Raw genomic sequence first — 60,948 nt, 5'->3', positions numbered from 1 at the left:
GCTTCTAATCCCCGCCCTTGGGAGGGGGAGACAGGAGGCCCAGGTTCGAAGCCAGCCACTTGCTCTGGCTTAAGAGACCCTGTTTCCAAATACAAAGTATAAAATAGGTCTGGGAGTGTAACCCGGAGGTAGAAGGGCTTCCAGGAACCCCAGTACACACACACACACACACACACACACACACACACACACACACACACTGAATAAACAAAGATGAAGTGACAAATTTGCTTTTGCGTCTGTGTGTGTTACTGGAGATCGAATCCAGGGGCATTCGGCCTCTGAGCCCTTTTTATTGTGTGTTGAAACAGGGTCTTGCTGAGTTTCTGAGAGCCTCACTACCTGGCTGAGGCTGCTCTGGAACCTGTATTCCTCCTGTCTCCATCTCCCAAGTCGTCGGATTACTGAGGTGAGCCACCACGCCCGGCTGCATTCTTTTATGTATCTATATTTCCTTCCAGCACCTGGGCCGGGAGGGCGAGCGGTATCGTCCCCTTTGGGAACCTGTGGTCCAGGGGAAGGGAAGCTTCGGCGTGCAGAGGGCATGGCCAAGGCCGGCAGAACCCAAGCTTCGGAGAGCATTGGCAGGAGGATGCAGAAAGCCGGGTCCGAGGCTGGAAGCCCTGGGAAGAGCGCGAGGTGGGGTGGTCCGAGGCTGAGATGTCCGACGAGACAAGGCCACCGTGTGTGTGTGGGGGGCACAGCCAAGGGACTCAAAGCCCCGCAGGAGATGCTCACGCCTGCAGGAGGGCTTCTGCGAGCGAGGGGCTCTTGAGGGCCACGGGGCAGTACTGCTGGCCCCGGGGCTGGACGTCGCCAGAGCGGCCTGCGGGCCAGCCCCGCGGGGCAGGGGCGGGGCCGACGTGCTGTCCATCACGGCCCGCCCGCCAATCCGCGGGAGCCCCGCCCCTTCCCTCCCGGCGAGGGCGCGCGGAGGGCCCGCCCCCGCCGCCGCCGGGTGTGAGGCGGCGCGGCCCGGCCAGGCTCCGTCCGCCGGCCGCCGGCCCAGGTAGCCGGGTCTGGCGGGCGGGCGGGCCGGGGCGGGCCGCCGGCGCGGCGGGCGCTCGAGGGCGGGCGGCGCCGGGGGTCGCGCAGGCGCGGCGGCGGCCCCCCGCGGGCGCCTTTGTTCGCGGCGCGGGGCGGTCCTCGGGCGCCCGCCCGCCGCCGCCGCCGCGCTCAGGCCCCGCCCCGTGTCCGCCCGCAGAGGCAGCGCCGCCGCCCCCCGCCGACCGCCGCGCCAGCCATGGCGGGCGCCGCGTCCCCCTGCGCCAACGGCTGCGGGCCCGGCGCGCCCTCGGACGCCGAGGTGCTGCACCTCTGCCGCAGCCTCGAGGTGGGCACCGTCATGACTTTGTTCTACTCCAAGAAGTCGCAGCGGCCCGAGCGGAAGACCTTCCAGGTCAAGCTGGAGACGCGCCAGGTCACGTGGAGCCGCGGCGCCGACAAGATCGAGGGGGCCCGTAAGTCGCCCCCTCCCTGGGCCGCCGGGCGCGCGGGGCGGCCGGCACTCGGCGCCGCTCGGGCCCTCCGGGGCGCCCGGCCCCGCCCCCGCCGCGTCTCCGGGGGGCGCCGGGCGGGGGGCATCCGGGTCCTGGATCACCTGACAGGACGCCCCTTCCCCCCAGCCAGGGAGCGTTCTGGGCACTTGGCCCGGAGGCCTAAAACTCCTCGCGGGCTGGAGACTGGCGGGGCGGGCGTCGGGCCCCCACCCCCCAGCCCCGGGGGAGTGCTGGCGGAGGTGAGACCGTGCCCCCCACCCAGCCCGAGAACCTGGGCCCGAACCAGATGTTCCCCGCCCACCGCCCTTTCACCAGAAAGCGCAGTCCGTGCAACTCTCTGGGTCCCCCCCAGGCTGGGCTCCTATTTGCAAAGGGATTTTGGGGTTCCCCAAGTAAAACTTAGGCACATGTTGGGGAAGAGCTGGTTTTGGAGCAGAGTCGGGCCTACTCTTCTTCCTTTTGGGAAGAGAAAGAGAGGAAGGTGGTCCTGTTTGGTTTAGAAAACCCTGGGAGAAGACAGTGGTTAATGACACTGTCTTGCTACTTTTGTCCCGAAGCTGAGTTTTGGAGGCCTGTGTGGGTGGGGCACTTGGAAAAGGGGCTAGGCGCTCCTTGCCCCTGGAAGCATGTAACCAGGAGCCCGTTCCACCAGGAGAAAGGCCAGCCCCCAGTGTCTTGGAGGCGGGCACCATTCTCAGGAGTGTGCAGCCAGCTTGGGGTCTAGCCCTTTGTGTCATGTGTCCGGTGGCCACAGGGAGCCGGGGGAGCGGCTCCTTTTGGTTTCCTGCCTTTTTTTTGCCTTCTCAGGCCAGAGCTTGGCTGCTTTTTCACAGGTCTCTGGTGGGCGGAGGGAGTGGGGGGATTTTGAGAAACCTCACGTCCTTTTGAGTCTATTCCCCTTAGCGGGTGCTTGTGTTGTGGCCAGGTCGACATTCAGCCCAGCGCTTCAGTTCCGCACCTCCCAGAGTGAAGAGATGATGGTCTGCAACCCCTGGTGGCTTTGTGGGTAGCTTCCTGTAAAGACCTCCAAAGACTCTGTGTTGGACAGACCCAGACCCAGACCCTGGCCTTGTGGAAGAAGGGAGTCAGGAAGTGACAGCCCAAGAGAAGATCTCACAGATCTTCGTGGGTCTGGTGTACATACAGATGGGTGAGGAGATGGGGAGGAAGGAAGGTCTTGCGGTGAGGCAGCCATCCTCAGCTACGAACTCCAGATCTGACACAGATCTGACACAGCTGCTGAACTTAGAAATGGCAGCCACCTTCCCTGGTGCCCTCATCAGCCTTCTCAGCCATTGGGGGAACATTTAGTGATCGAGAGAACTGGATTCCAACGTGGAAGATGAACATAAACTTCAGAGAGCTGAGAGAGCCCTGAAGGCACCAGACTCCAGACACAGCCCCTTTCTTGTTTTTGTGGCTCAAGTGGTGGCACTGGCTGGAGGGTCCCAGATAGAGATCTCCTGGCTAAGCCATGCGTGTGACCAGCGGGCAATCAGTATAGCACCGTGGTGGAATACAAATTTGCTTCCAAAACCTGTGTGCTGGTTGTATATCACCCAGCCAGTTCCCTAGGCTCTCTGAGTTTCTTCATCTATAATCAGGGCTTAGTAGTGTATCCACCAAGCTGGGCGCGGTGGCGCACGCTTGTAGTCCTAGCATTCGGGAGGCTGAGACAGGAGGAGCACGGTGCATGGACAGCCTCAGCTACTTAATGAGGTCCCTTGCAACTCTGTGAGACCCTGTTTCAAAATAAAGGATAAAAAATAGGGCTATAGTTCGGAGGTAGAATGCTCCCTGGGTTCCATCCCCAGTACTGTTGTTAATAATAATAATAATAATAATAATAATAATTATCCATCAAAAATGATTGTTCCATCTTTAAATGAGGTAGTTGATATAAAGCACTAGAGCCTGTCACTGCAAATATTTAACAAATGTGAGCTGACACACAGTCGTGCTTTGTATGCTACTGTAGACACATTGTAGATGTTTCTTAAACAGTTGTTACTAGTAATAACAACAGACTATGCCTGCCCTCCTAGACTCTGAACTGGGAAGTTGAGGGAGGCCTACTGTGGCTGCTAAGAGATGGTAAGGAGCCTGGCAGGTGGTATACACCTGTAATCCCAGTACTTAGAGGCTGAGACAGGAGGATTGTAGGTTCAAGGTCAGCCTCAGCAACCCAGTAAGACCCTGTTTCTAAACAAACAATATGGGCTGGGGGTGTAGCTTGGAGGTAGAATGCCCTTGGATTCAATCTCTTGTACAAAAAAAGGACAGTAAGGGTGCAGGAAGGACGGAGACCAAGTTCACATTTCACTTAGCTTGCTACTTGCAAAAAGGGAGGAAATGGTTTTGTTTTGCCCCAACCCATCTACCCGCTCACCCACCAATCATAGAGCAGTATTTCTGTAGAGAAAGTGTTTGGAGTTTTGTACATTTGAGTCTTAGATGTGACTTTCTTGTTTGTAAGTTGGAGCCTAAACAGAAGGAAGGAAACCAGCTACTCATTGTGACTCACTGAGGTCATTGGGTGATGGATGTAGAGGATTCCACCAGCCCCTAAGGCTGGACCCACCAGACATGTACAGATTCAGTGCTCTCCTTGGGTAGCTGATTTGAGAGGCATAGAGGGTGGGCAGGGGCCTTGGCCCTTTGATTTTGTGGGCTGGATTGAAAGAACCTGAGAAAATGGCTAGCCAGATGCATGGGTGAAGTTCAGACCTTGAAGATAGAACCTCTCACTGAAGTCCTGGCCACTTCTGCCTTGGTGGGTGCCTTTCCCTGTGGCCGCCTCCTGTAGACTCTGAGGAGAGTTGGGTTGCCAGCTGGGTCCCCTGCCACCTGGCTTCCTGCCCAGGTGCCTCAGGTGTCTGGCCTTCTTTTGCTGGCCTTGCAGTGTCTGAAGCCTGGCCAGAGAGAAGTGCTGCCGCGCCCTCAGGGTGTCCGTGGACCTGAAGGAGAGACAGAGTGGTTCAGTGCTCAGCACTCTGTGAGACCTCCTTCCCTCCCAGCTCTGCCCTCTCCCTTGGCACTGGAGGCGATTGGCAGCTGCTGATGGGGATGGCTGGGAGGAGGGTATAGAAAGTGCTTTGGTGCCACTTGGTTGTGGTGGTGTGACAGGAATCAGGTTGTGTTTGGCTTTGACACTGCAGACTTTAAGTGAATAAAAAGCAATTGGAGACTTTCTGCTGAGTGCTAAAGAGGCATTTTTACCGATTTCTTGGCTAATCGTCGTAAGGGCCGTGTGTGATGGTCAGGAGTACCACCCTGATTTATGGACAGGGAAATGGAGACAAGGGACTGATGAATTCCCGTGTGTGCCAGCACCTTAGCTGGGCCCAGCCCTTAGTCAGGCACATTAGTCCCAGGTGGAGACTCCACGTCTGCCTGATTGGTCGGTCGGTACTCTTCTGGATGCCATACCCTTAGGTGGTGAATGAAATGGGTTCTTGCCCCCAGGGAAACTTAAATGTAAAATTCGTGATAGGGGTGTACCCTGCAGAAGAAAGCAGCTGACTGCCTCGATGGTGCGCTCATGGGGAGGTTGTATTGGTGCTGTCTGGTGGTGGGTGTCCACCTTGTGAGGTGTGCCTCCAGAGGCTACTCTGAGGGCCAGCCGTGGGGCGCTAAGCAGGCATCATTAAGGCTTCTTTGTGCTGGCTGGTTACTCCCAGGGGGTGGGGTGGGGTGGGGGAGAAGGGCAAGAGCACAAGTCTGGATCTCCAGGGCTTGCTGTCCCTGCCGGTGTGTTTCCTGCCTGACTGTCATCTTTCCAGGGGAAGTCAGGCCTCTTGTGGTTTCTCAGCACCACAGGTTTGCCCCAATGTGTGGGTATCTAGGCCCCCTTCCAACTGGGGCTGTTTCCTGTGAAACGGGGAAAAGGGCTTGCTTCGCAGATGATTGTAGAGAAACAGTGCACACGTAGCGCTGGGACTTCAACACCTCCATCTACTCCCATCACACTCTGTGTTGGTGTCTACACAGATGCACCAACTGGAGATGCAGTTTAGAGACCTTGACCACTTGTGTGGCTTCAGGTGGCCCCGTGGAAAGAGGGGCATTTATTTAATTAATGTTATTGGTGCACTTCTTACTTGCCCGCCACTAGGCACCAAAGAATGAGTAAGACATGGTCTGTACTATTGAGGAACTCTTGCATGAGACTGGCTCAGAAGCATGTGATAATAACCCTGTGTGTTAGATACCATTTTAAAGGTCTGTACCAAGAGCTCTGAGAGGGAAGGCCAGGTAAGTTTTTGTAGGAGAGGTAACCTTTGCACTGGCCCTCAAATGATTGAGAAGTTTTTCTGTGCCAAGGTGGAAGGCATGGGGATCCCTCCATGCAGCGCTTGGGAATGTATCTGGAATGCTGGAGATGAGGCCGCGGGGCAGCGGGAGTCAGCAGAGGCTGTGTTGCACTGCTAGCTTCCATTTGTCTGCCACTTACAGCAGTGGTCTGTCAGGGAGATGCTGGGGAGGGATACTGGTGAGCTCCTGCAGTTTGTGGGAGCATGATCAAGACCTCATTGAGGCAGGGCCCTGGTGCCCTGGTGGCAGGGGAGAAGGGCCAAGTCTTGAGAGGTGGGTGAGATGGCAGAGTTCAGTAAGACCCCTGGGCTGAGTCAGTCACAGTGGGCACCTCACTTGCCCAGTGACCTTGAGCATGTTCTTTGCCTCTCTGACCTCATCTATGAAAGGAGGATAATAGTAAATAGCAGCCGGGCGTGGTGGCACACACTTGTGATCCCAGCATTTGGGAGGCTGAGATGGGAGGATCGCAGTTCACAGCCAGCCTCAGCTACTTAGTGAGGCCCCCTGCAACTCAGTGAGACCCTCTTTCAAAACAAAGAATAAAAAATAGTGCTGAGGGTGTAGCTCAGAGGTATAATGCCCCTGGGTTCCATCCCCAGTATCATGAAAAAAAAAATAGTAAATAGCATTTATTCAAGATTTTTGTGGGGATTCATTGAGTCTGTAAAGTGGCCTCGAGTGTGGCATGGTATATGTGCTTAATGTGTAGTGTTCTGCAGGAGGGAGATCAGATTAAGGCCCCCAGAGGGTCTAGTAGGAAGGAGAGTGGATATACATGTTGAGGGCTGGGCCCTGGCCACCAGGCCCTTTGAGTCAGGCAAGGAGGCTGCTGCCCTCTGCAGCTCTCAGTGTTGTCTCTATGGTCAGGGCTCTCGCACACGCCAAGCATCTGCAGAGAGGCCAGGCTTTTGGTGGAAAGGACTAGCGGGGTGGTAACCCTTCCTGTGGGCAGGGCCATCCATTGGCCTGGTTCTGAGCACCTAGCCACCTGAACATACTAGTGGGGAGACCCTGTCCTCCAGGAAATGCTCCGAGACCACAGGCAGAGGTCCACATCCGTCTCTCTAACTCACAGCAGCTCTTCTCGCTCTGCGTCCCTTCCTGTGGGACGTGGCTTCACGGAGGCCACTGGTGGAGACATGGAGGACCTGTTAGCCCTGAGGTGGCAAAGGCTTAGTGTTAGGGGCTGGTGCTAGGAGACTGATGTTTCCCCTGTCTACTCTCTGTCTTGGAGCTAGAGAAGTCAGTGAGGCTTTTAAGAACTGGCTGTGGGGTGGGGAAGGGGAGGGAATATTGTTTCTCCTTGTAGAGTGCTCTGTTGGAAGGAGCCAGTGCTGCCTTGGGGGAATCTGGGAGCCATGCTGTTTGTGTAAGGGACTCCCCAAGGACCAAGAGCGGCCTCAGCGACCTAGGCCAGATAGTCCGACTCTGCTGATAATTGAGGTGTAGGGACTGGAGGCTTGTGGCTCTGGCCCGTCACATTTGGGTTGAGTCTCAGCTCTTCTTTTGGCCCTGGGCAATATACTTGAACCTAGCAACCTCCTCTGTAAAGGTAGTTTCTTCTCCACCAAGTTGCGTATTAGTGCTAATCAAGCGAGATTGAATATGAGAGTAAGTTTTGGTGGGACGCACCCAGCATGGCATCTGGCACCTGAGTATGTGCCTCCTTCCTCACCCCTTAGCTGACTGCAGAGCTCCCTTCCTCCCCCCGCTGGCCACCGTGGCTGCTCTGACAGCCTGGTGTGAGTGTGTTTGCTACTTGCTTTCTTTGTTCTGTCCTGAGTCTGTACACAGAGGTCTGGTATTTGAATAGTACTTGGGGAGTCTGGGGAGCATTTTCTCATCCATTGTATTATTTGAGCTTTGCAACAGCTCCATGAATCCAGGGAGGGCAGAAATTATTATCCATCTTTTAGGAGGAAACCAAGGCCCCAAAGGTCAGGTCACATAGCAAGTCCATGGCAGAGCTCAAGATTTCTGATTCCTGCTCAGTATTCAGTTTATTCTTCCACTCTGAGGAAAGTGACAGTAAGATGGACTCTTCTATAGGACCAGAGGGTTTTTGTTTTTTGTTTTTGCAGTACCTGGGATAGAGCCTAGGGATATTCTTCTACATCCAAGCTACACCCCCAGCCCTATTTTTTATTCTTTATTTTGAAACAGGGTCTCGCTGAGTTGCAAAGGACCTCACAGAGTAGCTGATGCTGGCTGCAAACCACAACCCTCTTGTCTCAGCTTCGCAAATGCTGAGATTACAAGCGTGTGCCACCATGCCCAGCTTTTTTTTTTTTTTTTTTTTTTTTTTTAATATGAACAGAGATACATGATCTCTGTTCTGCCCTCTGGCCAGATGTGTTTGATGGGGCCAGACTTCATCTGCGGACAAGCTGGACTCCTTGCCTCTGTTGCCTTTCTTGCTTTCCTCCTCACCATGACACACCTGTTGAGATGCATGGCCTTCCTAGATCTTTCCCCAGGGGTGAAGGTAGTAGCAGTTGTGGGTGAGAGAAGAGCCTTGCCCTCCAGACTAGATCCTACTGGTCCATGGTGACGGTCCACCCCCTGCCTCTGCAGAGAACGTGAGATGGAGGCTCAGTGCCCCAGACGCTCTCCAGGGCCCCCTTGCGACAGACCCCCGCCCCCTGCCCCTTCATTTGCCCATCGCACATATAATGTGGGCTGCTTTGCTGTGTGCTGGGCACACTGAGCTGGATGTGATTGCTTGTCTCTGACTTGTTAATGGCGGCAATAAGGCTCTAGCTTGCTTTGCTTTCCATTTCACCATAACTAGTCTTTCCTATAAAACAATCTCATTTTCTTGGGTGGGCCCCAGTGGCTTACTGAACAGGGGAGACACCACTTGTGTATCTCTGCTTTGCTAACTGTGCCAAGTACTGTGGAGACCAGTGAACATAAAGTTAGGGTAGATACGGCTAAGAAAGTTCACTAACAGCCAGACAAGATAATTACAGGGTGAGTGCTGGAAGGAAACCAGCAAGAGGCTGCTGTGTCAGTCAGGGTAGGTAGAGCATGCTGTGATGACAAGGCCCTGCCCTTAGGTTCATTTGTCCTTTATGCTGCATGCTCGTGTCCACTCAAAGCCACACCCTGCCCCCAGAGAGTGGCCTCTGTGGCTCTGGGTCAGCTAGGTGGAGCAGAGCTTGAGCACTGGCTGACCAGAGTGGAGAGGGACTTGGGGGATAGTGGCAGCTGGAAGGAGTCGCTTGTGTGACCTGGGCGTAGGTGCAGTAAGTGTGGCCCTGCTGCTGTGGTAGAGCAGACTGCTGCCATGCAAGCCAAGAGACTGCCTTGGCTGGCATCTTGAAATAGTTATCTTTGTGTTCAGGCCTTACCGGATTGTAATTTCCCTGCCTTAGTCCCTACACATATGCCTGTACTCAAGCTGTCTCCTGAGCCTGGTCTGTTGTGACCACAGTGTCCTGCCATTGCCCCAGAATTAGAGCCTCTCACAGCCTGTCCTCAAGGCTGCTCCTCAGAGCTCCTCTGCTCAGTGTGCTAGAGGCCTCTAGAGTGCTCAGCCCTCAGAGAGCAAAGAAAGCAGTCTGAGGGAGGAGTCCCCAGAAGATAGCGTTTGGGAGAAGCAGCAGTAGGGACAGTGGAGTTGTTGCTTTGGGAGACCTTGGTCCCAAGAAATGGGGTGGGGAGAATCTCTTAATGCTCCTGTGCCCCTCCTTGCAAGACGTGGTGCTGGGCTAGCTTTTGAGAGGCTGCGGTGGCTGTGTGCCCAGGCACAAGTACTGGCTCTCTCCCCACCTCACCTCCTAAGAACCAGGCCCATCCTGGGGGAAGCAGGGAAGAGCTCCTTTTTATAGCCCCATGTAGACTTTGTGTATAGGCTCTGCTGCTTCCTTCCGGCCCTGGCCCTTCCCAGTGTTGGCCGTTGGCCCTGGCTTCAGCAAGACTCAGGATGTAGAGTAAATGGGGTGAGGCTTTCTCTTGCAGAAGACTGGCATCTCCTTTACTGAGCCCAGGGTTGGCACAGAGGAGTTAGGAAGCCAGACAAGGAGGTGACCCGTCCTCAGTCCTGGGAAGCTTACAGTCTGGAACATGCAGAAAGCCAGAAAAGCCCACAGCTGGTAGAAGACAAAGATGCTATAGGCTGAGCGGGAGTCTCCAGGTGGAATTGGCCTTCTCTCCTGCTCCATGGGTTGGCAGGACCCACGGTGTTGGTTAGAAAATCTGTACAGAGGCTCCTAAACTGCTAGCAAGGTATGGATGCCACCAAGAGTGGGTGGCCTGATTGAACCTCCAGGCCCTGGCAGTGGATATCTGGCCAGGCTGGTGAGGAGTTGGCCCAAAGCAAGTTTGACCAGTGTACCGTCAGATTCTTCGTCAGCCCAGGTGGGGGCTGAATTCCCTTTGGGGTTGGCTTCCTGTTTTCTTGGACACTTGTGGATACAGGCCATGTGAAGTGACTGCTGAGGGCTTACACGCCTTGGAGTAGGGTGTCAGCCACACTGGGTTCTGACTGTGTAGGCGTGGGTGGGTGATGGGAGACTTCTAGCCCCATGGGATTGAGTGACTGATGAGCCTCAGGTCCAGAGTGTGGGCCTGAGTTCACAGGGTGACTAACCCTAGGAAAGAGGGTGGGAGGGCCCTGGGTGACTGCAGGCTGCACATTTCTCACCTGTGGAGGGCAGGGGGGCAGCAGAGGAGTACATGCACTCCCTCAGCTGCAGGCTGGCATCACGGTGGAGGTGGTGGGCGTCCACTGAAGCTCCCCAGGCTGCCTGATGTTCCACATGTTCAGGCAGCTGTCTGCTTCCCACCCTGGTCTTTTCCTTCCCCCACAGTAGTAACTGAGGATTATGTGCCTGTGTCAGTCTGTCAGTCCTCACTGGATTGTGGCCTTCCTTGGATGCTCTTAGCATATATACCAAGTAGGAGAGAAAAGGAGTGTCTGTTACTTTGTGAATTTTGCAAAGGGCCTCTTGAGGCCAACAGAGACAGGCGCATTCCCCCCAGTGAGAACCAGCCAAGTGCCTTCTGCTAGACTGCACCCCGAGGCCATCCTGGGCCTCCCTGAGCCCTGGCCTACTGGGAGCATGACCTCCATGCCAGGGTGTGTGCTGGAGGAGGGTGAGAAGTGGCCTAAGAGGGGAGAATGAGGGAATTAAATTTGGAGTGGGGGTATGCAGTGGCACATGGCAGTACTTTGGAGGCTAAGACAGGTGGACCACAGTTTTGAGGCCAGCTTCAGCAATGTAGGTCCTCAACAACTTTAATGAGACTCTCAAAATTAAAAACTAAATAAGATAGGGCTGGGAGTATTGAATGCCCCTGGGTTCAATCCCCAGTACTGCAAATAAATAAAATAGTAGGGGGAGATCACAGAGTTGTCTCTCAGTGTGTGAGGGGAGGAGTGATTTCAAAGCATTCGAGCTGTGCTTCCTGGGGAGTAGTGGGTGAGTGATTTCCGTCATCTTGGGGTGAAGCCAGATACTAGATCACTCACTGGGGCCTTCACCAGGAAACAAAAGGGAGACAGGAAAGTGCCTTGGGCTGGTGGGCCCAAAGGGAGTGGGCCAGATGCTGTGGAGGAGCTGTGCCTCAGCGCAAGATGGGAGAGCCTCCTGGCGTCTGCAGAGGCGGGGCTTCTGAGCCAGCAAGCCTCCTGCTTGATAGCATCCTCCGTCATCGAATACCGAGACTGTCTCCAACCCCTTGGTCAAGGTTTACTCTTTGTTGGGGATATGAGACTGGCCTGACCTCCACCCCTAGGAGGTGGCAGTACTGTAGGACCGGTGGGGAGCCATGGCTGGGTGGTGAGAGAGCAAGCTCGGGCCCATTAGGGCAAGGCCTCTACCCTCCCCTCCTGTCTGTCTCCCCACTCAAGTCCTAGGCCTCTGTAGCTTCCTTGTGGGAGGAGGATCCCAGATTCTCCTGGCCGGTTGCCTTTCCTCTGCTCCTGGGAGTCCGCAGAAGAGGCTTGCAGGTGTCCTGGCATTGTGGCAGAGCCTTGCTTATCTAGTGAGCAGGAGCACCTTGGGCAGAAGTGCCTCCTATTGTATTTTTCTTTTTCCACGAATACTTGGCAAGCTCCTGCTGGGCATGGATGGGTCAATGACGACAGTAGACATGGTCTGTACCCACAAGGAGTTTACACTCAAGTGGAAAAGACAGCTTTGTATACACACAGTCGCGGCTGTGGTGAGTGCCGTGAAGTAGCTGTGCGTGGCACACCCTGGAGTCTGTTGGCCCTGCTTGCCACTTCCCACAGGACCCTGCGGCAGTGCAGAGCCGAGGCAGGGCGTGCACAGTCCTGGCTCTGGAAACCTGGGGTCAGTGCATTGACCTCTGCCCAGTCTCCTCACCTGGGAATTGGGATCCCTAATACTGTTGTGAGTGAGTGAGTGAGTGAGTGAGTGAGTGAGTGAGTGAGTGAGTGAATGAGAATGAATGAGATATTGAGATTGACTGGGGATGAAACCCAGGGGCATTCTACCTCCAAGCTATATCCTCAGCCCTATTTTTTTTCCTTCCTTCCATCCTTCCTTCCTTCCTTCCTTCCTTCTTTCCTTCCTTCCTTCCTTCCTTTATGCAGTACTGGGGATGGAACCCAGAAGCATTCTACCTCTGAGCTACACCCCCAGCCCTATTTTTTAGTCTTTATTTTGAAACAGGGTCTCACTGAGTTGCAAAGGGCCTATGTAGTAGTAGCTGAGGCTCTCTGCAAACCCGGATTCTCCTGTCTCAGCCTCCCAAATGCTGGGATTACAAGAGTGTGCCACTGGGCCTGGCTTTTATCTTTTATTTTGAAACAAGGTTTCACTGAGTTGCAAAGGGCCTCACCAAGCCTCATACCATTTATAAGGATGAAACAAAACAGTAGTATTTAGAGTTTTACTCAGTGTCTTCAAAAAGTACTTACTGAAGAAGTGAATGACGGATGTCCCATGCCACTCTGCTGCTGCCCGCTTCCCACCCAGCAGAGGCAGCCACGTTGATCTCTGCTTGGCAGCTCCCTCAAGCATTGGTCCACACCTCCCGTGGCTCTCCTCACACAGTGCGCAGTGAGCATGGGTGCCTAGTGAAAGCAGTGGGCTGGGTGGGGGCTGATGAGAGGGGAAGGCACCGGTAAAGGACAGCTCTGAAGTTTCTGCAGTTGAACAGGGATGTTGTTAGCTGACCCAAGGGGTATGGCAGAGCATGGCATGGGTTTTGGTGAGAGAAGACAGTGCTCAGTTTGAGGGTCTCCTTTAGGGTATTCCTGAAATGGACAGGTGGGGGTGGCAGGGTCTGAAGCTAGAGGCTAGAGGTGTTCCTCAGTTGTGCGTACTTGGGAGTCGGAACTGTGAAGGTGACTGGCGTGGACTGGGGGGCAGAGCACTGGGAGAGGAGAGCACCTCAGCCTGCACCTTGGTGGAGACCAGCGTCAGCGCAAATAGGCCTGCAGCTCACGAGGAAGCAGGGGGGCTGGGTGAGGCTGTGTGGAAAGAATCAGGGGCAGAGCTTCAAGTAGGAGGAATGTTGTGGTCAGGAAAGAGGATGATGGGAAGCGACTTAGGAACAGGCGCAGTGTTCACACCTGTAATCCCAGTACTTGGGAAGCTGGGACAGGAGGATCACAGGTTCGAGGACAGCCTTACAGTGTAGTGAGACTCTCCGCAACCTAGGGAGACTCTGTTTCAAAACAAAAAATATAAAAGGGCTGGGGGTATAGCTCAGAGGCAGAATGCCCCTGTATTTAGTTCCCATTACCAAAAAGAATAAACAAAAGTGACTTAGGCCCAGTACTGCAGTTTTCCATGTGACCCGAGTAGTCTGGGATGGAGGGCATCTGGATAGTCCTGGGACCTGGCTCCAGGAGGTCCCCAGCCTCTTTCCTGTAGGCGGGAGGCCACCAGACGCAGGCCATATAGAAAGAACACATCGCGGAGTGGCAGAGGTCGGAACACACAGGACCCCTGGCTGCCTCCCCAGCAGCACACACAAGGCTTTCCTGTGTCGATGCCTCGGCTTCCACCCTCTCTGCCAGACGTGCAGGTCAGCGCTCCGAGGCTGCACGCTCAGCGGCTCGGACGTCTCCCTGCTCTGCACTCTGTGCATGACCTCATAGCTATCTGCTCCCCCATCTGTTTCCTCTGTCGGGCAGGGGCTTTCTCAGGGGCAGGAACTCAGATGCCTTATTGATCTGTTTCCCTGGGACCCAGCCGAGGGCCTGACATGGAATAGAGAGATGCCCAGTAAATGTCTGATGGCATGATGGAAGGAAGGAATAAACTACTGGTGACTGCTTACTCTCTTCCAGCTTCTCGTTCTCTGGGTGGGGCCACTTCCTCTCTTTCTCTGGGGTCTCAGCATGCTGTTGCCCCGCAGAGATGGGTGAGAATAAGCTAGAGCAGAGGGCTGCCTGCGGGTGGCGTGAAGGCTGGCCGTGGCTGGCTGGCTTTTCCTCTGTGTACCCAGTGTCAGGGCTGGCAGTTGCTGTGGGGATACTGCAGAGTCCAAGTCATCATACCCTTTGGACCCTCCATTTCCTCATGGCTCTCAAGGGGAGATTCCTTTAGAGTCTGAGCTCTAGGTAACTTGTGTGTTGGTGAGGACCTGGAGCAATTAGTTGTGGTAGTGCAGGATCCCATATGTAGGGGATTCCGCAGACCTCTAGCCAGCTGTCTGCATGGCCTCTTCCTGTTTACCCAGGTGGAAAAGGGCCGGATGCTGAGTCAGGCCTGGCTACTCTTGTCAGGTGTTTGGGGAGCCCCTGTGGGTGTACCTGGCTTCCATGGTTTGGCTAGGGCTCCCCGTGTGTCCTGGGCGGAGGATGCTGGACCTCTGTCACATGCCCGCACTGCTGACCTGGTGTGACAGCAGCTGCTGCACAGGAATAGGAGGGAAAGTGTTCCCAGAATCACCTCCATTTGCTCTGTGCTCTGTGACCCTAGACGTGCAGAATCTCTGTGGGGCTGTTTGGAAAGGGGCTTTGTCAAGGGCAGCGAACACTAGGAGTAGAAGCTTGAGCCTAATATAAGGTCTTGGGTTTAGTGGCTAGGCTCCCTCTTCCCTCCCAGGGTCTGCCATGCTTTTCCCCCTGGGGAAGGATCGGCTGGTTCCCAGGGCCTGAAAAAGGCTAGCACTCCACCCTTGCTGTGTATTTTCTCTTCTGTAGGGCTCCTGTTGTCCTGGAACTCTGGGTTATAAGAATACTGCCCCTCTGCACATCCCAGCAGTGGCCAGGTGTGTGCTTGTCCCACTGCATGGGGCAGGAGAGCTGGAGTCAGGCCAGTAGCTTAGTCTAATGTCTGGGAGGAGCTAGGGAGTGAGAGATCAAGGCAGGAAGCAAGGGATGGTGACACAGACCAGTAATAGAGCACTTGCCTAGCATGTAAAAGACCCTGGGTTCAATTTCCAGCACCACAAGAAAAAAAGTGGCCATACTAAGTACCTGTGTTTCAGACTGGTCTTAAAGAGAAAGTTTGCTAGGCGTGATGGTGCATGCGTATTGTAATCCTAACTTGGGAGACAGGATCACAGGTGTGAGGACAGCCTCAATAACATAGTGAGACCGTCAGCAACTTAGCGAGCCCCAGTTTCAAAATTTTAAAAAAAGGGCTGGGGGATGTAGCTTAGACATAGAATGCCTCTGGGCTTGATTCTGTGCCCAAAACAAAAGACAGGATCTAGCCTACCCTCAGAGGGGGCAGGCACACAGATGAGTGGGCACTGTCCTCTCCCATTTCCCAGGCTGGCCGCCTGCTGCTCAGCTTGTCCCGTAGACAGCGCCCTCTGCCCAGCCAGTGGGTCAGGTACCATCCCCAGCGTGGGGCCTATTCTCTTAGAGAAGGGCTGTCAGACTTCATATCTCTTAAAGCACTTGGGATGAGTTCTGTGGCTCAGACGAGGAAGTGGGCTATGAAAGGCTCCCAGTGAGCCAGAGAATAACAAACTTGGTTCTCAGGATTTTAGACCTGTTGGTCCCTTGTTCTGTATCCTACCATGTGTAGGATGAGGGAGTTGCACATGCTTCAGACTAGGTAGCATGCAGGTGGGGTGTTGCAGGCTCAGGAAGCGTCTGACACAGAGCATGTTTGTGTATGCTGATCTGAGTGTGAGGCCTCATGAGCCCACGCCCCACACAGTGTTCCCGTCCTGCGAGACCCTGTTTTGAGCTGGGGGAGTAGCTGGTTGGGTTCTTTCCTCACAGGTTTGCGTGTGTCTCCTGCTCCAACCTTTCCAGGGCCCCAGGTCAGCAGCACTGGTCACAGGCATGCAGGCAGGAGGAACTCCCAGTTTCTCCACTGGGAAACAGGCTCAAAGGGTGAGGGACCATCTGTGCCGCAGCTGAAACTAAGGGCTGTGTAGTTCTCCTTGCCAGTCCTGACAGCTTCAGGAAGCAGGTGGTCAGGGAAGACTTCCTGGAGGAAGGGGAGAAGGCCGGTCTCCACCAGGGGCTGGGCGCAGAGAAGAGCCCCCAGGATACCTTCGGGTGCTCAGCGGCCTGGCCTGGGAGAAGCTTCTCAGCCCTCAGAGCTGGCTTGTTGACAGTCCTTGGCACAGGGGCGTTGGTCCCTCATTATCTCAGAACCCTTCAAGAAAGGCCCAGTTGTCATGCTGGTTATGGTAGGCACTTGTAATCCCAGTACTTGGGAGGCTGAAGCAGGAGGATTGCAGGTTCAGGGCTAGCCTTAGCAGCTTAGCAGGACCCTCAGCAACCTAGCGAGAACATGTTTCAAAATAAAAAATAAAACAGGGCTGAGGGTGTAGCTCAGAGGTAGAGTGCTTCTGAGTTCATCTCCAGTATAAAAGAAAGGAAGGAAAGAAGGAAGGAAGGAAGGTGAGGAAGGAAGAGAGAAAGGGTGTGTGGGGTCTGTTACCTCACCAGGGCTTGTGGGAATAAAAGCACACAGCACTGGGACCCTCACTGCCCACCTCAGTCTGTGGAATGGCGTGTACGGCCCACTCCAGAGGCCTGTGTAGCCTTTGCTGTGGGTGTGGGGAGCCCGTCCTTGTAGGAAGCGCTTGGGGAAGTGCCTGGCAGGCTGTGGGCCTTTGTCATTGCGCTGCACAGCGGGCCGCTCCCTGGTTGGGGGGTCCTGCCTGGTCATCAGAGAACATCTCTTCCTCTCTCCTGTCTCCTGTGTAGCAAGAGCCTCTCCGCAGCCCTGGCTCCCCTTCTCCTCACTGCTCCTCTGAGCATTTTTCTCCCTTGTCTCTGTGGGAGGGGGGGCTGGGTGGTGAGTCTCTAGGTATAGGGTGTAGCTCTCCTGTCCTCTGAGCAGACCCCTCTCCCCCAAGCTTCCAGGTTCTGGGAATGTCTCCCTTCCTGCCCTTCCCAATCCATGGTAGGGCTGGCCTAGGCCATGTTGGGTTGGTTCAGTTATTCCCTCCTGCCCTGCAACTAGGGCAGAGGCCATGCCTGAGTGGGGAGTCTCTTGCCCATAATGGCTCCTGGAGGGCCAGCCCTGGCTTTCAGGAAAGAGGAGAATGGGGTGGAGATGACACAGTATGTACCTTCAAGAACCTGGCAGAGCTGGGTACAGTGGTGCATACCTATACATGGGATGCTGAGGGCAGAGGATTGCAGGTTCCAGGTCAGACTGGGCAAATTAGCAGGCCCTGTCTCAAAATAAATAAAAAGGGCTGCAGATATATAGCTCAGTGGGAGAGCACCCCCCGGGTTCAATCCCCAGAACCACCAACAAAACAAAACCCGGGGCAGAGCTCACACAGCTGCCAGGTCTTTTCAGCCTGCTGGTGGCTTGGTGGACTTGGAGGGCATCAGGGCCAGGCTGGGGTCTCCATAGGGGAAGAAGGACAAGGGGCCAAGAGGGACTAGTGGGGGCCCAGCCTTGAGCATCTATCAAGCAGCACATATTTTAAATTCAGACTGATCTCTGGATATGCGCCCAGAACACAGGGTTGGAGCTCACCTGGCACCTGCTGGCTCTCTGGTGTGTGTATGTGTGTGCATACACATGTGAGCAAGGGTATGGGGTGGCCACGTGTGGTCTGGAAGCAGGCCTTGGACTGGCCTTACTATTGACCATCACATGGTTGTCACATCATGTGGGCTGCAGAGAGGAAAGGCCCCTGCTGTGAACCATGCAGACCCTGCTTTGAGACAGAGACAGAGGGGCAGGGGTGATGGATGTATGTGTGTGTGTGTGTCCTGCACACATACCTCCATCAGAAGGTGTAGGAGGGGGATGATAGCAGCTTTGCACCGGAAGAGCATGCTGGTTTGTTTCAAAGGGTAGAGTTTGTGGTTGATCTGCATCTTCTCATCTGGGCATCACCCTGAAGGAAGCTCCTCCTTCCATCCTTGGAAGCTCTGCGGGTCTTTATGACCCCATTCTCTCCCTCCCTGTTTCTACCTGGGTGTAATGCACCTCCCCCACCTTTGCCTGCCTTTTTTCCATTTGTGTATCTGGCCATTTGGCAAATGCTGGAGGGGCTCTGCCTGGCCTGGGGAAGCTGAGGAGAGCCGTTCACCTGCAGCTTGAGGCATGAAGAGGATGATTACTGTAGGGCAGAGGACCCTCGGGTCTTTGGCGGGAGAGAGTGAGTCAGGCCAGGGACCAGAGCAAAATGGTGACAGGAAGCACTGGCTGTTCTTGCTATAGGTCTGACTAAGGTTGGAGCAGAGAAGATGGGACTGTAAAAAGCTTAGGGGTAATCTCTGGGCCCCCATTACAAGGAGCCTCAAAGGCCAGAGAGGAAGCAGGCTCTCACTAGGCTGGCAGGGGAGCCTGTGCTGGGGTCGAGGTGTAAATGAAGCTTGCAAGGGGTCAGAGCAATGTGGCAACCAAGGGAAGGGCCCCAGCAGGAAGGCCAGAGCTTTCAGCTAGAGGACCAGCCAGAGGGCTTTTCTGAGGGATGGAGGGGCCAGGGGCAGTACTGCTGTGGCAGGGGAGGTGGGGTGTGGGCCACAAGTGTTGCCGCGACTCCAGGTAATATGGTGGGGTCCACGTGGCTGGAGGGACAGGAAGAGAGTAAGCCAGGGCGGTTGTGCCTTTGTCGTTCCAGCTAGATTGGTGTGCGCTTTGGGATGGGAGTGGTCTTGGGGTCAGGGCTATTCAAGCAGAGCTCCAAGCCTCCAGTCTAGGGTCAGAGCTTTCCAGGAGGCTCCCAAGCCAAGGGAGCCCACAAGTATCTATGTTGGCTGAGTTAAGCTTCTGCTTGATCTGATCCTCCCTAATCTGCCATCCTGGGCTGGCGGGTCTGGGTCCCCGTCAGCCCACAGGATAGATGGGGCAGCCCTCCCTGTGCTGGAGACTGTCAGGCCTCTGCAGACCTCCATTAGAGCTTCCGCGTCTGAGCACTCTGGGTTGGGGGACAGAGCTTCCTCCGTGCCACACATGGTGTTGGTGCCTGTAGCTACAGTAGTCTTCGGTCTTACCAACATCCTCTTGGTGCTCGTTACACAGCTTATGCAAGGTGAGCCAGGATTCTGGTCCAGGCAGTCTCACCTCAGCCCATGTGCATGTTTTTCTCCACCACCCTACCTGCTGGAGAAGCTCAGTCAAGCCCTTTGCTTTATAGATGGTAAGACAGACTGAAAAGTGAAATGCATCACTCCACTTAGGGTGCTCTGGTCCTCACTGAAGTTAGTGGCGCGGGCAGGTCATTTGCCATCCTGGCCTGTGTACTTCCCCACCTGTGACAGTGTGAGGGGCGGGGAGCCGTAGAAAGACCTTTGCTAGGACAGGGAAGTTGCCCCAGGCTAGCAGACAGACTGGGCCCAGGAAGGCTGCCTTGGGGTGCCGAGACTTCCATGGGGATATCTGTGTGGCATGGGACATTTCAGGCATGCCAGGTTCTATGGGCCTGAGCCCACCCCGGCCCTCGGGTCCTGACACCCATTTGGACTTGTCTAGCCCTACACTGGAGACCGTATGATTGGTTGTTGGGTGTGTTTGTGTCTGCATGGAACAGCTTTGGGTCCCCAGAGCTCCTTGCCCCTCAGCTCTTAGCAAAGGTCTGTCATTAGGTCAACCCAGTTCTCTGTTATCACCTAGGATGACTGCGAGTGGTTTTGGCTCTGCCCAGAGGGTATGAAGTATCTTTCTCTGTGGGCCCTCCCTGAGCGGGCGTAGGGGAATGGATGCTGACCTGGGCAGCCCTGGACTGACTTGGGCTGCATCACTACCTTCCTAGTTGATATCCGTGAAATCAAGGAGATCCGCCCAGGGAAGACCTCCAGGGACTTTGATCGCTACCAAGAGGACCCTGCTTTCCGGCCAGATCAGTCTCACTGCTTTGTCATCCTTTATGGGATGGAGTTCCGCCTGAAGACCCTGAGCCTGCAAGGTGGGAGTCAGGGCTTGGAGGAGGTGGACGGGCGAAGGGAGTGCTGCCAGCTGCTGCCTGGTGCGGGGTTCGTGCCGTGTGCCAAGTGGTTACTCTCACTACAGCTACGTCTGAGGATGAAGTGAACATGTGGATCAAGGGCTTAACTTGGCTGATGGAGGACACCTTGCAGGCGGCCACACCCCTGCAGATTGAGAGGTAAGAGCGCCACTGATGTACGTGGAGCTAGGGCCTGGGAGATCAGGGAAGCAGGGGCTGGGACTTCAGGCCTCCATGCCCAGATACCACCTGCTCCCCTCTTCTCCAGTGCTTGCCCTAACTAGAGAAATGGCCCTCACCTCAGGTTCCTCTCTCCAGGTGGCTCCGGAAGCAGTTCTACTCAGTGGACCGGAATCGCGAGGATCGGTAGGTGCTGGACTGTGGCTTATGCCCAATAGGTGGGTACAGGCAGCCACCACAGTAGCTCTGCCTCTGAGCAGCAGCCTGCAGAGCCTGGGCCCCTGGAGTCAACATGCCTCAAGTGTGTGTGTGGCGGTGGCACAAGTGTCTTTGCAGAAAGGCCTCTGGTGGTCCTGGTGCAAGCTGGTGGACAAGCCAGCAACCATATGTCCTGTGCTGTGCCACTGGCTAGAGAGGGGATGTGCAAGCCACCCTGAGGGTTAGGTAACTGTAGTGCATGAGAGGGGGTCTTGAAGCGCATGGCTCTCAGGCTGGCATGGCAGCCAGGTGGGCCAAGGAGAGATGGCACTAGACCAGGTGGGATGGTGTGGATGCTGCGCCCCACAGCAGGCCCTCTGCTCACTGTGAGGAGTTTGGGGGTTTAGTGTGGGAGTCAGTTTACAGTGTGAGCTACATGTCCAGGTGGGGGCGAGGAGGCAGCAGGTGGGTAGATTGGGTTCAGGCCCACCTCCTGCAGATACTAATTTAGGGGCGTGTATAGGTGGTAAGAGAAATTCTCGGGGACTGGTGAGATCACTAGGGCAGGTATAGCAAGGAAAGGGAAGAGGTCCAGGGCTGGCCCTGAGCACTGCTCATCAGGGCATTGGGAGAGAGTGGGGGCAAGAGGCTCAAGGGGGAAAGGCAGGATGGAGCAGAGAAAGTGGGCAACAGCTGAGAGGTTGTGGAGATGACTGAAAGAATAGCTCACTCACACGCTTATCGTAAAATCTACAGAGAGAAAGGGGTGACCAGAGGTGTCCTTTTCTTTATCTAAAGTGGGGGCGGTGACCTCCGTTGACCTTGGTGGGGAGCTAAGCCCCCAGGGTGTCTCGGTGCTTTCTGCCCGCTCTGGGCCAGAGGGGTAGGAGGCATGCCCCCTCCCTCCCAACACCACCTTCAGGAAGGGAAAGCCTGCCTTCTCCAGGCCCACCTCTTGGCCCTGTTAGCTCTTGCTGCCAGGCCCACCTCTTGGCCCTATTTCCTGGACAGGACAACCCTGGAAGGAAGCCAGGGACGCTTGCTCTCTGGGTTTTCTTTCCTGGCTCCAGCATCCTGCCTGTCCCCAGTCACTAGCAGTTGTAGGTGTCTGAGCCCGTCCTGACCCCTGGCCCCTTGCACTGCAGTGCTGATGGAGCTGTCCTCCGTGGCAGGCGGCCACCTGGGAGGCGGGGGTGCTGGCCTGGGGCAGAGCTGTCATAAGGGCCTGGAGGTTGGCTGTCCTTCCTCCCATGCCCGCCCTGTTTTACTGAACCTGGGTACTTGCCAGAATCATGGGCTTTCTTAATTCAGGTGAGAAAACTGAGGCCTGGAGAAAGGCAGGAAGTTCTCTTGGTCAAGCAAGGGTTCTGATCCACTCTTACCCTCAGGATTTTGGGTTCTCAGAGTAGAGATGTCTATCTGTCCGGTCCAGATGGGCTCAGCTGGCAGGTCAGGAACCGTAGGAAGTTTGGTGAGACCATGGGCATTTCTCTGTTTTCTCAGCATATCCGCCAAGGACCTGAAGAACATGCTGTCGCAAGTCAACTACCGGGTCCCCAACATGCGCTTCCTCCGAGAGCGGCTATCGGTAAGGCTCTCTTAGGCTGTGCACTGGCATGCCAGGCAGGCCGGGAGCCACGTGGCTGGGCCTGACTGCTGTCCTCCTCTCCATGTAGGACCTGGAGCAGCGCAGTGGGGACATCACCTATGGGCAGTTTGCTCAGCTGTACCGCAGCCTCATGTACAGCGCCCAGAAGACGGTGCATGAGCCACCCGCCCTTCCCTGCCCTGCCCAGCCTCCTCCCCACCCCCAGCCCTGCTGCCTCAGCCCCCCTGCCCTGCCTGGGGGCTTTGGGATGCTGCTGCTCTGGTTTTCCTCCTGAGGGCTGCCCCTGTCTACTGCCCCAGCCTCTCCTCCTGAGAGCCCCTTGCCTGTGCGATCTCCCAGAGCTCTTGCCCTGACCAGGTTCTGTTCCCTGCAGATGGACCTCCCCTTCTTGGAAGCCAGCACCCTGAGGTTTGGTTTGATGCGGGGAGGTGGGGTTCCCCCCCACCCCGGTGATTCCTGATCCAGGTGGGAAGCAGTGGGAGGGGGTAAGCTATGTTGGACTGTTTGGAGCTGTGCTGGCTGGGAGTTGGGCCCCAATTTGCAAGATGTCTCCTGTTGACTGTTGACTGTTAGCCAGCTAGCTGCCAGGCACACACTTTCTCTCTTGCAGGACTGGGGAACGGCCAGATCTCTGCCGAGTGTCTCTTCCTGAGTTCCAGCAGTTCCTCCTTGAGTACCAGGGGGTATGGCTGGGCTGGGGTTCGGCCAGGGTGTCAGGCTGAGGGGTGGCAGATTGGGGTTGGGCATCGCTGACTGGAGGCCTTTCCCACTCCCCTCCTCTGTGCCCACCAGGAGTTGTGGGCTGTCGACCGGCTCCAAGTTCAAGAGTTCATGCTCAGCTTCCTCCGGGACCCCTTGCGAGAGATCGAGGAGCCATACTTCTTCCTGGATGAGGTAGGCCCCACCTTTCACTCCTCTGTCAAAGATGGTGGGTGGCTAGGCCCGAGTGGGCCCCAGGCTCAACTCCTGGGGGCGTTGTCTATTCCATCTCTCTCTGCCTGCCCAGTCCTGCCTCCCACCCCCGGTGGCGGCCGGGGCTCACTTTCCCATCTCTGTCACCTTTGTTCCTGGGCAGTTTGTCACCTTTCTGTTCTCCAAAGAGAACAGCGTGTGGGACTCGCAGCTGGATGCAGTGTGCCCAGACACCATGAACAACCCTCTGTCCCACTACTGGATCTCCTCTTCACACAACACGTGAGCTCCCCACAGCTCCCCGCCCCCGCGCCCACCCCAGGGAGGGGTGCCCAGCAGCCACACCTGCTTCTCTTTCCTTGACCTGTAGGTACCTGACTGGTGACCAGTTCTCCAGCGAGTCCTCCCTGGAAGCCTACGCTCGCTGCCTGCGGATGGGCTGCCGCTGCATCGAGTGTGCGTGGGGACCGGGGGCCGAGGGGGCGAGTGGGGAGGCCTTCCGCCTGACACGTGCTGTGCTCCACAGTGGACTGCTGGGATGGCCCAGATGGGATGCCAGTCATCTACCACGGACACACCCTCACCACTAAGATCAAGTTCTCCGACGTCCTGCACACCATCAAGGAGCATGCCTTCGTGGCCTCAGAGTGAGTGAGGGGGAGGCCCAGCAAGTGTGCTGCTGACTCAGTTCTGGCCACGAGCCTGCCCACCCCCTCACCTGCCGCCTTTGTTCTTCCTCTTCCCCTCTCCTCTCCTGGTTCTTGCTCGAGCTTTTGTTTCCTGGGCTCCTCACTCTATTCCTGCATCCTCAGCCTCCCTCATTATGGGTTCTCTTAAGCTTGTGGAACACATTCATGCTCATCTCATCCTCAGAGAATATTTTCTTGACCTTGGATTTGTCAGGCCAGTGTCCTCCAGCTTCTTTTCTTCACGCTGCACGTGTTCCCCGCAACCTGTTCTTTAGTTCCTATTTACCACCTAACCTGCGGGCGCCAGATCTCTCACCTCACTGAAGGGATCCCCCAAGCCTCTGATAGCTGCGTGTGGAGGCTGCTTCTGATCTCCTGGCCTCTTAGGTGTGGAGTGGCTTTCCTTCTGTGGAGCAGCCTCATCACGGCACCCGCTCTGGGCTCCCTTCTGTAGCACTCACCACCCTCGGTTCCCACTGCTCCTAGCTGCACCCCGGGAGCTCCTGGACCCTGCAGGTGGCCGTGGCTGCAGCCACTTTCTCTCTGGGAGATCTCCTGTGAACAGGGTGCCCCAGCACCAGGACTGTGTGTGAGGGATGTTTGGGCTTAGCCTTGACTCCTCAGAGTTGCAGGGTCTGTGTCACTGCACCCCCCTGCCCCATAGGTACCCTGTCATCCTGTCCATCGAGGACCACTGCAGCATCGCTCAGCAGAGGAACATGGCTCAGTACTTCAAGAAGGTGCTTGGGGACACACTCCTCACCAAGCCTGTGGACATTGCTGCTGACGGACTCCCCTCACCCAACCAGCTCAAGAGGAAGATCCTTATCAAGGTATGGCGGGGGCTAGTGGGAGGAGCCCCGTGCTTCCATACTTCTCCCAGGCCAGGGCTCCCACTCCGTCCAGTCCTAGCTGGGGAGGTGGGCTGAGGCGAGCAGGCGTGGCTGTGACCTGGCCTGGTCCACAGCACAAGAAGCTGGCTGAAGGCAGCGCCTACGAGGAGGTGCCCACCTCCGTGATGTACTCTGAGAACGACATCAGCAACTCCATCAAGAACGGCATCCTCTACCTGGAGGACCCCGTGAACCACGTGAGGCCCCGCTGGGCTGAGAGGGGCGAGGAGGTGAGTGAGGGACTCTGGCTCACAGGCCTCCTGTGGTCTCCTCCAGGAGTGGTATCCCCACTACTTCGTTCTGACCAGCAGCAAGATCTACTACTCTGAGGAAACCAGCAGTGACCAAGGCAACGAGGATGAGGAGGAGCCCAAGGAAGTGAGGAGCTGGCCGGGGGCGGGGCGGGCGGCCGGGCGGGCGGGCGGGGCTCCTCACCCAGCGGCTTTGTCCTCCCCTCCCAGGCCAGTGGCAGCACAGAGCTGCACTCCAACGAGAAGTGGTTCCACGGGAAGCTCGGGGCAGGGCGGGACGGGCGGCACATCGCCGAGCGCCTGCTCACCGAGTACTGCATTGAGACCGGGGCCCCGGATGGCTCCTTCCTGGTGCGAGAGAGCGAGACCTTCGTGGGCGACTACACACTGTCTTTCTGGTAACCCACTCCTAGCGTGATGCGCGTGCTGTCAGTACACACACAGACGTAGCACCGCCAGCGATGACCACAGTAAACATTTTGGGACTTTAGTTCCAGGTGTTTTGTTGTTGCTGCTGCTTATAGTCCTGGGAATGAACCCAGGAGTCCTCGACCACAAACTAAGGGCTACATCCCTTTCTTAGGGGTTTATGTGAGATAGTGTCGTGCGCAGTGACGACTCTTACACGATCTTCCTCAAGCAGTTTTATTACCCCAGGTTCTTGTACAGTTCCCGTAGATCTTCTCCATCTTCTCCCCCATCACTCCACCAACCCTCTTAGCTCCTCCTCCTTTTCCCCGCTAGGGCATGCGCGCTTTTTAACCTTCTCCTGGGCGGGCAGGTGGTAGCACGAGGCGCTGCGTCACTAATCATCCGTAAGGCGCCTGATAGGGCTCACTGCGCAGGCTCAGGGCACCGCCAGCCTCATGAGCCTCGTGACTTGGCTGCAAGCCCAGGCGCCATCTTGAGTCCACGCTGGCAACAAGCCTGGGTGCCACCTCGGTCCTGCCGAGTGGGCCCCGACAAGATAGGGCCTCACTAGGTTGCTTGTGTTGGCTTTGAACTTGCAATCCTCCAGCCTCAACCTCCCAAGTAGTGGGCTTACACTGTGCCCAGCCATCTGGGCTTTTTCTCTGCACCTGCTCACGTGCACCTGTACCTTTTGAACTGTATGAAGGCCTCCTCCTCACCTAGCCCCTAGGGGCTGGCCTCCCTCATGAGCCCTGCTGCCTCCGTCAGGGTGGAGCCCTGGTCTGTGCCTCATGCTTCTCTCCGTCTTCTCTGTCAGGCGCAATGGGAAAGTCCAGCACTGCCGGATCCACTCCCGGCAGGATGCTGGGACCCCCAAGTTCTTCCTGACCGACAACCTCGTCTTTGACTCCCTCTATGACCTCATCACGCACTATCAGCAGGTGCCCCTGCGCTGCAACGAGTTTGAGATGCGCCTTTCGGAGCCCGTCCCACAGACCAACGCCCACGAGAGCAGAGAGTGCGTGCGGGGCCTGGGCTGGGGCGGGCCAGGGTGGCGCAGCAGGGCCTGAGCTGTCTGTCCTCACTCAGGTGGTACCATGCGAGCCTGACTAGGGCACAGGCTGAGCACATGCTAATGCGCGTACCCCGTGACGGGGCCTTCCTGGTGCGGAAGCGGAGCGAGCCCAATTCATATGCCATCTCTTTCCGGTGAGGTGCAGCTGAGGTGCTGGGGGGCACCTGGGTCTGTGCTGCTGCCCTGACCCTGTGTGACTGTCTTGTCCTTGTGAAGGGCCGAGGGCAAGATCAAGCATTGCCGCGTCCAGCAGGAGGGCCAAACTGTGATGCTGGGGAACTCAGAGTTTGACAGCCTCGTCGATCTCATCAGCTACTATGAGAAGCACCCGCTGTACCGCAAGATGAAGCTGCGCTATCCCATCAACGAGGAGGCGCTGGAGAAGATCGGCACCGCTGTGAGAGGCTCAGGGGCCGCGGCCGGGGAGTCGGGAGAGACAGCATCCAGTGGTCCCTGGATAATGCAATGTACCGGACAGCAAGTCCGAGGGTGTTGTAGGAGCTCCTGGGAGGGACCTAGTGTGGGCACCAGGAAGGTGTCGTGGAGAGAATGACGTCTTGCTGTGTGTGAGCAGGATACAGTGAGCCCAGGTGCAGGGGGCCAGGTTCTGGAGCCTACACAGGTGCAGAACGCCAGAAACTTGCCTGCAGGCTTGGCCTGGACTGTCCCATGCTGGGAGAATGGGCCACACCTGTGGCTGTGTGGGTGCCCTTGGGTCTGGGGTGATGGTGGGGCTTGGTGAGGGAGGAGGCAGGGCTGATGGTTCAGGAGTCCCCAGGGCTGTGGCCTTGGGTAGAAGGAAGGCACCTCGGGTGAGATCAGTTGAAAGACTTGGCAGTGGACGTGGTCGCGGGGAGAAGCCTGCTGCCCAGGGAGCTTGTGTGGCAAGGAGAGGCAGGAGCCCAACTGTGGACAGAAGCGTGGACTCTGGTGTCTGTGAGACCAGCTGCAGGTGTCTCGTGAGCCAGGGTGGAGATTAGAGCTGTGTGGGAATCTCAAGGTGGGACGTACAGAAAGGAGAGGGTGAGGCTAGGCCCCTGGTCCCCCAACCCCTGGACTTGGGGATTGGGTGTCAGTGAAGGGGCGGACGTGGTGAGGAGGGCCAGGCGGAAGCCCTCTTGGGGGGAGAGGCACACTGGAACTGGCAGCCTCGGGACATTCACATCTCAGTGTGTCTGTCCTGTTGGCAGGAGCCTGACTATGGGGCCCTGTATGAAGGCCGCAACCCTGGCTTCTATGTGGAGGCAAATCCTATGCCCACGTTCAAGGTACGGACAGCCTTCCCTCAGCACGGGAAGCTCACGGGGAGGGCTCCCTGCTGCTTGGGGTTGCATTTTCGTGTTCGGGGCCCCTCTGTGGTCTGTGGAGTAGTGGTTGTGGTTTTCTGAGGCCCAAGGTTGTGAGAGGTGTGGTTGATGACCGCAGGTCTCCTGGGGCTGACTCACTACCGACCTAGCCCCTGCCCCTTGGTCAGCACTGACCCTCCAGACTGTTCCCTAAGGGAACCCTCATTTCATGTGCCCCAGCTGGGTAGGGTGGAAGCACAGTGGCCTGTCCCTTTCTCCCTCCCTCTCAGACAAGTGGAAGGCAGGGTCTTCTTTTTTTGTCCTTTGCTCTGAAGTATAGAAGACTGTGCCGTGTTCTTAACAGCCAGGGAGCTTTCAGAGATGAGGCACGATGGGGTCCCCGCCATGCCCATAGGCTGCGGGTCCTGGGGAGGTGTGCAGGCCTCCTTCCTGGCCCTCCAGTCCCTGTGGCTCCTGGCGGAGCTCACGAGGCCCTGCCTAGAGAGCCAGGAGCTTCCCTGGCAGAGGCCCTCCTTCTCCATCCTGTCTGCCCCACAGTCTCCTGCAGCATAGGTGAGACTGCACCACGGCTGGTTGTTGGCTGCATCTGTGCCCCCTGGCCCGAGCCCAAGCTGGGACGTGCAAGCTCACGTGTACGTGTGAGGCCCTGGGTGAGGAAGGGCACTGCAGCCTGTGTGCGTTAACCTGGCGCCTCACTTCTGCAGTGTGCGGTCAAAGCTCTCTTTGACTACAAGGCCCAGAGAGATGATGAACTGACCTTCACCAAGAGCGCCATCATCCAGAACGTGGAGAAGCAGGAAGGAGGCTGGTGAGCATGTCCTTGAAGGAGCTGGGTGTGGCCTGGAGTCGTCCCCAGCAGAGCCAGTGCTGAGAGGGCCATACGAGCACTCTGGAGTGCCTGTCCTGTGTGTGGGCCAGCAGTGCCCGCCTTGGCCTGGCTTGGGTGTGGGAGCCCCCAAGAAGGATACTCTCCTTGTGGGAGGTTGGGGTGATTGCTGGGGTCAGCACCCTCTCATTCCCACAGGTGGCGAGGGGACTATGGTGGGAAGAAGCAACTGTGGTTCCCATCAAACTACGTGGAAGAGATGGTGAACCCAGCAGCCCTGGAGCCAGAGAGGGAGGTGAGTCGAGGGCCCCGCCTGGCACGGGGCTGCTCCGTCCCTAGGCGCTGCACCCGTGCCGGCCTGCCTGTGTGTGCTCAGACACGCCGCGTGCAGGCAGTCGCACGCCCTGCGTGGCCGTGCTCGCCGCTGCATCCATGGGTGGGCTGTCGCCTGCATGCAGTCTCGCGGGCGCCGTGCTGACCAGCCTGCGGGCTTTGCTTCCTACAGCACTTGGATGAGAACAGCCCCCTGGGGGACTTGCTGCGGGGGGTCTTGGATGTGCCGGCCTGTCAGATTGGTGAGCCTCCCTCCTGTTCTCGCGCACTCTTTGTAGGGTCAGGCTCTCCTTTATGCTCCTCCTGCTCCTAGGGAGGAAGCTGATGGCTCGACAAACCCCCAATGGCTGCCCTCACTCCAAGTTTCCCCCAGCTTTGACCCCTGTATGGGCACCCCGGGCCAGGCACCGTGGGTGCTGCTGGCCGCTGACAGCCGGTCCTCACGGGGTGCGTGGCGAGGGAGCGGCCGGCAGATGGGCTGGGGCAGAACACTGGCTCTCCTGGCAGTGGCTGTGTCTGGGTTGCAGTGTTGTCCCTGCACGGTGGGCCTGCGTAGCTTTCCCACACGGGTGTGGTGAGGAGACAGTGGGAGACCGCACATGTGAGTGGGGAAGAGAAGTCTCTTCTGGCTCTTCTCTCCCGCCCTCCCAGCCATCCGTCCCGAGGGCAAGAACAGCCGGCTCTTCGTATTCTCCATCAGCATGGCGTCGGTGGCCCAGTGGTCCCTGGATGTTGCCGCTGACTCACAGGAGGAGATGCAGGACTGGGTAAAAAAGATCCGTGAAGTGGCCCAGACTGCGGACGCCAGGGTGAGCCTGGGCTGGAGCCTGGTCGCTGCTTTGGGGCTCGGTCTGGTAGACAAGGCTCTAGCTCCCAGCGCCATCCCCCTCAGCGGGTGGCTATGCCACAGCCCCTGCCCAGGCGGGGACCCAGAAGAAACAGACGCAAGGCAGCATGTGGCGTGCTTAGGTGCGGAGTGTGAGGCGCCTTGGCGTCCCAGGAGGCTGCCTAGTGATCAGCAGGAGCTGAGAGAAGTCTCGGGCTGGAAGCAGGCATGGGTGCTTAGAGACTCAGGAGGGGTGGCCTCCTGAGGCAGCTTTGTGAGGCTGTGAGCCCAAGGGCAGGTGGGGAGGCTGGAGGCCACTGAGGAGCGGTGGGTTCTGATGCTGACACTGGGCTGCAGCCAGGTGCTGTAAAACCCTGCATTTAGCAGCAGTAGATAGTTTTGGTGATACTGTGGTGGCATGGATGTGGCGTGGCTGGGTCGATGGCAGTGGGCAGCAGTGTCAGGAATGGCTGGTTACCAAGGAGTGGATGGGGCTGGGGGTGGCTCACGCCTGTGATCCCAGTACTTGCGAGGGAAAGACAGGAGGACAACAGGTTTGTGGCCAGCACCAGCAACTTATGAGACTCAGCAACCTAGTGAGACCTAGTTTCAAAACTAAAAAAAAAAAAAAAAGGTTGGGGTGTAGTTTAGAGGTAGCCTCTGAGTTCAATCCCTAGTTATCCCCCACCCCCCCCCAAAAAAAACCCGAATGAAAGGACTCCTAGGGGAGTGAGGCCTCTTCTCAGGTTGAGGGAACTCTTGCCTGGAAGCTGGGACACTATGTGTTTGCTGGGCAGGTCTGTGGCTCTTGGCGAGCAGGTATCATGTGAGAGAGGGTTTTGTCAGGTGTGTGCCCTGAGGACAAGGGGCTGAGACCAGCTGAAGGGCCAGACCCTGGGTGTCAGCTGCGAAGGGAAGAAAATCTAAACAGAGGAGCTACCAAAAGAAAGTGGGGACAGCAGAGCTCCCAGGAAGGGATGGGGCATTTGTGGGTGTCTGCAGCTGGGAGACGAGGAGGGCGGCTTGCCCTCAGTACAGATGGAGACTGAATCGGGCTCAAGGGAATTGGGAGGAGGCATTTGCCCCAGAACGAGGCTGGATCAGGAATGACTGGGGAGCAGCACTGGGGAGCAGGGCCAGTCCCAGGCCCCGCAGGGTCACTGAGGACATGGGTGGTGGTGAGGACTGTCCTAAATGAGGATTGGAAGACAGACATATCTTCTAGGAAAGAGAAGACCCTTGTTTACTGTCTGGTGGGGTCTGAGAGGGGCAGGGGGCCAAGGCCTGCAGTGTGGGCACGACCAAGGCCGGCAGGGGCTCTGCCTGGGTGACAGGGTCCTGTGTATGGCAGCTCACAGAGGGGAAGATGATGGAGCGGAGGAAGAAGATCGCCCTGGAGCTGTCAGAGCTGGTCGTGTACTGCCGGCCTGTGCCCTTCGATGAAGAGAGTAAGGCTGGGTCAGGTGGGGCGGCGCGGGGTACACCTGGGGCCCAGGGCGCAGGCGCTCCAAAGCTGGTGCCAGAGGAATGTTCAGTGTCCCTCACGGCCACCACTGCCGAGGGGACAGGCTCAGTAAGTGCTCTCCCTGTTGGGCCCAGAGATTGGCACAGAACGAGCCTGCTACCGGGACATGTCGTCCTTCCCGGAAACCAAGGCTGAGAAGTACGTGAACAAGGCCAAAGGCAAGAAGTTCCTCCAGTACAATCGGCTGCAGCTCTCCCGCATCTACCCCAAGGGCCAGCGGCTGGACTCCTCCAACTATGACCCCCTGCCCATGTGGATCTGTGGCAGCCAGCTCGTGGCCCTCAACTTCCAGACCCCAGGTGAGGAGGCCCCCTGCGGGCAGGGGGTGTACCTGGGCAGTGGGCCGTAACGCCTGTAACTGGCTCTTGCAGACAAGCCTATGCAGATGAACCAGGCCCTCTTCATGGCGGGTGGCCACTGTGGCTATGTGCTGCAGCCAAGCACCATGCGGGATGAGGCCTTTGACCCCTTCGACAAGAGCAGCCTGCGTGGGTTGGAGCCACGCGCCATCAGCATCGAGGTGGGCGTCTGTGTGGGAGGGGCTGCTCTTGGCTGAGACTGTCCCGAGCTCTGCCAGTGAGTGGAGGTCCTCTCGGGGTCAAAGCTGGGGCCGGCTGGCATGGGTGGAGGGGCTCTGGTGGGCTTCTTGTTGAGCTTGAGGCTGACCAGCCAGTCCTTTGAGGTGGAGAGCCAGCCTTGCCGGCCCCTGCGGCTTTGGGCTCCACAGGCATGGCAGGGGCAGCTAGGCCGACCACAGCCACCTCCAGGCACCCAGGAGTCGTACTGCCCTGTGAGGCCAAGCTGTGGGAGCCACCGCCTGTCAGGAGGGCTGGCGAGCTGCCGGGGGCAGGCAGGAGCCAGGGCCCGGCACACCTGCCCTCGGTGAAGGCTGTGTGAAGCGGGGTGCGTGAGAAGCAGAGCGCACACCTCAGGGACTGGCCGGTCTGAGGTTTCATTTTCCTAAGAAGAAGTAATTTTAAAGGTTTCCATGTTGAAACAGACAGGGATTTAACATTAATTGAATTGCAAAACTTACATAATGATTTTGACTCGAGCTCAAAATAAGTTTTGACTGGCAGCAGCTGCCCTGATTTAGTGGGCAGGTTCCGCGTGGCCCCAGCAGAGGGCGCACTGCCTCCGTGGCACGTTCACTGCCTGGGCCCTGGCCTGGGCCCTGGGGTGGCTGCAGAGGTTGCAGTCCCAGTGTTTGTCTGCCTCAGGTGCTCGGGGCCCGGCACCTGCCAAAGAACGGCCGGGGCATCGTGTGTCCTTTTGTGGAGATTGAGGTGGCTGGAGCGGAGTACGACAGCACCAAACAGAAGACAGACTTCGTGGGTGAGCAGCCTCCCGGCACCAAGACCCTCCCCTCCCGCCCTCCTCGTAGTGGCCAGAGCTCACTGTTGCCCTGCTTTCACAGTGGACAATGGACTGAACCCTGTGTGGCCGGCCAAGCCCTTCCACTTCCAGATCAGCAACCCCGAGTTCGCCTTCCTCCGCTTTGTGGTGTATGAGGAAGACATGTTCAGCGACCAGAACTTCTTGGCTCAGGCTACTTTCCCGGTGAGAGGCCTGAAGACAGGTAAGCACCTTCTTCAGTCTCGCTGCCGGCCTGGGCTGGGCTCTGCTCAGCACCGCGGGCTGAGAGCAGGCGTTCCTCCTCCTAGGGTACAGAGCGGTGCCTTTGAAGAACAACTACAGTGAAGACCTGGAGTTGGCCTCCCTGCTCATCAAGATTGACATCTTCCCCGCCAAGGTAACAGTGGCTGGGCCGGCCTGGGAGGCGTGCGGGGAGCGGGCCGCACCTCCTGAGGTGTGGAGTAGAACTGACCCCTCGGCACTTGCCTTTGTTGCACAGGAGAACGGTGACCTGGGTCTCTTCGGTAGCACATCCCTGCGGGAGCGGGGCTCAGACGCCTCCAGCCAGCTGTTTCATGGCCGAACCCGGGAAGGCTCCTTTGAAGCCCGCTATCAGCAACCATGCGAGGACTTCCGCATCTCCCAGGAACACCTCGCAGACCACTTTGACAGTCGAGAACGGAGGTGAGGGGCCGACGTAGAGGGGAAGGCGGCCGGTGGGCAGCTTGGTGGACGGTTGCAGAACCAGGCAGATGGGCTCCGAGTGTCAGGTCTTGCAGCTTCAGTGTCTTCCCCGGGGAGAAGAGATGTAATTGTGTGGCTGTGGGCTACAAGGCCCTGACACACTGCCTTTCTGTCCAGGGCCCCAAGAAGGACTCGGGTCAATGGAGACAACCGCTTCTAGTCACGCCCTTGCCTCGCTGGAGAGCAGCAGTGCTGCGCCTCGTGGAATGCCGTGAACTGGGTCCTTAGGAAGCTGCCTGCTCTGACGGCCCCGCCTTCCTGGTCTCGACAGCCTGAAGCCTGGCTTCTGGCTGTGAATGCTAGACAACCAAGCCATTAATGAGATGTACTGTGTGGGGCGCCACGCCGGCTCTGGGTGAAGGCAAAAACTGTCCTGTGTCTCGCACTAAGCACACACGTCTGGCCCTGACTTCTGGAGATGGGTCCTTTCATCCTGTGAGGCCAGGAGCAGGGCCGAAGTCCCTTGGAGAGAGGCTGGTGGCACAGGAGGCTTCAAGGAGCCGCTGACATTCCTGAGAGGAGGAGGAGGAGCCTTGCTGGGCCAGGGAAACAAAGTTTACATTGTCCTGTAGCTTTAAAACCACAGCTGGGCAGGGTGAGAGGGGCAGCCCCTGCGGCCCAGCCCTGGAGCCAGGGCCTGTGGGGCGGGCGCTGCCCTGCCCAAGGAGGAGGACACAGCACAAGGGCACGTTGCCCATGGCTGGGAACACCACCCAGCCTGGAAGATACAGGGGATCATGATAAAAATAGCAGTATTATTTTTCTTCTCAGTGGTATTGTAACTAAGTTATTCACTCCTCCTGCTGCTCATCCTCTGAGGGACACAGCAGAGCTTTGAGCACTGCAGCCTCGTCGGGAGGGTGCGGCATGGGGCGTTAGGCGCCTGGACGGAGCAGCGGGCGGGGGCGGGGGCTGCCCTGCGAGCTGGAAGGCAGTGGCGACATAGCCCCCTTAAGAAGGGCGGGGTGAAGTGGCCGCTGCTCGGGCTCGGGTGGGTCAGGCAGGCAGGTGCGACTCGAGCTGCTGGCGCCATGCAGCTTCATCTCGTCTCACTAGGAACAGGGCACAAAGGAGGACAGGTCGGGAGGACGGCCCACCTGAGGCCGGAGGCTGGCAGGCCAGTGGGCGCCTCAGCATAGCCAGCATTCAGCACATGCAAGCCAGCTGCCCACGCTGGGCTCGGGGCTGGCCATCCCCTAGTTCTGCCCCTCAAGATCTGACTGCCAAATAAATCCTCACGTCCTTTCTCCTTGGCCTTGTGTCCTTTCTGGGGGCTCAGGAAAGCCAGCTGTCTGGTGAGTATCTGGCGCAGAAGCAAGCATGGAGTCGGAAACCGCTGCGGCCAAGCAGATCCCCTGGGCTGGCGCTAGGGAGGCACGAGGCTGCCTCCTCCGCCACCTGGTCAAGAGTGGCTGCCCGCGGCTTTCCTCCTAGAGCCTCATGTCCACATAGCGCAGAGGGGCCCCTTCCCACACAAGGGGTGCTGCGGAGGAGCTGGCTGGGTTCTCCAGGTGCTTGGGGCCCTGGGAGAAAGTGTTCCCTGCTGGGGCTGGGGGACCTGTGCCACCGTTGCGGGGTCCACACTTCCTCTGGCGTCCTGGGCTGTTTGGAGCTGAGCATTTTGGTCTTCAGTGATCTCCATTTACTGAGTAAGCGTGGAACGGCCTGAGGGCGACATGGCTCTGCCCCGCGGCTCCACAGTCCCAAGGCTCACTTCCTCTGCAAATGTTTGGATCCTTTTTCCTGAAAGATGTGCCGTCTTCAGTTGAACAAGTGTGACGATCAGTTTCGTCTCATTCCTCCAGACAGACCTCACCATTGCTGATTGGCCCAGTAGGGGCGTGTTTGAGGGGCTCCCCTGAACTGTCGCCCCTGCGGCTACAGGGTGTGCGAACGTGGGGCAGCTTGGGCGGCACTGCCTCCACCCGCTGGGCTATGGCCTGTGGAGTCTTGGTCCTAGTACCATCTTAGCATCCTGCCCCCGAGCCTCTGAAAGAGACTGGTGGGACCTAGGACACTTGGTTGAGAACCGAGGCCTTTGGCAGAGGAAACCAAAGAGCAGTGTCAGAGGGCAAGTCAGCAGAGCCAGGCACTGGTGAAGGGACGTGGGCTTGTGACTGGCAGGCTGGAGGCCAGGGAAGGGTAGACGCGGTCAAGGCAGCCGGCCCTGACGTGTACAGAGCGTGCTGCTCACGGTCAGGCCTCCCGCCTCTGCTACTCTGGGGAGAGCAGCAGGTGGCCTGAGGAAGCCACTGACAAGCCCCTGGCCTGAGCAGGGGACAGGGCCTTCCCTCCTGATCCCGCCTTCACCCAGGACTAGGAAATCACATGTCTTTAACTTACCTCTCACCTCTCACTATAGAGATTGTGTTGAAGGGGAGAAAATGAAACAGTATTGGCTTATCTCAAGCTAGCTAGCTCAGTGAACAAAACAAAGTCCTGCCTCCACATTTTAAGTGGATTGAGCCTGTCTGCCTGGGCGTCTAATTGGGTCCTTGGGGGACTTGTGCCCAGAGGCCAGTCTGAGCATCCTGTTCTCTTCCTGGAAGCACAGGAACCAGGCGTGTCCTCAGTGAGCCAGTGCATCTCTGCCCACCGTGGGGCTCAGCTGACAGGTTCCAGGGTTTGACACCAATTTGGTGTCGTTCCCAAGGACCTGGCTTTCTAGAATCAATACCCATACCCCAGCTGTTTCCCTAGGGCAGAGTTGGCTTCTGAAAGGGCCAAGAACAGGCCCTGGTGTCTAGCTGCAACCAGAATCACATTGCCTCGGCAAGTCTCTGCCCCAGGTGGTTTTATTCCAGGGTCTGGTTTTCCTTGTGCCACTAGCCATTGGTCCCAGTGCATACTGCTGACTCTCCTCAGCGATCACAGGCTCTGCCGTCAGCCCTCCTGCCAGGAAAGACAGGAGAAGCCACAGTATCCCCTTACCAGATGGCCCATGACACCCTTTGCCTTTTCTAACAATTCTTTCTGTCACATACAAGCGGTGGCTGAGCTCAGCAGGATGAGGGGCAGAACCTGACCTCAAGTGAGCAGAGGGGAGGGCTTCACCAGTTTGTCCCCCAGAATAAGTCAGCAGATCCCAAAAGTGTTTCTAGTTTTTTCCCCTTGACTCCCCCATTAAGTCAAGTCAGCAGATAGGAAATATACATACGTTTTTATTTAGGAACGGTCAAAAGGTTTGAAGTACCATTGAGGCCCATTTCAAACGGTACAAGCAATTTGTCCCAGTTCCCCTCCCTTATCCAAATCCACAGATACAAAAAATCTAGGAAATGTGCAATTTGCATCTTAGAAATAGCAGCATCCCCACAGGGGACCTTGTGAGGCCTGGAGGCTCAGCCCAGAGACGCAGCCTGTGGCCCCTGCCTCCGCACCGCCACCGTCCGCGCCAAAGGTAGGCTCCATCCTCCTGTGAAAGAGTCACCCAGGGCAAAGAATTCCCCTCCCACCAGGCCTGAATGACAGAATATGCCATTTTCCCAACTGGGTCTTACTCTTGGTCTCCACGGGAAGTGGGACCCTGGTGCACAGCGTGTCTGAAGTTTCCCTTTGCCTCTGGACTTGGCGCTGGGGTGATGGCTTCTTCAGCTGTCGCCAGGGGACAGGAAGCGCTGCAGAGGCAGGCGGCGCTCGTCACTCCGTCTCGCATCGCAGTCTGGCCACGGGGAGCAAAGGGCTGCACTGAAGACCAGGACGCAGATGGTTGCTGGAGGTCCACGAGCCGGGACTGCCCAGAGGCTCTGCCGGCCTCTGGCTACCTCCCTGACTTCCCCAGGGGCTCTCAGTAAAACTCTCAATGAACAATGGCCGGCAGGGGAGAGAGGGAGGTTGGCATATTTTCTTTCAACAACAATTATGGCACAGTCTGACCCTCCTGACACAGCTGAACAAAGCAACCGCTCAGAAGTTGGTGGAACTCACCGCCCAGGGTGACTGCGGCCGCCCTGGCCCTTGCCCAGTTGCACGGGAGCCACCAGCTGCGCCGCAGCTCTGCTTGGGCGTGGGTGCTAGCCCTTTTGCTCCAGCCAATAACCTTGCATGGGGCTCTGACCGCCTGCCAAGCAAGCTGCAGGAAAGACAGCACTCTACGGGAAGAAGCAGAGGTGCATGACAAGATCTCTTTAAACACAAACTACAGGGTTAACAGGCACCATTCTCACCGGTGTTCCTACTCAGGGGTTTGATGCTGGGGAAAGATCCGGCACTTGGAGCTTTCTATTTTCAATGACTGAGCCACCATTATCCTAGACATCTCACCTTTCACTCCAGTCACACTGAGTTAATTCTGAACCAACCATTTATCATGGAAGGGAACACAAAAAGCACATTAGCCAAGAAGAGCTATTAACACACCTGCGTGTGTGCCACGTGTCCATACATGCCCCCCCCCGTCAGTCTCCTGAAGGAAGAGGTGTGGTGGTGGGTGAGTGCCCAGTGCCCAGGACCCTGGCTGCCATGCCCCTCCCCATGGACAGAGGAGGGAGACACCAGCGGTGACAAGAGCAGGCAGCGCCCCACTAGAGGGGCCGCCCTCTCTCCCCACTCTCTGCCTGCCTCCCGCCACAGCAGCAAAGGCAGGGGCAGCAGAGCGGACCTGCCTAGTCCCATCCTCAAGTCCTGCAGACCAGAAGACAGGATCCTTAAAACCAAGGGCTCTGCTGCTTGCCCCAGGCCTCATCTGTGTGGCAACCAGAGCTACCTAGTCTCATCCTTGGACTGCAGAGTCAGGGCAGCCACAAATGGGTGGCTCCTGCTGGGCCCTGGGCCAAAGAGAGTCTTCTCTGCCATTTCTCCAGGCTGGTGAAGAACAGAGTTCGGATCTGTGGGCAGGACAGGATGGCTGGCTAGTACTGGCATGTGAGCTCAGGACAGAAGACCCCAAAGCAGGCTCTCTCTCCTCCCTCACTTCACAACCTGGTGCTGGCACCAGGTCAGCTCTGAGCACAAGGGCCTCCCGCCCCGCTCCCCAGTGTGCCTGGACCGTGGCTCCTGCAGAAATGACTCTGTCCAAGCCCGTCGGTTCCCTTTGGACTCGGGCTGGGTGGGGCAGCACCAGGTAGCACTGTGACTGCCGCTTCCATCCGGCCACTCAGCCCAAACTGGTCATTCTGTCGAGGCCCCCGGAGCCTCGTCAGCCCTGGGGCTGCGTGACTGGGCTGTGAATGTGCCACAGCAGATGGGACGGCCTGGTGAGCACCTCGGGGAAGGGGCCTGTGCTTGGGGAAAACAGCCCCCGTCCTCTGAGGGAGGAGACAGTGAAGAGGCAGCTGCCCAGGAGTGGGGAGAACCAGGTCCCACTGGCCACCTGACCCAGGCTGGCTCTGGCTGGGACGAGATTGCCGAGCTGACCTGCATGTGTCCAGCACAGGACTGAGCCTTAGGAATGACAGTGATGCGTGAAAACTTAAACTTTATACTAAGTAATTCTGTAAAGGTGAGTCAAACCAATACACTTTCCAGGGGAATTGAGCAGGGAAGGGGGCAGGGCTTAGGAAAAGCTCAGACTTTGTCTCCTTGGCTGGCTCTCCTACCCTGCAGTGTCTTTATCCACTGGGCTGTGATGTTTGAATTGACAAAGCTGCTCCAATCTGAGAGTTTGGTCCACACAGAGACTAGGAAGACATGAGGCATTCGGGGCCTGAGACAGGGGCAGCACCAATGAGGGGGGGAGGGTGCGGGCAGAAACACGAGCATCGGCCAGAAGGGCAGCTGTGCAACAGATGTCCCAGAGCCAGAGGGAGGGGGCGGGACACAGGGACGCCCCAGCGCCCCAGCCCAGCCTCCTGGGGGCGGCCTCCTAGGGCCCAGGACGAGCCTGCCGCTGGAGGCCCACGAGGCGCCCCCAGCCCTGCCCACCCCCTTTTCTGCTTCCGGAGAGAAGGTTTGAGCCCTAGGCGCAGGTACTTTGGTCCCCTGAACAGCCACCTGCGTCCTTAGCCAAGAGAGAGGGGCTCCAAGTCCCACAGCCATGAGCAAAGCTCGAGAGCGGGCAAGCTGCCCAAGAGGGTACGCGAGGCCCCTGCTAATGGCGCTTCACTCTCCAAACAGAAGCTCCTCTAGGGCCGAATATTACAAGTAATCAAAATATGCGAAGTATATCATAAATTCAAACTTCCTTTATCACAATGGTGATCCTGTTTTACCTGTTAGAACTAAATTTACAACCCCAGGTAAAAACACAATAAATCAAGTAAGTACAAGACATAGGCAACAAGAAACACCAGAAGACACTTCAGAGTCCAAGTGCACTGAGCGAACAGGCTCGTCACAGAACACGGGCTTCCCTTCAGGAGCCGCGACCCTCCACACCTTCTCCACGCGGCGCTCACCCCGGCCGGCCACGTTAGGCCAGGCGCACTGACCCCTTGGCAGGCAGAGATGTGTGTTTGACGCGTGCCGCAGGCCTGGCTGCTGCACCCCGGGTCCCCGCCGCCGCTGTGCCTCCCCTCTGGGGCCACGTGGATGCCTGTGCCTGGCTCGCCGCAGCCAAGGCCCTGGGTCCCCACAGTAATGCCCCTTTAAAGCAACTGTTTGATGACGGCCTCTCGGTGGCACTTTGGTCATTGTATTACTTTGGAGCAGAAAGTCCACATCACACTTTCTCAAAGTTCCCATCACGGGAAGGAGTGGGTCTGTCCAGGTGCGGGGCTCCTTACCTGGCCAGTGCTGCTTGTGGGTGGCCCTGGTGGCTGCACAGGGCCCACACCTGCGAGGGAGAGCGCCGGGGCTGGCATCGCTCGGGCTCTCCCATCTAGAAGACGGCTGGTGTCGGGCTCCGGGGCTCTGGCCTGTGTGAACCTGTCCACCAGGTAACTTATTTTCTGTTTTGCTTTTTGGGTTGTAAACTGAATGTCAATACAATCAATCAAGAACATCCTCTCTGCAGACACCGCCGTGTGCGGCACAGGGAGCTCTGGAGGGTCTGGAGGCGAGGCCAGCAGGCACCTGGGTGAGGCACTCATGGTTTCTCAGATAGCTCGCCATGGCTTCGTGCGGCCTGCCTGGCCACACACACGCCGCAGCCCTGCTCAGGCCCCGCACACACACTGATGTACGCTCTGAAGTGAGCTGAACTGAGTACCTTCACTGTATATGTGGCTATGTAAATTGATCTGCATGTACATAAATATCAAAAGAAAAATTCCAAGTGTCTGTTCTCTGAAGGAAGGCAGTCCTCACCACTCTTGGCAATTTCTCAAGGGATTTGGGGACCTAATAACTTCACTCCCCAAATGGAAAGGACATGAAAACAGGCCGCAAAATTTGTCGAGTACGAGCCCCCAATAGAGACCATAGAGGTATCCCTGCTGGGACAGGGCGGTGAGAAGACACCTAGACACTGGATCAAGGGCTACCCAGAGCTGAGCAAGGTGGCCTGGCCCCGCCCCTGGGTGGGACGGGAGCATCGCTTCCCGCCTGAAGCCCTGGCCTACGCTGGCTCCTGGTGCTCTGCCCACTCAGGCTGTGCCCGTGAGGCCTGGTGCCCGTGCAGGCACATCAGGAAGCAGGACATTTCTAACACTCCTTAGTGCCCCTGCTTTGCCAGAGTGGTCAGGTTTGGGGGGTCGGGGGTTTTTGCCACTCAGCACAGCTCTGTAGGTAAGTTTTCCATTACTTCCAAAGCACCTCTAGGACATGTGCCCAGCACGCTGGCCAGGTCCTCGGTTGTGGCTGGGCCATTCCAGATGTTCTGCCAGGAATGCCCACCTGTGGGTCTTTGGGCTCCTGTCCACCCCAGCTCTGACAATTCCCCAGATGCCCCAAATCCATTCAGCCCCTCCTATCATACAGGGCCAGCGTGCTCCCCACCCCACCCCAGGAGTCCTGCAGTGGGTATAAGCTGCAGGCTGGGCTGTACTCTCCACCACCACTCCATCCCCATTCCCTTTTCCCTTTTCCTCTCACTCTAAGGTGTCTACATTAAATAAGAAATTCAAAAGTGGGCACGTAGGTCAGTACATTGGGCTTAACTGAAATCACAGCCTATGATTCAAACTCCCATGAAAAAGCAGACTTAAGGTAACAGCTGGACAGAGGTGAGTCCCAACCAGGCTCACAGCGGACAGTGTTCTCAGCTAGGTGCCGCCAGGCTCCGCACCAGTGAGGCACCAGTGAGCCAGCAGGCAAAACTGGCAGGAAGCCCTGGAGGTCACTGCTGCTGGCAGGGGCCTTGCATGGGCAGGCGCTGCTTCCTTGAGCGAGTTCTGAGCCTTCACCTGCTCACATGTGGATGGTCGAGGGCACCAGAAGTTTCAGCGTTCCCTGGAGAACAGATGAATGGCGCTCCAGAGATGACGTGGAGAATGTACTCTTGGCTAACCAGAGTTTCTACATAATTAAAGTGTTTGTAATCTGATGTTTTTATTAAATGTATATAGGCAGATGTTTATGTTAAAACTTGATTCTGTGTCTATGAAATTGAAGTCTGAACTGTTGTATCCCTGGGAGGCAAAGGAAAGGTCCCGTGTTGCAGGAGGACGGGCTGGCGGGAGCCCCTCGTTGGGCCTTGGTGGTGGTGGCAGGCCAGGGGCAGCAATGGTGGTGGCGGGCTTGGGGTGGTCTCTAAGGCCTCCAGAGCTTTCCAGCGGCTGGCCGCAGAGGCAGGTGTGGCCTTCCCCATGGCAGGCAGCATCCCAGACTGGCCGGTACTTCACAGTGATTGGATCGAAGTCAGTCTGTTTCTGAGGAGAAAGCACAAGCCTGTCACTCCTGGGACTCTGGGACTTGTATGGCCCCAGGCAGCCCAGTCCTCACCGTGCCTGGGTGGCCTTGGGAACTTCTTAGCTCCCAATCAATGTCCGCCTCCTGCCAGGGAAGGTGAAGAGTATGGGAGTATTGAGGACAGGATGCCAGCTGAATCTTTGAGGCCTGCAGTCTCTCAAGGGACCACACCAGCCTGGGCCTGCCTGACAGCTGGAGCAGGGCTTTCCACACCCACAGGCCATCCCGGGCCTCAACCCAGTGCCCCCGGCGGCCACCCCACCTGGGGTCCTGCCCTCTCCCGCCTGAGCCTGCCTCCCCTCGCGGCTCGCTGGAACACACTGTGGTTGAGCAGCGGGGCCTACTTCCTGATGCATGCTCCATCTTTTTGAGTACATACCTAGGAGTGAAATTGCCGAATCAGATGGTATTTCTGTCTTCTTTTGGGGGGAGGTTTACTGGGGATTGAACCCAGGGACTGAACCCATTGTTATCTCTGAGCTACATCCCCAGCCACCTTTTCTAGTGGTACTGGGGATTGAACCCAGGGAGATTCTACCTCTGAGCTATACCCTCAGCCCTATTTTAGTTTTTACTTTGAAACAGGATCTTGCTAAGTTGCTGAGGGTTTATTAAATTGCTGAGACTGTCCTCAAACTGGCGCGCCTCCTGTTTCATCCTGGTATTACAGCATACGCCACCATGCCCGGCTCTGGTCATATTCAAGACAGTTGATTTTACATCTTTGACTCATGATTCCAATGTCTGGACTTCCTCAAGGATGGTGCCTATCAAATTCTTTGTTTTTCCTGTGACTGGACTACACTTGCCTATTTCTTTGTATGTTTTGAAATTTTTGTTGAGAACTGGACATCCTGAGTATTATATGTGGTCACTCTGAATCCAGCCCCTCAGCCTCTCACGTCAGCTGTTGGAGCTTCGTGGTGAGGGGTCACTGAAGTTTCTGTTCTGCTGTCTCTGTAGTAACCTAAGATTTCCTTAAGTGTATGGATCATCAGAAGGAATGGAAGGTTTTTAAAAGGGCACAGGGGGCCAGGCGTGGTGGCGCACGCTTGTAATCCCCACGCTTGGGAGGCGGAGACAGGAGGATCGTGCAGGTTTGAAGCCAGCTGCGCGAGCTGGCTTAGGAGACCCTGTTTCTAAATAAAAATATAAAATAGGCCTGGGAGTGTAGCCCGGATGTAGAAGGGCTTCCAGGAACCCCAGTACCACCAAAAAAATAAAAAATAAAAGGGCACAGGGGTCTCCAAGTCCTCTGTGGTCAAGAAGCTGCCTCAGGCCATGGGGGCTGGAACAATGACTGGCTGCTATGCTCATCCCTCAGGGATTAAATGAGGGATCAGCAATCAAAATCCAAAACCCTGATTTGGGGAAGACAACGTTCTTATTTTGCACCCTGGCAGCAACAAGCCACGCCAGGAAGCTGGGCCACAGGCAACTGCAGGTGTGGGCTGCAGGGACGGGGGTAGGGAAAACGCTGTGTCCATCAGTCGTCAAAGCGCCTCTGCCCCTCCATGCTTCTCCTCGGGCTGCTGTAAACAGTCAACTAGACTCCAGAATTTTAGAAAATAGCTCTTCACAGTTACTGCCACCTCAGTAGTTGTTTTATTTATTTTTTTCTTCAGGTCTAGGGATGGAACCCAGGGGCATTCTACCTCCGAGCTACACCCCCAGCCCCGTTTTTTATTCTTTATTTTGAAACAGGGTCTCACTCAAGTTGTGGAGGGCCTCACTAAGCAGCTGCGGTTGTCCGCAAACTGCGATCCTCTGGTCTCAGCCTCCCAAGTACCGGGATTACAAGCGTGCGCCACCACGCCCGGCTCAGTCGTTGTTTTGATGGACAAATGGCTCCTACTCTACCATCTTCTGAGATGTCACTCTCCCAGGTTGGCCTTTGTAACAAAACGTATTCAAAACATCGTCATCCCTCTTGAGTCTAATCAGAAGTGGTACAGAGCTGGACACAACAAAAGGGCACTTAGACCAACTTGGTCAAAGCCTTCCAGGCAAAAGAGGAGAGACATCCTGCTCTGCACTGAGACGTGTAAAACCAAGCGCAAGAAAGCTTCTGTGCCGTTCTGGTTCCAGGCTGTGGCCCTGGCGACTCCAAGCTGCAGCCTTGGAGGAGAGGGACCCGGAGGAGGGGAACATCGCCCTCCACCCTTTCCTCAGCAGGAATGCCGCTGGGTTGGAGAGACCAGCAAGGAGCCCCGAGCTCACACTGACAGCGACTTGGGCCCCGCGGGCGTCTGCTCTCTGCGTGCCTAACAGAGCTGGTGTCACCTTTGCATGTGGGCATGAAAAGAAGAGGCCTTCTCCAAATGCTGAGCACACAGAAAACCCCATCCCCCGCCAAATAGGAGTACAATTTCAAGGTTTGTTTTTCTTGAATGAGTAAAAGAAACAATAGCATAACTATATTTCAAAACTGTTGTGTTCAAAGGAGTTTACAATATTCAGAGAAAGAAAAAGAATGCTATCATTTTTATAGGCCTTTAGTAGAAAGCAGCTGGGGTGGAGGAAATGCACACAGTGGAGCACCACCTAGAAACGCTGAGGTTTCTAAGGGGCAAAATGTTACACTTGGTCTTGGGGGTGAGGTGCCAAAGACAAAGCCCCACATTTAAGCAGCTCTTGCCAGCATCTCCAGGGACAAACCCACACACTGCTCAATCCCACAGACACTTTCTGGATGTCTCCTGCACCCCCCACTACAGCCGCCCCTGCTGGCAGGCAGAGCTGCCATTTTGGAGCCCCTCGACTAGCTTAAAATAGTCTTCTAAATTTTACTTCTGAGTACTAAAATACCACGATACAGAGAAACTGAGGAACAAATTTCAAGCTTTGAATTCCATGTATGTCCAAGAGAAGTGATTTTCCATGATAATAAACATTTCTTCTACATCAAGAACAATAACAGAAACATAAGACAGAATTTTCATTACTTAAAAGCACTTCATGTGTCTAAAGACAAAGGCTTTTTTCCGTTTGTTTACCAATTTGAATTGAATTTCCTCTGATGTCTTATTGTTTTCTTTTACCCGGAGATTGGGAGTCTGTGTGGCTCAGATGTTTTGATCTGTTATATTGCTAAGAAGTGGCTAGAAAGAATTGGGTGCCTTCAGGTTCACCCTGTTCTTTCCCCTACAGGTTTTAAAAAAGCATGAACCAAGCCAGGTAAGGCGGCACATGCCTGTAATCCCAGTACTTGGGAGGCTGAGACAGGAGGATTGCAGGTTGGAGGTCAGCCTCAGCAGTTTAGTGAGGCCCTCTGCAACTTAGTGAAACTGTGTTTCAAGATAAAAAATAAAACAGGGTACGGTGTAGCTTGAGTTAGAATGCCTCTGGGTTCAATCCTTAGTATCACACACGCAAAAAAAGCATGAACCAGTTGAGCTTGGTGGTGCACGCTTGTAATCCCAGCATTTGGGAAGCTGAGACAGGAGGTTCACAGTTCACAGACAGCCTCAGCTACTTAGTGAGGCCCTTTGAACTCTGTGAGACCCTGTTTAAAAAAAAAAAATAAAAAGACTAAGAAATAGGGCTGGGGGTGTGGCTTGGAGGTATAATGGCCCTGGGTTCCATCCCCAGTATTGTAAAAAAAAAAAAAAAGCATGAAACAAACAAAGAAAAAAAAAAGCCCCCTTGCAGCTTGCAGCCCTTTACCCTATCAGGCTCCCATGGCTTCTGAAGCAGCCAGGCAGTCAGTCCTGCTGCCAGGAAGCCCAAGGGAGAGCAGTGGCCCCCATGCGATACTCAGTGCCCACCAGTGAGCGCACCCTCCCCTCACGCATGGCTCCCGTGGACTCTCACCTAGCTGAAGTCCAGCCTGGGGACTCGACGACGTGTCAAGGGGCTCTGAGCCGGCCGGAGGGGCACTGGGCTCCCGCGACTCGCTGCTCTCAGACACCTCTGAATAGGTGTCACCCAGTCCCTTTGGAACCGCCGTGGGCTCGCCAGCGCCAGGGCCCTGGTCCTCGCTGCCTGTGTCTGCCACGGCCCTGGTCTCCTCACCCATTTTCTCAGCAAACCACTGCTTGACCTGCTGGGAGCTCATCTGGGTCTTGTCGCAGAGGTTCTGCAGGTCCTCCTCATACAGCGTTTTGTGTGTCACATAATAGTCCTGCAGCAGCTCCCGGTTGCCAGGGGCGATGAGCAGCAGCCCCGGCGGGAAGTTGCCTCGCTTGTAGTCTTCGTACCACTTGAGCTGACCGTTCTTCAGGGCGTACCTGCTGTCTCCGAACCAGCGCACTACCTCTGGCCGCGGCAGCCCCGTCTGGGCCATGATGGAGTCATAGTCCTGGTTGCTTGGCCACTGGGTCTGGACGAAGAGCTGCCGCAGTAAGTGCCGCTGCTGGGCCGTCTTCTTGTAGCTCACCTTGCCTGGGGGCAGCTCCGCCAGCCTGCTCAGCCCAGCCTCCTCGGGCTCACAGGCACTCAGGCCTGGAAGCTCACTCTTGCCGCTGGCCTCGGTGACCCGCAGGTTCTTGAGGTTGATTTTGATGGGGCTGACTTTGCGCTCCGCCAGCGTCTGGCTGAGGAGCATTTCTGGGGAGCTGTTCTCCCCAGGGACCCTCAGCTCGCTGGCCACCTCCCCTTCCGCGGCCTCACCCTCAGCAGCCTCCTCCTCCTCCTGAGGCACATGCTCATCAGCCCTCTTGGGCTCCTCGACATTCATCTTTTTCCGTCTCTCTGAAAACCAGCTGTCAATCTCTCTCCGGGTCATCTTTGTTTCGCTTCTCAGGCGGTCCAGCTCCTCGTCGAGTGGAAGTGGGTTTTGTGCAAAGCTGCTCTCCAGGGCTCGGAGCTGCTCAGGGGCCCTCTCTTTGTACTTGGTTGGTGTGAAATCAGGAGTCTGGTGCCAGGACTGCCGCTTGGCAGCAGGGTGGCTTGCTAGCGAGGCCGCCGTGGGGATGCAGGTTAGCTCAGGGGCCTTGGAGGATGGGGTGAAGGGCACCTCCGGCACAGAGTCGATGAGGATGGAGCCATGTTCCCCGGGCATCATGGCTCTGGAGCCCTTCAGGTTGCGGCAGTGGTACCTCCGGTCGCTGAACCACTTGCGCACCTCTCTGGTACTGAGGCCAGTAACCTTGGTCAGGTGCTCAACCTCACTCTGCCCTGGGAACTGGTTCCGACAGAAGCTCCCTTTCAGAGCTGACAGCTGCTCGTGAGACTTCTTGTTTTTGTACATGCTTGCATCAAGGAAGGCTTGGGAAGTAATGCTGGGGCACGCCGTGAGGAGAGACTGGGCCGCGTTGACCACCTTCACGGCCGATGCTGTATTTGAACACACAGTGTTAATGGGCGTCACAGTTGACTGCTTGGGGACAGATGTCACTGGCAGGGGGAGAGATGAGCTTGGTGCTTGCAACCCATTAGCCATCAGTGGCTGAGTGACAAGCAGTCCCCCTGCTGTGCCCTCTGGCTGCCCCACAACGTGGCCTGGGAGAGCAGCCTGGATGAGATGCTGGACATTGCCAGCACTGGCAACCAGGGGGGTGTTTAGAACAGTGATCGTGGGCTGAGGCACAGACTGGATGACGGTATTGAACATCTTTTTGCGGGCATCCTCAATTTCCTCAGGGGACCAGCTGATGCCTTGCTTCAGCCTCTGGGCTGTGAACCAGATCTTGAGCTGTTCCTCCGGGTACTTGGTCACCACGGTCAGGTAGCAGAGCTCGGCTTTGGTTGGGTAGGGGAACTTGTGGAAGGAGTTCTTTAGGAAGCTGTTGGAGTCCATGGCTGCATTGTACGTCGGGATGCTGCTCAGGGGGATCATCACTTTGGGGAGGGCCTTGGATGTGGGCAGGGGCTGGTGGGCATGGTGCTGGGCATGCACGGGGGGCTGCTGCTGGAGGGAGAGGAACTGTGCTATGCCTGCCGGCAGGACAGGCACTGTTCCGATCAGCGGCCCGCTGGCAGTGTGGGGGGGCTTTGCAGAGCTGGCAGATGCCTGGCTGACTGGAGCTGCCCCGTTGACGGAGGCGTGGTCCCCATCTTTCCCTTCTGTTTCTCCAGCCGCTGGCTTAGGCAAGGCCTCACCCGCAGGCTGGCTGGGGACGTTCTCCTTGAGTGTGTGGATTTTCTTGGCCTCGCCTTTGCCTTTCATTATCTTCATGATTGGAGTCTTGGTGATGATGATCCCAGCCTGTCCGTCCGTCCCCTCGGCACTGAGCTCACCTGCTGGGTCAGGCGTGCCGCTGCTCTCGGGGATGCTCTGCTCCACGACCACGTGATTGTCTGGCTTGGCCACACTCCACACAAAGCTGGCTTCCCCCGAGTGGCACTTGGCATTGTGCAGAGATAGCCCCTCAGGGGTTTTTGCCAGGAAGCTGCACATACTGCATATAAAAGTTGGGTCTTTATTGAAGTCCGTGTGCTCTGAGTTCATATGGCCCACAAATTGGGTCATGTCCTGGGACCTGAAATCACAGTCTTTACAGGAATATAAATAGCCATCCAAAGTGTTCCGATGCCCATTGGCCAGTGCAGGGGCGTCAGTACTGCTGGAGCTTGGGGCTGCCTCGTTGCTGGCAGCAGGCGCCTCTGGGGCCGGGTCCAGCTGGGGTCCTTCAGGCAGGGCCTCGGCTGGCTGGGCCTCTGCGCTGGCGCCCTGCAGCACCACAGTCTTCACTGGGATCATGCATGGGGTGGTAGATTTCCTCTTGCTGGCCATGGTGACAATCACTCTGGTGGTCAGCAGGGGAGAGCCTGTCCCATCAAGGGTCTTAGAGTACAAATTCCAGCTACTCCATGAAGGTCCGAAAACCAGCTCTTAGGACAGCCTTTTGAGTTATTTGCAGAAAACAGGTTTTTCTTATTAAACCTGAGGAGGGAAAAAAACATGATTAAGATATATATATATATATATATAATTTTTTTTTTTTTTTTTGGTACTGGGAACTGAACCCAGGGAGGGCATTTTACCTCAAAGCCTACCTACAGCAGTCGGGCCTGTAGAAGAGGTCATGGCCCACAACTTAATCTTTTTATTATTTTTTAACACAGGGTCTCACTGAGTTGCTGACAGTCTCGCTAAGTTGTGAAGCTTGTCTGGAACCTCCAATCCTCTTGCCTCAGCCTCCCAGTACTGGGATTCCAGGCATCACCACACCCAGCTTACGGTATCTCAGATTCTGTCTGTTTCTCAGCCCCAGACACTCCATTCTGCACCTCTACCATCTAGGCTTTTCACGAGGAGCTCGCTGGCAGCTTGGATATGAGGTTTGGGTCAGGTCCCCTCAGCTGCTAATAGAAAAGCACCCTGGGAGCAACCTGGGGATGTCCCAGTGCCACTTGACAGACCAGTGATGTTTTCTAGTTTCTTTCCCCTATACCCTTGCATTAAGTAGCTCAGTTTTAGAAACAAAAACATCCTCTTTGGGACTTCCAAATGAGTTCTGACCATGTCAGAGTGAGTACAAAAGACCCAGTGTAATGCTTGTTTAAATGTTTGGGCCAACAAGGTTTCTTTTCATAGCCTTCCCACGTAGAGCACGCCGCTGCCACTTTGTCTCCCCGGGCCACGTTCAGAGCCCAGAGCTGCAGTCGCTGGCAGCAGGGAGGGCTGGGGAGGCTGGCTGCTGTGAGGGCCTTGCCCTGCCCTGCCCCCCATGTTCCAGGCCACAGGAAAGGGGTCGCTGTACAGTTACTGACTGTACCTGGAACCACTGTCATCAGATGCAGCCAAAGGTTGGAGGATCCAATATCCACAGGCCCAGTTTGTGGCCCAGCCATTCACTGTGGGTTCACTGGGTGCAGCAACTCAAAGTCCCCTCACCCTGGGTATGCATGCTACATGTGACCTTGGGTTATGCAGAATTTACTTTTCATTGTTATTTTCTGCTTTTATTGTTTCTTAAAAAAACTATTATATCTTTTAGCTGTTTGAAATTTATTTCAATAGCTGCAGGACTGACTTTCTGCATGTAAAATAACTACTAATAATTTTTTCATGAGATACAAGTGCTTCTATGATTCCTGTATTAACATAACACTATAATCATCATTACCACCTTTTTTTGCAGTACATTATAATGCTATAATGAAGACTCATAATCTAATATTACAATAAAATTATCACCAGTATTAACATAATGATGTAAGCACGTCTACACAAATACTTCCACACAAATGTTCGTAGTAGTAGTATTAACAGTAATAATAAAAATGGAGAAGCTGGTTATGGTGGCGCACGCTTGTAATCCCAGCGCTTGGGAGGCTGAGACAGGAGGATTGTGCTGGTTTGAAGCCAGCCTCAGCTACTTAGTGAGGCTCTCAGCAACTTAGTGAGACTCTGTTTCCAAATAAAATATAAAACAGGTCTAGGAGTGTAGCCCAGAGGTAGAGGGCCCCTGGGTTTCATCCCCAGTAACACACACACACACACACACACACACACACACACACACACTGGAAACAACCAAAGTGCCTATGAATTGCTAAATGGATAAATATGTGATATATCAATTTAATAGAATATTATTTAGTCATAAAAAAGAATGAAGTTAGCCGGGCGTGGTGGCGCACGCTTGTAATCCCCGCGCTTGGGAGGCTGAGACAGGAGGATCGCGCTGGTTCGGAGCCAGCCTCGCTGGCTTAAGAGACCCTGTTTCCACATAAAGTTAAAAAATAGGTCTGGGAGTGTAGCCCGTGGGAGTGTAGCCCGGAGGTAGAAGGGCTTCCAGGAACCCCAGTACCACCAAAAAAAAAAAAAAAAAAAAAAAAAAAAAAAAAAAAAAAGAATGAAGTTTTGTTTTGTTTTGTTTTGCTGGTCTAGGGATGGAACCCAGGGGCATTTGACCTCCGAGCTACACTACCTGCCCTGTTTTTTTATTATTTATTTTAAAACAGGGTCTCACTAAGTTGCGGAGGGGCTCACTAAGTACTGAGGCTGTCTGCGTGTGAACCACGATCCTCCAGTCTCAGCCTCCCAAATGCTGGGATTACAAGCCTGCGCCACCATGCCCGGCTTAAGAATGAAGTTTTGATACATGCTGCAAGATGGATGAACCTGAAAATATTACCCCAAGTGAAAGAAGGCAGATGCGAAATGTCACACACTGCACAATTCCATCTATGTGCAATGTCCAAAATAGGCAAATCCATGGAGGCAGGAGGCAGGAGGCAGGAGGCAGGCCAGTAGTTGCCATGAGCTTAAGGGAGGGGAAAATGGGGAATAACATTAAGGGGTATGAGGTCTTTTACTGAGGTGATAAAAATGTCCTAAAGTTAGTCTGTGGGGATAGTTACATAACCCTGTAATATGTGTGTGTGTGTGTGTGTGTGTGTGTGTGTGTGTGTGTGTGTGTGTGTGTATGGGGAGGTGTTAGGGATGGAGCCCACAGGCATTCTACCTCTGAGCTACACCCCCAGTCCTAGTTTTTCTTCACTTGAGACAGGGTCTCACTAAGTTGCAGAGGGCCTCACAAGTGGCTGAAGCTAGCAGCAAACTTGCGATTCTCCTGTCTCATCCTCTCAAGTACTGGGATTACAAGCCTGTGCCACCACGTTGGCCTATGGATATATTAAAAACTGCTGTGGGAACACTGAAGCCAAGAAAGATAGAGGGTAGAGAGTTACAGTGCCCAGGTGTAGAGGAAATTGTGGCCCAAACTCTAAGGCTGCAGTACAGACGACACCTTTTTGTGATGCTTTGGGACCCATGGTGGTGACATTCACCCCCACCCCGGGCTGGGGCCACTGAACAGCAGCCTGTGGTCGTAGGGTTTGTCAGGAGAGCAGGAGAGACAGCAGACTCATGGGCGGAGGGAAGGGAAGCGCCTCCATGAAGAAAGACAGTGCAAGCTCACCAGAAGCCTGGAGCCAGCAGGAGCAGGAGCAGGAGCAGGTGAGCACGGGGCAGCTCTACAGCATGAACACGCAGGCAGGGCCAGACTGCCCTCTGTGCTGAGGAGGAGCAAGTAAATTATGTCCCCAGCATTTTATTTACTAAGGCTGAGACACGGTCAACATGAAAATGGATTTGATTTCCAGAAATAGTCCCAGTGTCATTCAAAATCAAATCTCTAATCAGACTAATTATTATTCCAATAAATGGCCAATGACGATGCTAGCCACTTAGTATAGATGACAAGAGAGCAGTGGTGGCGGCAGTGACAGCAACAGCCCACATATACCCGGCGTCTATATTCTAGGAAATACTTTTACATGCATTCTCTCATTTCACTCTCACAACACACCCAAGAGTCCCACTTTAAAGTCAAGAAAGAGCTGAATGTGGCGTCGCACGTTTGTAATCCCAGTACTTGAGAAGCTGAGACAGGACGATCCAGGTTCTCAGCCAGCCTCAGCTACTTAGTGAGGCCCTCTGTAACTTAGTGAGACCCTGCTTCAAAATAAAGAATAAAAAAATTGGGCTGGGGGTGTAGCTCGGAGGTAGAATGCTCCTGGGTTTAATCCCCAGCACCACAAACAAACAAAGTCAAGAAACAGATGGCTCAGAGAAGTGTAGTAACTGCCTGATGGGCACACAGCTAGGAGGAGCGGAGACTGGGTAAGAAGCCAGCAGAAGCCAGAAGCGCAACCACTCCACACAGTTTTCCGACTAATTGCAACACTGTTGGAATAAGGGCTTCATGACCCCCAAAGTCATATTTTTCTCCCCAGCATTTACTGGGAAAAATATCAAACATACAAAAAACATTGAAAGCATTTTACAGCGTCCATCCATATATGCAACACCTAGAGCCTTACTGTGACTATTTTTAGCAACATGACCCACTGGCGTGTTTAGGCTTCTTTGTCATACATTTTTAAAAGGGCATCTATTAAAAGCAGGGGTAAAGATCCAGTTATCTAGAAAAGCATTTGTCCAGAAGACGTTCCTGGAGCAGGTCTGACAGATGAGGCATCACTGTGTGGAAACGCGCCATTTCCTAAGTCAAGCCCAAGGCCGGAGACTGAAACAAATGCATGGCTTGCTCTGCCAGGAGAGCTGGAGGGAGGGCCATGCTACTTCTGCCTCTGTCGTGTGTGCTTCCGGCAGCACATCCAAGAAATTCATGCCCAGTCCAATGCCACCAAGTTTCCCCTCTATGTTTTCTCCTAGGAACTTTGTGTTTTTCAGGTCTCACATTTAGGTCCATTTGGATTCACTTTTGTATATGGAGTAAGTATGAATCTAATCTGATTCTTTCGCATGGGAGTATCCAGTTCTCCCAAGACTTTGTGGAAAGGACTCTCCTTTCCCCACTGTGTGGTCCTGGCCTTCTTCACTGAAGATCACTTAGCCATCTACGGAGGTTGTTTCTGCGCCCTGCAGTGTGCCATTGGTTCATATATCTGTCTGTATGCCTGTGTCGTGCTGGTAGATTACTACATCTTTGAAATGTGTTCTGAAATCAGAAAGTGTCAAGCCTCCAGCACTGCTTTTCTTTCCAAAGACTTTTTTTTTTTTGGCTATTAAGAGTTCTTTGAGATTCCATATGAATTTTAATTTTTTTTCTATTTCCACAAAAAATGCCACTGAGATCTGGTAGATCCTGCACTGAATCAGCTCCGGGTGTCTGTGAGAGCTGTAAACATCAAAGGACGTGCTCCAAATCTCTGCTCCTTGTGCTTTCTTCTGTGGAAATCAGTACTGAGAACAGGATGTTCCTTTTTCTTAGAGAAGCAAGGAGGCTTGCCCAGGCTATAACACTTCCTTCTCAACCAAAAATAATTAAAATTAGGTCTTCAAAAATATGGCACTTATTCTTTATCACTGTACTTGGCATATTCATTCCAACACCTAAAATAAATTTACTATGTCTATTTAGAGAGCTAAGATGAATATAGTAATACCCAGAGAGAAGTAACCTGCTTTTGCTAGAAAACATTTCAATTTGTACAAAGAGCATTAAAAAAGAAAGTAACTGCTTCTTAGAAAAGCAAATGTTGTTTGAGAAAAGGAAGAAATGACCAAACACCTCCATTGGAGGGACATAGAATCTGGACGACTGGATGCCTCTTTATGTAAGTAGGGGTCCTAACGCAGTCAACACACTCACAAACAAAAACCTACAACACACATGACAATAGATGCTAAGTGTATTAATTCATCTCTGAAGTCCCCAAAGACAAAGACATAATAAAAAGGTAGCTGCCTCGCCAGGCGTGGTGGCGCACGCTTGTAATCCCAGCATTTGGGAGGCTGAGACCAGAGAATCGCAGTTTGCAGACAGCCTCAGCTACTTAGTGAGGCCCTTTGCAACTCAGTGAGACCCTGTTTCAAAATAAGGAATAAAAAATTAGGCAGGGGGTGTAGCTCAGAGGCCAAATACCCCTGGGTTTCATCCCTAGACCCGCAAAAAAAATAAATAAATAAAATAAAAGGGTAGCTTTCTGAATTATGAGTTAATAATAAAATCCAAATGTACTTTAAAACAACAGAAGCTTAAAATTTTCTTTTTAAAAATTATTATTGTCCGTGCGTGCGTGTGTGCGTGCATGCGTGTGTGCGTGCGTGTGTGTGTGTGTGTGGTACTGGGGAATGAATCCAGGGGCATTTTACTTCTGAGCCTATTTTATTTTTATTTTGAAACAGGTTGCTAGGTTGATGAGTCTCACTACTTGCTGAAGCTGTCCTTGAACCTGTCTCAGACACCCAAGCACTTGGGATTACAGGCGTATACTACCATGCCCAGCTTTGAAAGTTTCTATGTGTTTAATCATCGTTCCTTCAAATGAAAAAGATGAAATTCTATTGACATGTGAGATAATGAAAGAAAGTTTTTATTACTTTTATATGTCATAGGACAGAAGTCACTGAAATGCAAGTAAGAAGTAGTTTGCATTTTAAGCACTATTTAATAAAAGCTATAGTAGCAATCTCTTTCTTCAGTGTAATTGTTCTTGTATTTATTCCTATGAAATTTTACAACTGCAGTTTTTAGTTCCTTTGATATTTGTTATTTTATTTTTGGTGCTGAGCATTGGTACAGGAGCATTCAACCTCTGAGCTAGAACCCTAGCCATTTCTATGTGTGTGTGTGTGTTTTTTTTTTAACAGAATTTTGCTAGGCTGCTGATAGTCTAAGTTGCTGAGGCTGTCCTCGAACTTGTGATCTTCCTACTTCAGCCTCCCAAGTACTGGGATTACAGTCATGCTGCCATATCCAGTGTGATTCAAGTGTGTGTGTGTGTGTGTGTGTGTGTGTGTGTGTGTGTGTGTGTGTATTTCTGGGGATTGAACCCAGGGACATTCTGCCTCTGAGCTATACTCTCAGACCTATTTTATTTTAGTTTTTGGAAACAGAGTCTCACTAGGCTGATGAGAGTCTTGCTACTTGCTGAAGTGTCCTTGAACCTGTGAGCTTCCTATCTTGGCCTCCCAAGTACTGGGATTACAGGCATGTGCCACCACACCTGGCTGTCATTCAACTTCTTACATGATGGACGACTTCCATGAGAGGAAGCAAAAGCTGCCAGTGATCTTAAAGGCTTGGCCTCAAATTGGCAGTGTCCCTTTGGACTTTTTGTTTACTAGTCAAAACAAATTAGGCATCCAGTCCTGATTAAGGGAGGGGGAACAGCCCCCACCTTCATGGGAAAAGCTAAACTCCCATGGAGGGAGGAGCAGGGTTGATGGAGGCCACATTTTAAAGCCATCTATCATAACCGGGCGTTAAGCGACATTAAGGAATCACTTTTAATATTGCTAGGTGTGATGATGGTGATTTAGTTATGTTACAAACAGAAGTCCTAATCAGTTGGTGAGACACACTAAAATATTCATGGGTATAATATTTGTCTTAAGGGATTTATTAGAGAAAAGGCCCATGCGAAAAAAGTAGGGGCAGGTGGAAATAGATAAAACAGATGTGACCATGAACTGAGTTGTTCAAGTTGGACTGGGCTGCTTCATTCTACTTCTATGTATATTCATGTTTTCATAATAAGAACACACACATCTTGCACTAAATAAAACTGAAAGCCTGCATCATAAAGGCAGTTTGAATCTTATATTTCCAAAATGTTTCTTACTTAAAATTTTCTTTCCTTCCTTGGAAAACTCTAACTTTGCCCAGGATCATCAGCTACAGCCACCCAAGGCTGCCTAAGTCAACCCTAAATACACTGACTGGCTTTCTGGGAAGTTTCCATGACTATTCTGAAAACCCAGTTCACTTCAGTTCCACCACACAATGCGCATCGCAGCCTGCAGAGTACTTTTACATCACTCTCTCCTGCCATGGCCTCCCAGAGGGCCACTGCTGCCCCTGGAAGGGGAAGTGACAGGACTGGTCACACATCAGAACCATGAACAGCCAGAGACGCTAAATCTAAATCCTACTCTCAGCTAGGCGTGGTGGCGCACGCTTGTCATCCCAGTCTTGGGAGGCTGAGACAGGAGCATTGCAGGTTCTTGGTCAGCCTCAGCAACTTAGTGAAACCCTGTTTTAAAATAGAAAAGAATAAAAAGGGCTGAGGATATAGTTCAGAGGTAGAATCCCCTGGGGTTCCATCCCAAGTAAGACACACACACACACACTCCCATTCATTTTTATTCATATTCTTTCTCTCCTTCTCCCTCCCTCCCTCTCTCTGGTGGTGGTACTGGGGATTGAACCCAGGGGCATCCTACCTTCAAGCTACAACCCCAGCTGTTTTTTATTTTTTATTTTTGAAATGGTGAGCTAGGTTGCTGAAAGTCTAGCAATTTTGCTGCAGCTGGTGTCAAACATGTGATCCACCTGTCTCAGCCTCCAAGTACTGGGATTACAGGAGTGTTCCACCACTCCCAGCTTTCTATTCTCTTTTAGGCTACATTCCCTTTGAATATGTGCCTAAACAATAGATCCACTTCTTTTAATAATTTTTATGTTATCTTCCCACAGAGGGCTCAAATATTTTATAGGCTGAATTAATCCAGTGTTGCTTTTTCCTTCTTTCTTCTTATGTTTTTGTAATTAAAAAGGCATGGCAAGGCTATTATGATCCTTAATATTTATAATATATTGACGCTGTCAGAAGAGGGCCATATTGTTTACTCTTAGTCTGGAGAGAGAACATGGTTACAGTGAAGCTGAGTTGATCAGACCACGGTTAGACAGTAGGAATCTCTAACAAAAAGAACACAAGGGAAGCCATCACTCTTCAGGAATGTGTGTGGGCAGGACCTTGGCAGTGTGGTGGATCTGCTGGTTGGAACAGTCAGATTTCTACTGAAAACAAAGAAAGGAGCTAGCAAGAATTCAAGTCTATTTCCAACCCCAAATCCTCAGATGTTAAAGCATGGTCAGGCCCAAAGCTGGCCTAGTTTTGCCCTCTGCATGCTTCAGGGTCACAGTTCTTTCTGCGACTAGTAATCACCACTTGGCTGCGGGCTCAGGGCTAGAGTGATCTACTTGTTTTTCCCTCTTGAACAATGCTCACTTTTTTTTGTCAAGTCACCGACAAAAATAGCCTGCTCCAGTCAGATCTTATCACCTCTAAAGAGAACACTAATTTCTGCTCTTTCAAGCTCAGCAAGGTGGTTATGATATAAATACAGAGGCCTCAGAATTAAAGGGACTTGAGAGAGCATGTATTTCAGTCGCCCACCTCTGCATGAACTAACTACCTTGAAAGTGTGACTGCCGGGGGGTCAAGACAACCTATGCTTGAACATCTCCAAAGATAGGGAGCCTTACTTCTGCCGACACTGAAAAAATGCTTGAGAAATGGTGCCTTGTAGTAAGCAGACCCACAAGATTACCCTTCTGGAGGTTACACTTGCTAAATGCTTGCCAGATCTGGAATCAAGAAACTACTATCTGTGGTCGTTAAGCTTTTCACCAGCACTCCAGGACTTGCTCTCCTCCACACACTGGATTTTCCAGTCAGCCTGAAGTTAGGTATAAGGAGTTAAAGGTGAGTAATGGTGCCAGCTCTGGGGGACAGTTTTCGGAGAAAGTGTGTGCTGAGTCTCCTCACTGTCTCCTCTCAAGCCTGGCACTGACAACGTTCCAGATGGTGACTACTCTACTCACCTGGGTCCTAAAGGGAGAACAAGGAGTGGGGAAGTAGCTCAGCGGTGAAACCTTTAAATAGCCTGGCATGAGGCTGGGTTCAACCCCAGACCTACAGAAAAAAAAAAAAAAAGCCCACAATAGGCAACCTGTCGTGTCCAGAGTGTGAGCAAAAATACGCCTTGTTGCTGCACAGCTAATGCACACGAAGCTTTGGGACCTCCCTTTATGGGCACTACCCAAAGCCCATACTCAATTTTCTTTTTTGGTGGCATTCTAACCATTCTGAGATACACCTCAGCGCCCCCCCCCCTTTTTAACATTTTCTTTTAAAACAGGTCCTCACTGGGTTGTTGAGATCCTTGCTACATTGCTGAGGCTAGCCTCAAAACTGTGATTCTTTGTCTCAGGCTCTCAAGTACTGGGATTCCAGACATGTACCATTATATCTGGCTCTATCCGTCACTTTATATTTTCATAATTTTCTCCTTGGACTCTTTATGCTTACATTTTTTCTTAGGAGGGTCCCTTAATGTGCCAATACCACAAAAGCTGAATTTGCTTCTGATGAGGTAGAGGGAAATGAGGAGACAGTTGTAGATGTACTGAAAAGAATACTGATTTTTCTACAGACACTGTTGTCAACATTTGAAAGGAGGATTCGTGTGTCGCCTACATGCCTTCTCCCCCAGGCCGGCCACCCTCAGCCCTGCTCTGTGACTGCACCCACAGCACCATTCCACTCCCACCGCCGTCCTCTGCCCTCTCCAGTGGTACCCAAAGTAAGTCTACTTCTCGAAACGTAGTCTGAGTGTACTTGTCACATACTTTAGAGAGTGTCTTGTGTCGTATATTTTTTTTCCTGAGGTACAGGGGATTGAACCCAGGGGCATCTACCTTTGAGCTATACCCCACTCCTAGTTTTTCTTCTTTATTTTGAAACAGGGTTGCACTAAGTTCCAGAGGGCCTAAGTAGCTGAGGCTGGCCTTGAGCCCACAATCCTCCTGTCTCAGCCTCCCAAGTACTGGGATTACGAGCGTGCACCACCATGTCCGGCTCATATTTAATTTTTCATAAATACTGCTTCCCAAGTGAGGCCAGATTACGAGTAATGGGAGACTCCCCAGGAAAACACGATCCTCGCTCACCACCAGCCCAGCACTGTAATACGCCTGCTTGTTTCAGGAGAGGTTTGGCAGAATTCGAGAAACAAGGACAGTGGAGAAAAAGACAGTTAATTCATTCAGACAGATGTTTACTAAGTGCCTATCATGTGCCAGCCACTGCCCCAGGTGCTAAAACACAGGAAAGATGAGAGAGCTAAAACTCTGTTTTCCTGGAATATACATTCAACTTTGAAGGGAGAAAGACAATAAATAAATACATTAGTAAAGGAAAGCATGTGTTAGCGAAAATGGAAAAAAAATAAAGCAGGGAAGGGCAGGAAGAGTGTGGTAGGCGGGAGAGGCCTCACTGAACCAGGACCCTGGAGCGGAGAGGGCAGCGGTGGTGGAAGTGACTGTCTAGACACATAGGGAGCGCTGCAGGCACAGGGGCCAGCTGGGGCTACGCTCTTGAGATGGGAATGTGCCTGGCCCATTCAAAGCACAGAAGAGAAGCACAGGGCTGCGTGGCAGCAGCAGAGAGAGGAAAGCGCAAGACCGGGCTGCTGTGATGGTGTAAATATCTCCGAGTCAGGTGGTGCCAAGGGAGGACTCTGAGCAGAAGTCTGGCATGGCTTGACTTGTATCCTGTGACGTGGATAAGCAGGCTGTGTGGAGAACAGACCATAGAAGTCAGTGGACACACAGGGAAATCTACCGGGAGGCTGTGGCAGCAAATACAAATCCAAGCAGATGACCATAGGCTTGGATCAGGATGGGAGAGGTGGAGTAACATGAAGTGGCTAGACTCTGGAGATACACACACACACACACACACACACACACACACACACACACACACACACATTCAGAGAGAGAGAGAGAGAGAGAGTGAGTTTTAAACCTAGAGGCATTCTACCTCCAAGCTACACCCCCAGCCTGATTTTATTTCTTATTTGGAAACAGGGTCTCACTAGGTTACTGAGGGCCTCACAAGTTGCTGAAGCTGGCTTTGAACCTGAGCTCCTCTTGTCTCAGTCTTCCAAGTACTGGGATTACAAATGTGTGCCACCACACCTGGCTAAGAAGATTTCTTAAAGTGTGGAGGGTGGGAATGTTGTATCCACAGAAATCAGGGCTGACTCCAAGGTTTTGACTTAAGCAATAAAGGATGTTGCCATCAACCAAGACAGGTTTGAATCTAGAAGTATCATTCAAAAAGCAAAGGCCAACTGAGCATGATGGCACATACCTGTAATCCCAGGAATGGGAGGCTAAGACAGGAAGATTGCAGGTTCAAGACCAGCCTCAGGCCGGGCATGGTGGCGCACGCTTGTAATCCCCGCACTTGGGAGGCAGAGACAGGAGGATCGTGTAGGTTTGAAGCCAACCATGCACGCTGGCTTAGGAGACCCTGTTTCCAAATAAAAATGTAAAAATAGGTCTGAGAGTGTAGCCCGGAGGTAGAAGGGCCTCCAGGAACCTCAGTACCACCAAAAAAAAAAAAAAAAAAAAAAAAAAAACCAGCCTCAGCTACTTAGTGAGATTCTCAGCAAAGTAACAAGACCTTAAAAAAAAAGTAGCAAGACCTTATCTAAGAAAGGAAGACAAAAGGGGAGAGGAGGAGGGAGGGAAGGAGGGAAGGAGGGAGGGAGGGAAGAAGGGAGAAAGGAAGGAAGGAAGGAAGGAAGGAAGGAAGGAAGGAAGGAAGGAAGGAAGGGTGGGGTAAGGGCATAGCTTAGAGAAGAACACTCCTAGGTTCAGTCTCCAGTAAAACACACACACACACACACACACACACACACACACACACACACACACACACGCAAATCTACTGCTTAGAAAGAAGTCCCTTTCTAAGGAACAAAACAGATTGAGCTGGTCTGGCCACGAGTGTTTCAGG

The 60,948-nt window shown here is 54.3% G+C and overlaps 2 protein-coding genes across 2 annotated transcripts; one reads left to right on the top strand and one right to left on the bottom strand.

Moving 5' to 3' along the window:
• Positions 1-1,243: 1,243 nt before the first annotated feature.
• PLCG1 (phospholipase C gamma 1) lies at positions 1,244-33,205 on the top strand (the record flags this gene model as incomplete). The annotated part of the gene is made up of 31 exons (XM_080716345.1): positions 1,244-1,460; positions 19,935-20,087; positions 20,192-20,285; positions 20,445-20,492; positions 22,008-22,092; positions 22,181-22,264; positions 22,487-22,521; positions 22,724-22,796; positions 22,906-23,007; positions 23,189-23,307; positions 23,396-23,481; positions 23,552-23,672; positions 24,379-24,547; positions 24,682-24,804; positions 24,884-24,985; positions 25,069-25,256; positions 26,087-26,287; positions 26,359-26,478; positions 26,561-26,741; positions 27,535-27,612; positions 28,356-28,459; positions 28,676-28,772; positions 28,983-29,052; positions 29,462-29,619; positions 30,988-31,084; positions 31,236-31,460; positions 31,533-31,681; positions 32,382-32,496; positions 32,579-32,740; positions 32,826-32,914; positions 33,017-33,205. 31 exons carry the CDS (start codon positions 1,244-1,246, stop codon positions 33,203-33,205), a joined length of 3,834 nt encoding a protein of 1,277 aa, XP_080572471.1.
• A 3,646-nt stretch (positions 33,206-36,851) lies between these two features.
• ZHX3 (zinc fingers and homeoboxes 3) lies at positions 36,852-48,664 on the bottom strand (the record flags this gene model as incomplete). Its single annotated transcript, XM_080716507.1, has 8 exons — positions 36,852-36,973; positions 37,189-37,352; positions 37,967-38,087; positions 38,321-38,507; positions 39,526-39,631; positions 39,924-40,018; positions 45,655-45,701; positions 45,802-48,664. 8 exons carry the CDS (start codon positions 48,662-48,664, stop codon positions 36,852-36,854), a joined length of 3,705 nt encoding a protein of 1,234 aa, XP_080572633.1.
• Between the last annotated feature and the right edge of the window lie 12,284 nt (positions 48,665-60,948).

The sequence above is a fragment of the Muscardinus avellanarius genome (assembly GCF_963383645.1).
Source record: "Muscardinus avellanarius genome assembly, chromosome: 19".
Taxonomy (NCBI): domain Eukaryota; kingdom Metazoa; phylum Chordata; class Mammalia; order Rodentia; family Gliridae; genus Muscardinus; species Muscardinus avellanarius.
The sequence above is the reverse complement of the archived record's forward strand: the minus strand, read 5'-3'. Positions and strand labels throughout refer to the sequence as shown.